A 70,774-nucleotide genomic window follows, 5' to 3' on the forward strand; every position below is an offset into this window, starting at 1 on the left:
AGCAATGAATGCAGCTCTGGCTCCCTGCTCCAGGTAGTAGGGCCTGGATCCAAAAGGGACTTAGGTGCCTAGAAAACACAGGAGTCCCCTTGCGATCCACAGAGCCTGAGCTAGCAGAGATACGGAGCTTAGAGGAAGGGTGTGTGCTAAGTCCTGCCCCTTTCTCAGAGCTCAGCACCTAAAGCCAGGTGTGTTGTGGGGTTAACCAGTTGCTTAACCCCTGCTGGAGGCCCCACATGTGACATAGGCAGCCAAACCTGTCTTCCCCGGGTCTGTGGATCGTTCTAGGGCTCAGGCGGAGGCAGAAAAACCAGTAACCAGAGGCAGGAATGCAGGCTCCAAGAGGGAAAACTACTGCAGAACCTGAAGGCATAACGTGAGTTTAGATGCCCACATGGTCAGGCAGCGGCCACGAGTCTTGCAGATCACACTGGCATTGAGAAATGGGACTTAGGCCCCTAGGTTCCTTCGTGGCTCCCACCCTAAAACATTCAAGCCTCCACAGACTTGCCTGCTAAGGCCGAGCAAAGTTAACTCAGGCAAGGAGCAGCCGCGGCTGGGCCCCGCATTAACTCTCTGTAGCCAAAGTGATCCCAAGTTGGTTTCATCTCTTCAGGCATGTCTGCCACCCCCATCCCTTGGGTATCTAGCTATCCCGTTCTGTAGGGTAGCGCTGGCACGGCAGTGCCTTTGGGGGGTTGAATAGTGCACTGTGGCGGCGTATGCACACCCCATTACACGCACCTTTCCATTTCTAAGCAGTCTCCCGGGGCTCCTCTTCACCAGAAAAGCAGGTCAGTGCCGAAGAGAAGCCCTGTGAGCTGATGTGAGAGTAGGGTGAGTCGGCAGGGGGGGTAGCTCCCAGAGACACCTGCCCTGCAGCTCTGCATTTTAAATGTAGTAAGAGCCGCCAGGCTCGTACTACTGTGACAGGGTCAGTCCCGCTCCTGGGTCCCAGACCCCTGTTCTGTCCACTAGCCCACAGTTTAGGGGCTGTGGTACTTGCCTTTTCTCAATGTTTGGCCTTCTGTCTCTCGTCAAAACAAAGGGTGCTGGGGCCAATGCCCCTGGCCAGTCGGGACTGAATAAACAGTCCTCCTCAGCCACCGGCTGAAGTTTCCGGCGGTCTGGGTGTGGGAGGAGGGAGCCTCCAAACACTCCCTGTCAGAGCCCTTCGCCTCCCGCAGTAGCCTTTGGCAGTGCTGGCGTTCTGCTCAGCTCCTCTGAGGGTATGGCTAGACGGCAGGGAGCGGGGAGGTTGGGATACCAGAGGTGTGAGGTTTTGGGGGAAGGCAGGAGTTGGGAAGGTGTGAGGCGGGTGGAGGTGGGAGCTCAGGGATGGAGCTGTCCTGGTTGTGGCCGGGTTACCTTACATGGCTGGTGAGTGGGTCCCAGCCCCACTGCTCCTGGGTGCTCATCTGCCACAAGGGAACTATGAGCTGGCTGCATGGGGTCACGGCTGCAAGGAAACCAGAGCACCAGAGCACCCCAGCCGGCTCTCAGCAGAGCACCCCAGCCGGCTCTCAGCAGAGCACCCCAGCCGGCTCTCAGCAGAGCACCCCAGCCGGCTCTCACCAGAGCATCCCAGCCGGCTCTCACCAGAGCACCCCAGCCACCTCTCACCAGAGCATCCCAGCTGGCTCTCACCAGAGCACCCCAGCCGGCTCTCACCAGAGCATCCCAGCCGGCTCTCCCCAGAGCACCCCAGCCACCTCTCACCAGAGCACCCCAGCCACCTCTCACCAGAGCATCCCAGCCGGCTCTCCCCAGAGCACCCCAGCCGGCTCTCACCAGAGCATCCCAGCCGGCTCTCCCCAGAGCACCCCAGCCGGCTCTCACCAGAGCACCCCAGCCACCTCTCACCAGAGCATCCCAGCCGGCTCTCACCAGAGCACCCAGCCGGCTCTTGCTGGAGCAGCATAGCGAGATGCGTCGCCTTACTTACTCTCATAACACCTCAAGATTATGTGTTGACACGACCTAATTTGAACACAGGCCCCCATCTGCAGAGTACAGCCGCCAGCCGGTCCTCCCAGTGAAGGGCAGATGGTTGGAGGATGTGCACAGAGTATGTGTGCACTAGGCTCTCCCCCCCCCTCCTTTTGTCTCCTTTTGTTTCATTATGCTCTTAATCTGAACTAAGGACTATTTTAGACAACAGAATCTGATTCTTTACCCATGTACACAGGGTGTAAATCGGGGTGACTCCTCTGAAGTCAAGAGAGTTACGACAGAGCGAGACCATGGCAAAACCATCCACTCTTTGTGTATGGGGGAACACAGCGGAGTCTAGCTTTAGCCCAGGCTGACTACAGTTGGTGTGACATGGAAAAGACGTTGCAGGTGGCGTGGAAGCCCTATACGCCAGTTTCATCAAGACCAGGCACTTCCTAACCAGCTCCAGGAAGAAATCGACTTGCCAGAACAGTATCACGTCAAGCAGAAAGATCCAACAGACAAAATGCCCAAGTGGCTCCTGGAGCAACAGAACACGGTGGAGAGCAAAGCTGGCAAGAACAAGAGTGCTAAGGCAGCTACCATCCTTACCTCGACCCTCCAGGATGTGTTGTTAACATCATCCGCCAGCTGGAACGAGCCAAGCAGGCTTCTGGCACAATCAGAAACTTCATGTGGCCGCTCTCTTCTCTCACCCTTGTGTGGTTTGCGGGGGGAAAACGCCCAGGTACATCTGAACGGAGGACGAGGCATCTCAATGACTGTGCTGTGGGAAATGTCACCTTCAGAGCAGCTCCCGCACAAACCCGCCAGCTTGACTGGGATCTGTTCAGTGTGGTAGCCCCTGAGTCAAAAGGCCTGGGCGTCTCTGGGCTTTGGATCAGCCCACAGAGCGTTTAGCTCACCATCCCTCCGGCAGGCAAAATTCAATCTCCCTCTCTCTCGGCAGACAAACATTGCCATGACAGTGAAAATCTGGCCCTTATTTAGGCACCTAAACAGGAGGCACGCTGAGCACTTTTGGAAATATGGCCCAGAGCTCTGCATTGACAAGCACTGGGGATAATGATGGAGACATGGATTCGTAGATTTTCAAGGCAGAAGGCGTCACGGTGATCCTCTCGGCTGACTTCCTGCATAACATGGCCCATAAAACTCCCCTGAATTAATTCCTGTTTGCATCAAAGTAGATCTTTTAGCCGTACACTCGATCTTATTTAAACACTTCCACGGTTGGAGAATCCCCCACAGCCCTTAGTAAACGGTTGCAATGGTTAATTACCCTTCACTGTTACAAATTGCCCATTAGTTGTCATCTGAATTTGTGTAACTTTAAATTCCAGACTTTAGATCTTCGGGCATTTGCCAGTTTAGACTTTTGAGCCCTCTGGGATTCGATTGCTGGTCTCCAGGGAGCACTAGCAGGCTGTGGCACATGCCCATGATGCCGAGAGTGCGTCTAAGGCTGGGCTGACATAGCTCTCCAGGCTGCTGCTAGTACGGCTCTGGTTCTTCTCTAGCTCCTTTGCTCACAAGGGCTCACAAGCACCTTATGATGGGCCACATCTCAGAATCGCCACCTGGGCAGACCTTTCCTTGTCCTCACAGGCACGTGGTCCCAGATCCTCAAAGGTATTTGGTGACTAACTGATCTCAGACTGGATCAAATTCAGGGTCCATCTACCAGACTGTGGGGGAATTTGGGGCTTCTGCCCTGCAGCAGGGTGGTGGGGCTATGGGCGCCTGCCCTATAGGGCAGAGGGGATCTTGGAGCTTCAGCCAAGATCAGGGCCCGAGGCTCCAGCAGCAGCAGGCCTGAAGTCCTGAACCCCGGCAGGCATGACCCATCTCTCGAACTTCTGAGCAGTGTCAGATGCGGCTGCAAGGGTCAGTCAGTTTGGTCTCCCCTGCTCTAGTGATTCCAGGTACTTTCAAAGCTCTATAACAGACCACCCAGCTGCCTGTTCCTACAGCTAGCACACTGCACGATTCAGATGTTCACATGCCTGATTTGCTTCTTTATAAGCTGAAAAGAACCACACTGTTAGAGAATCCAGACCTCACTTCGGGCCTGGATAGGAGAGCCGGGTTCGCAGCAAGGCTGCCTCATCAGCATTCAGCAGCAGGGAGGAGATGGGGAGCAAACAGCAACCCACGGCAAGGTGAAAAGAAGAGCAGAGACCAGGAGAGTGGAGGAAAATGCTTCTCAAGTCTCAGCGGCCGATTTTGTTTCTCTCCCAAACTGGATCCGCCACCCAACTCAAGTCAGGCAGGCTGGCTCTGCACAGTGTGATTGGCAGCTCAGCGGCTGTGGCTCCCAGACAGCCGCGCCTGCCTTGTACACCAGCCTTTTTCAGTGTCGCCGGAGGCTGGCCAGGCACTGGTTGGATCGTTCATATTTTTTGTGGGGAAATCGCTTGCAGATGTCACACAGACCCAAAGAATGGTCTAAAGTGACTGGATGACTCGAGGGATCGGAATGGATCATAAGGCCTGGTTTTCAATTGCTCAGCCTTGCAATCAGGACTAGCGTTTCCAAACAGCTAAGCAGTCATGTGGGCACCCAAAAGAAAGGGGCAGAGTTTCAAAAGTTAACTGCTGAGCTCTGTTGAAATCTGGTCCATAGTGTTAGCAGGGGATGGATTAGTGGGCGTGGAACATTTCTGCCAACCTGAGCCGGCGTTCCTCTGTGTTTGGCAAATAGCTTGCACATGTAAACAGAGATCCACTCCTCTGATCAAATAACAATTCCCCCCACAGGGGGAAACAGCACCTTTTGGGGAGCAGCAACTTTTTTGGGGAGAACAATGTAGATTTGGTGACACCAAAACTTCATGCAAATTTGCCACTTTATTTTTTTTTTTGGTTGAACAAACCTTTTAAAAAATCCCGCTCCCATCAACATATTTTGTTCTGACCTTTTCTCTTGGAATCCAGTTTTTTACTTTAAAAAACTCCTTTAATTTTATTTTTAAAACCAACCCGTAGCACTGCAAAAGGGAGGGGGAAACGTGCCGCCTAGTCAAACAAAAGGGAGGGAGACACAGAAAAAGGAAGAGTTTTGCTCTCGGTCTGGCTGGGGGCAGAGGAGGGAACAGAACCCAGGTCTTTTGGGGCTGACCTACGCTAGAAAATTAGACTGATCCAGCTACATCACTCAGGGGCATGAAAAACAGCACTGCTGTTAAGCCAACCTAAGTCTCCACATGGCCAGCACTTAGGTAGAGACATGAATGTGCCTGTTGATCCAGCTATTGCCTTTTGGGGAAGTGGATTAACGATAGTGAGGGGAGAACCTCCTCCCGTTGCTGTAATAAGTGTCTACACCAGTGGCGGGTTCCACCTGTGGCCCATGGACCCCTCGGCTGCTCCCACTGTCCCTATGCCTCTTGGGCACCAGAGCCCAACACTTTCTACTCCTCTCCCCCCAGTACTTTTGGAGCTGTGAATCACCTGAATTCGCTCTCCAGCCCAGCTCTTCCTCCTCCCTCCGAGGCCTGGAATGCTGTGAATCAGCTGTTTGCGGCTCTTATAGCTCTGGATTCGGAGGAGCCCAGTGCCCCAGTATGCAAGAGATGCATGAGGGAAGGGGGCAGCCAGGGGATTCCGGGGACCGCAGGTGGAGCCCTGGTGAGCCGTGGGCTGCTGCGGCCTACTGGGATGAAGGAAGGCCACTCATGTGGCTCACCCACCATTTGTGGTTGCCTGTGGCTGGACTACCCTGAAGTGCTGCTGTAGAGCAGGTATTGTCTGGGGTCTTAAGTGCCCCGTCGAACAGACAGCGATGCCTCCCGGCTGGAGAGTTTGGCGGTTGAGATGATTCGTGGTGATACCAAGGAGAAGGCCCTGGTTTGCCTGACTTCTTCCCCCAGAAAACAGGTTTTGTGTGGGCTGAGCAAAACTGAATAGGGTGGGGAGGGTGACAGCATGTGGGGGAGGAGACTGTGTTCAAGTAACCACCTACCCTTTCTGTGTGTTGGCTAAACAACTTGAGCTCCTTGAGTATTTCACAAGGAGGCATGTTTTTCAAGTCTGCCATCATTCGCATGGCTCCTCTCTGAATCCGCACCAGTTTATCAACATCCTCTTGAACTGTGGGCACCAGAATCGGACATTATCCCAGTGGCTGTTGTACCAGTCCCGACTCCCAAATACAGAGGCAATATAACCTATAGCTAGTCCCCTGCTGATACATCCAAGGGTCACCTTTGAAATACGGACCGCTTGCAAAGCAGTTACCTTTGACCGTATTCGAAATGTGCCAAAGCTCATTGCTCTGTGTCAGTGACCTGTCCTCATTATCTCCCATTTCCACAAGCCAAGTGCAAACGTTATCGGTGACAGTTTTGTTTCCTTTCATGTCTTTCATGGAAATGTTAATGAGCCTAGAGCCAGGGACTGACCTCTGTGGGACTCCACTGGAAACAAGCACATTCAGCGAAAGCCCCCCCATTTCCAATTACATCTTGAGACCGATCGGCTAGTTCTGTTCCCTGTAAGCTGCGAGCTTGTGTGGCCTCTCAAGAGAGATTAAGACTCTTCCCAGCTGATTAGCAGAGCGCCCCCAGCTTGGGTTTTTCTTTCTAAGGGTGGTGCACCTTCACACATGCCTTGGTGTGCATACAATTTATTCCACACATGGATGGAAAAGATTAGAGGGAATGTTGCCCTTGATTTCTCTGCTTTGGGTTAAAAGGAGACTTTTGGATCAGATCCTTCCTTGATTGCCTCTTCGAGGCTTCCTCCAGACAGCTGGCTTGATTTGAGGAAAGAGGGATTGAACTCCATGTACAGGTCAAAGCTGCACTCAGTTGCTGGCTAATAGGCTTCTTACAGTACGTCCACACAGCAGGCAGGCACCCGTGGGCAGCACAAGCATGCAGGGCAGCTGCTAGTGACCGTGGTCTGTGCCCTGGGGAGTTACAGCCATCAGAGGAGCCCCAGGGAGCTCTGCACTGGGCAGCATCACACAAAGGCCGGGCCTCTCGGGCCCCTTTGCTGGGGAGGTGCCTGGCAGGGCAGATTTTGTGTGTCAGCTGCTCAGCTCAGCACTGGGAAAATGCTTCCCGGGCCCCAGCTGCAGCTGTCCAGCGCGCACCAGTGACAGAGCCATTTGACAGCTGCCTCCCCTGAGTGCGGCAAGGAGGGCAGGGCCGAGGCAGCTGTGCCCCCGGAACGAGAAGCAGGCCGGGGCGGGATTTGTTTCCTTCCCGCGAAAGCCCATGAGATCAGGATTATCCCTGGGGCAAAGCCCTGGCCGTGGGTGGACTGGAGTTTGCACGGGAGGGTTGTGCAGCTCGCTAAGGCCAACCCTGCGCATGGGAAGTGGAACAGCCTCCCCCAGACCAAACACCCTGCTGGAGAGAGGGCCTGAGCCGAGGGCTGCGGGGTTCTGCCTAACAGGCCACCCCTGCTGCTGTGCAGGGCTGCATTATGACTTTTGTGGGCCCTTGGCACTTTTGCCTGCATGGCCCCTTCCTCCATAAAAAAAATATTAAAAATTATTTTTGATCTAACTTTAAATACTTCAACATTTTATTTTCTGTTTTAGGCAAAATTTAATAGATTTTCGTGGGCCCTAAAAGTTTCATTTTTTTCCGATGTGAGAAAAAAATTAAAACATTTTCTTCGACCCTAAAAGCTTCTGATTTTAAAAGAAATTAAAACATTTTCATGGGCCCCTAAAAGTAGCGTGGGCCCTAGGCACTGTGCCTAATGGATACGTCGGCCCTGCCGCTGCGCATGGTGCCTCATGCCAGACTCAGTCATGGCAGGGACCTGACCCACCACCAGCAGCTTCATTGGGAGTTAATCACATGGGGGGAGAAGGGGGCAATTTCACTCACCCCTTCCCCAGAGCACAGCCTGAGCACAGAGCCATGCAAGATTAGGGCTTAGAGACCTCAGGAGCCCATCTGGTTCCAGCCCCTGCTGCAAGCAGCACCAACCCCAACTACGGCATCCCAGGAAGGGCTTTGCCAAGCCGGGCCTTTAAACAGGCAGGCAGGCCGGCCCACGGACAGGGGAGGCAAGCCGGGAGAGCAGTTGCCCCAGGGCCCTGTGCTTTAAAGGGGTCCTTTAAATTGCCTCTGGAATGCTGTGCTGCATGCTCTGAGTGGCTCTAAGAGCTGAGGGGCGAACGGGGGCATGATGCTGAGGGCTGGCTGTCTTGCCCCTGCACCTTCCGGGAGTGCCAAGTCACCCCCTCCCACCTTGCCCAGGGCCCAGGCGTGGCTGTCAGCTCCCAGGTGCACAAGGCTCTTGCTAGAGCTGGTTGTTCAATAGTTTCAAGGGAGATTTTTGCATGTGTTCCGGTTTTGCAGGGCTCAAAATGGATCCTCCCCTCCCCCCGCCTCTTTTTTTGTTTGTTTTATTTGCTAAAATTTCCACTATATTTTTAAAGAGAATTTTTTTTACCAGCCTTGTGCCTGAAATCAGCTCTGAATCTTTTCATCTCCCAACAGCCAAAGTCAGTTTGGATACACTTCCTGGTGAGTGGAAGTGAAGTATTGTTTCTCGCACCTTAAAATGCACAGGAGAGCCGGGAAGGAAATGCTTTTCCCTTCCCTGTAAGAATTTTGGAGATTTTAAAAGTTGTTCACATCCCCAAACGGGGACCAAAAGTCAAAATCTTGAAAAAGTTCATGAACCAACAATCTGAAGACTGGGTCAACTTACATGCCTTGTTTAGATCATTTTGAAAGGTTTTTTTCAATGCCAACCTTCTGTTTCTTTAAAAGGAAATAAAAAGAACACTTTATTTCCGAATGAATGAACTACAATTGCAAAACAAAACCTGGTTGTGAACCAAAATTCAAAACTTTTTATTTTGAAAACATCAAAGCTGGACATTTCAACAGGTCTGAAACTTGTTTTTTCCAAATGTGTTTGAACTAGGAGATTCATTGAAATTAACCATTTTCCACAAACAGTGTCAGTTGTCTGGCGGAAAACACCTTTAGCTGGAAAATTCTCTCCCAGCTCTAATTTTTACTCACATATTATTGTGCAAGATTCCCTAACCTACAAACACGCACATACACACACAAAAATACTCTTCTAGTTATGCTATCCACCTACGTATTTTTAGTGCAACACAAAACATGGCAACCTACCACCCACATATTGTATAAATCCTTAAATCACACTTAATGCTAGCTATTATTCAACATGCAGACATACAACCTTCCTTTTGATCTTCATTAATGAAGAGGAAACATCAAACATTTCACTTATTATTAATTCTTCTTATTACTCCAGTAGCACAGATCTCGATTGACCTCAAGGTCCCCTTGTGCTAGGGGCTGGACAGACATAGTGCAAGACAATCCCTGCCTCACAATGCTGACAATCGAAACAGACAGTGCTTTGGAGAAGTAGTTTATAAGCTAAGATGCAGTTTGGGCCTGCGAAGCTGGGCTGGATAAATCCTGGGAACTGACTTTTTCACCCGTTTCATGAGCATTTCTGCTGCCAACCCATCCAGGAAGTGCAAAGTCAGGAGGAAAAAGAAAAGGAAAAAACACATTTATTTTAGTGGTGTAAAACAGGCTTGGCTCAAATCCCAATCCAGTCATGGGCAAATGTCTGCAGGGGAGGTGGGGGAGTCTGACTGTTTTAGAATGAACTCACACGCATCCTACATTTATCACCCCCCAAAACTTTATTATACCAGCAGCGTATACACCCACACTCGCTTTCTCTATGCTGTGATACCCTCGCTCACCCACACTCGCGCTCTATGCTGTGATACCCTCGCTCACTCACACTCGCTCTCTATGCTGTGATACCCTCGCTCACCCACACTCGCTCTCTCTGTGCTGTGATACCCTCGCTCACCCACACTCGCTCTCTCTATGCTGTGATACCCTCGCTCACCCACACTCGCTCTCTATGCTGTGATACCCTCGCTCACCCACACTCGCTCTCTCTGTGCTGTGATACCCTCACTCACCCACACTCGCTCTCTCTACGCAGTGATACCCTCGCTCACCCACACTCGCTCTCTATGCTGTGATACCCTCGCTCACTCACACTCGCTCTCTATGCTGTGATACCCTCGTTCACCCACACTCGCTCTCTACGCTGTGATACCCTCGCTCACCCACACTTGCTCTCTCTACACTGATACCCTCGCTCACCCACACTCGCTCTCTCTACGCTGTGATACCCTCACTCACCCACACTCGCTCTCTCTACGCTGTGATACCCTCACTCACCCACACTTGCTCTCTATGCTGTGATACCCTCGCTCACCCACACTCGCTCTCTATGCTGATATACCCTCGCTCACCCACGCTCGCTCTCTATGCTGTGATACTCCCGTAAAGCTACATCTGTACACCCGCACACACCCGCTTGTCACTATTCTACACTAACCTGCAAGAGTCTCTGGGCGACTTTCTGCACACCCACACCCACTCCCTGACTTTCATTCTAGCTTTTATTCTACATGCATCTGGGCACACCCTGTCTGACATGTCTTTAACACGCGTGGACACATGCACACACAGACTTGTGGTTTGTGTTATAGTCCCCCTGCACACGCACACCCAAACACACTCTCGGGTTACCGGAGGTGACTGCACACACAGAGCCGTTCCAGTCGCTCCGCAGTGCCTCTTTCCTCTCCTGTGCTCAGCCCCCAGAGATGTCTGACCCAGCCCTCCAAGGGATGCAGGTGGGGAGGGGATGCTGGGGGGTACGGAAAGGGAAGGAATTAAAAAATGGAAGATCCAGGGGGTCATGGATAAGCGGATGATGGATGATGACAGGTGCAAACTGGAGTGAATCATTCAACGAGAGGTCTCCTTTCTCTCTGCCCACTGCCGTGCCAGGCTGGCTGCTCCATCACAATGAACGCTGTTTCAAGGTTACTTAAGCGATAAATTATGTTATATGCTTAACGTCCCAGCCAATAACACCCGCCCAGGACGGGCTCATCCTCCATTTATTTTCGCTTTGCAGCTGCATGGCTGGGAAAGCTGCCCCTTCCCTCTCCCCTCAGGAAGGGGAAGAAGGGGCCAGAGCCATGAAACCGTCCAGGGAAAGGGGGGGGTCTGTCTGCTCATTCCAACAGCCTGCCTCGAATTTCCACCTGCTCGGAGCGTCTGGCCCCCGGCACAGTGCGGGACCTGGCGGGGGACTCTGGAGGGAAATCAGACCCGAGGCAGCGACCCCAGGGAAGCTGGCAGAGATGCCGGAGGAGCCGTCATTGCAGGGAGTCAAAGCTCCTCAGCAGCAGTGGGGGGCGGAGTGTCTCGTTCTATGGGCCTGATCCTTCATTCTCCGGGAGGGCTGGGCACGGTGGACACAGAGCACTGCCAACCGGAGGGGGGCCCGCCCCTTCCCACTGGGGAAGGAGCCCACGCAAGGTGCAAGGCAAGGGAGAGGCAGCCTCAGGCTAGTGAGGGAGACTCTTAATCACAGGTTAAGTGGTTCCCAAACTTTTTGGCATCACGCCCCCTTTTTGATTTTTGAGAAACCCTCACCCACCCCGGAACCCCAAATAGCAGCAAAGCTTGTTGAGCAAAAAAAAAAAAAAGGAACTGACCGGAGCAGCAAAATTTGATGGGAGGGGGGGACTGGGTCTCATTGCGCCCCCCTTGGAATTTCTGCATGCCCCCCAGTCTGGGAACCCATGGGTTAAAGGGATCGGAATTGCTGCCATTGGGCCTGGTTCTGCTTTTAGTTACACTGGTGTAAATCTGGAGAGACTCAGGCACAGCATAGTCAGGACCAGGCACGAGGGGGATGTGCTGGGTCTCTAGGGTTGCCAGATGGTTTCAACAAAAATACCGGACACACTTGACATGACATCACAATCGACATGACATCTTATTCGAAAATACTGGACATTTCTATTTTCTCAATTTGTTTCCTGAACAGAAAGCTCAAATACTGGACTGTCTGGTTCAAAACCGGACACCTGGCAACCCTAGGTCTTACCAGCGTTTCCTTGAATGTCCCTCAGCCACTACCAGCTCCGGGCCGCCTCTTTTCCTCTTCATCGGGGTGTGCTCAGAGCCACATTCGCCAGCCCCGGGAGGTTGGCCCCTCCCTCCTAGGAGTGACCGGCCTCAGCTCAAATCAGGAACGTTCAGTGTGGACTAGCCCACCAAAGGAACTGTTTCCCCCCCCCCCAACTTCGACTGTGGGATGAGCTCCAAGCCAGATGTGCCAGGAACAGATGTGCCAGCATCATGGTTCTCACAACACTTCCCATTCACAAAAATGACCCTCCCCTGAACTCCGTGGGAGGCCCAGAAACAGGCTCACAGATTCCCAGCCGGAAGGGACCACTACGGCCATCGGATCCAGAAGACAGGCTAGATAACTAGGGCAGGTCTTCTGGAAGAACAGCCCATCTCGGCTTAACAGTCCGTGATGGAGAATCCACCAGGACCCTTGGCAAGACGTTCCAATGGCTCATTACACTCACCGTGAAGTAATTCTACCTTATTGCCCGTCTGAATTTGCCTTCCTTCAGCTCCCAGCCACTGGGCAGCACGCTACAGTTCTCTGCGAGACTGACAGGCCTGTAATGAAACATGCATCCCTCCCAGACACACAAGAGAGACGGTCATCAGGACTCTAAATCCCGAACCTTCCCCCGCTCCTTGCATTAGCTCTCCGGCCCCGGGGTCACCTGTGGGTGCATGTGCGCTTATCCCCCACAGTTGTGAAGAGTCCCTGATTCACAGGAGGGAGTCCCGCCCCGTCAGCATGGACCCTCCTGTGCTCCTAGATGCATCCATTGACATGTAGCCAACCCCACCAAGGGAGGGGAGCAAAGGGGGAAACTGCCCCAGGCCCAGCAATTCAAAGGGGCTCGTGGCTCTCACCCAGTGCTGCCGCTCCTGGCCCTTTAAATCCCCACCAGAGCACTAGGCCAGCATGCTCCAGGTGGCACTACGGGCTGGCTGGGGAGGAGGGTGTGATTCGGGCAGCCCTGAGGACTGGCTGCCCCAGGCCCATCTCCTCTGCCCGAGGCCCCTTCCAGGACTGGGGAGCTTGCCTCCACAACGTACCCCGAGGCAGGGGCGGATGAGAGTGCTGTGGGGCCCCGGGCAGCGAAATTTTGCGGGGCCCCTCCTTTGACACGGCGCATGCGCGGGGCCTCGGGAAGCGTGGGGCCCGGGGCAGCCGCCCCGCTCGCCCTGCCCTAAATCCACCGCTGCCCCGAGGCCTGGCAATTCTGTTGCCCCCCTGCGTGTAGCCATATAAAAAGGCCTATTTTAGCCCAGTGTACAAGCAATCTAGTTGGCTCTGCATCAGTGACTTGTTCTCGTCTGTATTTAACTCCCCCTCCCCGGTTTTGTGTCATTTTCAAACATTTCCGACCATGATCTCCAGGTGACTGATGAAATATTTCAAATGTTCAATATTGTAGGGCCAAGAACCCGTCCCTCTGAGACCCCGCTAGAAACACATTGCTCACTGATGCTTCCCCATTTACAATTCCATTTTGAGACCTGTCAGCCAGCCAGCTGTTGATCTATTTATGCTGCGTCCTGTTAATTGAATATTGTTCTATTTTTTTTGTACTCAGAGCGTCGTGCTTTACCAAGTCAAATACCTAAGAGAAGTCTATTATAGCAACACAATTGCCTTTACCAACCAAACTTGTAATCCTATTAAAAAAAGATCTCAAGTTAGTTTGACAGGATCTATTTTCCATAAACACATGTTGATTTTCATTAATTACATTACCCTCCTTTAATTCTTTATTAATCGAGTCCTGTATCAGCCGCTCCATTATCTTGCCCAGGATCAATGTCAGGTTGACAGGCCTATAATTACCTAGGTCATCCCTTCTACCCTTTTTAAAACTTGGCACGGCGTGAGCTGTCTTCCAGCCCTCGGGAACTTCCGCAGTGTCCCGAGACTTATTGAAAATCAACATTAACACTCCAGCGAGCACCTCCGCCAGCAGAGTAACTCCAGATCCAAGTGAGTCTATCAATGCCGTGGTATGAAAACCGTTGCCTGCTGGAGATCCGCACAGCACGAGGAAGGGAGGACTCAGGGAACTGCAAGCTGCATTTTGGTCCTCGGGCTTGTGGGTTGCTCCAGGGGCCCAAATGAACCACAGTGGGAACTAAAGCAAAAGATCTGCTCTTCAACAGTCTGCAGAGGGCTGGATTGCTACCCCCAGTTGTCCAGGGAATGCCTTGGCCTGCCCCCGTCCCTCCAGGCTCCACCCTCAGCAGGGCCTCTGGCAGAGTTCCCTCTAAGATTTTCCAACCATGAGCGGAGTGAGTTTTGGCTTGTGCACCAATAATGAGCTCATGTAGGATGTGTGCCACCGTGGCACCCAATTTATCCACACACACACGCTCCTGGCCGTGGGAGCGGAAACGCCCCCTTCCCTGCCATGCAGCAGGTCCTGTGCCCAGCCGTCAGAGCTGAAACCTCCCCTCCCCTGCCATGCAGCAGGTCCTGTTCCCAGCCGCCAGAGCTGAAACCTCCCCTCCCCTGACATGCAGCATGTCCAGTTCCCGGCCGCCGGAGCGAAAACACCCCTTCCCCCGCCATGCAGCAGGTCCCATTCCCGGCTGCTGGAGCAGAAACCTCCCTTCCCCAGCCAGGCAGCAGGTCCTGTTACCAGACACGGGAGCAGCCACCCGCTATGTGAATGCTGCTGCATCTAGGGCTGCCAGGTGTCCGGTTTTCTACCAGACAGTCCAGTTTTGGGGCCCTCTGTCCGGTAAAAATATCCAGAAAATACTGGACATGTCCAATGTCCAGTATTTCCTGGTTTTCCAGAAGCCTGGCGGGGTGGGGGAGAGACTGGGAGGCGAGGCGCGATCGGCGCTGGGAGCCCTGGTTGCGTGTGAGGAGGAGGGGCAGTCGGGTCCATGCTCCTGTGTGCTAGTCAAGCGCATGGTGGAGCCTCAGCCGGACTGACTCGGGTGGGACAAAAGTGCCCTAGGGTCTGCACAGCCCGGGTCAGTCCTGCTCCCCGCCGGCTGATTCGTTCCCCCTGCCCCTGCTGTCCACACTGAGTCCCGCTGGCCGGTTCCTGCTCCGGATCTTCTCTGGCCAATCCCTCTCCCCCCCACCCACCCTCCCGCTGCCAGCTCTGCATCCTGCTGGCCAGTTCCTGATCCGGATCTTCTCCGGCCAGTCCCTCATTCCACCCCCCGCCCTCCGCTCCCGCTGCCAGCTCTGCATCCTGCTGGCCGGTTCCTGCTCCGGATCTTCTCCGGCCAGTCCCTCATTCCACCCCCCGCCCTCCGCTCCCGCTGCCAGCTGTGCATCCTGCTGGCCAGTTCCTGCTCCGGATCTTCTCCGGCCAGTCCCTCATTCCACCCCCCGCCCTCCGCTCCCGCTGCCAGCTCTGCATCCTGCTGGCCAGTTCCTGATCCGGATCTTCTCCGGCCAGTCCCTCATTCCACCCCCCGCCCTCCGCTCCCGCTGCCAGCTCTGCATCCTGCTGGCCAGTTCCTGCTCCGGATCTTCCCCGGCCAGCCCCACTGTACCCCCCGTCAGCTCTGCTTCCGGCGGCCAGTTCTCCCCTCCTCCTGAGCTCCCCTGGCCAGCTCCACCCCCGCCGGCCGCCCCCCCCCCATATCTCATGGCCAGCCCCATTCCACCCAACCGCCCCCCACTGACCAGCCCTGCTTCCCGTTGACCCCCCCATCTATCCCGGCCAGCCCCGTTGCCCCCTCGTTAGCTCTGTTTCCCACCACCCCCCTTCCCGGCTCCCCTCCTGGCCAGTCCTTCTCCTCCCTCCCTCCATGAAGCGTGTCCGGTATTTTATTTTTTTAATGACTACCTGGTAACCCTCGCAGTGATCCTATCCCTGTGATTACCACAGAGATTTAAACCGAGAAGCAACTTGCCCCCCCCTTTTTTTTCTTCAATGGAATTTTTTTTCTGTTTTTTTTTTGGGGGGGGGGGTGTTCGGTATTTTTGTTTCAACCATCTGGCAACCCTAGCTGTGTCTCCAGAGGAGATGGGTGGGGAACGAATTTTTGGTGCTTTTCTGGAAATTCAAGTGGCCAGTGTAGACAGATGATTTTGCGGAAAAACTTGCCAGTCTAGACACAGCCCTGGAGTATTGTGTCCAGTTCTGGGCCCCCCACTATAGAAAGGATGTGGATGCACTAGCGAGGGTCCAGTGGAGGGTACCCAAAATTATTAGAGGCTGGAGCACATGACCTACGAGAAGAGGCTGAGGGATTTGGGCTTGTTTAGTCTGGAGAAGAGAAGAGTGAGGGGGGATTTGATAGCAGCCTTCAACTTCCTGAAGGGGGGGGGATGATTCCAAGAAGATGGCAAGAGGCTGTTCTCAGTGGTGACCGATGGCAGAACAAGGAGCAATGGGCTCCAGTTGCAATGGGGGAGGTCCAGGTTGGATATTAGGAAAAACTCTTTCCCTAGGAGGGTGGTGAAGCACTGGGCTGGGTTCCCTAGGGAGGGGGTGGAATCTCTATCCCTAGAGGTTTTTCAGTCCCGGCTTGACAAAGCCCTGGCTGGGTTGATCGAGTTGGGGTTGGTCTTGCTTCAGGCCAGGGGCTGGACTCGGTGACTCCTGAGGTCTCTTCCAGCCCGAGGATTCTAAGGCTGCGCATCCACAAACAGCCTTGCATGGGCCTGTGTACACTCAATTCCCATCCCCGTCCTGCCACCCAGCCCTGTGCTGTGGGAAGGGGGAGGGGCTATTTCCCCCATGGCTGGGGCTGGAACCTGGGACTCTTGGGGACCCGCCTGCGCTCCAGGGCTGCAAGGAGCAAACCACTTGCCAGCCCACGTGGTACTCTGGGGCTGAAGGGACCATGATGCCTGCCCAGTTGGCCTTCCAGGGATGAGGGAGAAGTGCACCACCTACCCAGTCACCCAGTGCTGGGGCGCGGCCCATGCAGCCCACCTGCCCAGCCCTCTGGGGTGGGGGAGGACTGGTGACCATGTGGGGGTGAGGGACCTCTGGGCATCGGGAGGAGGGGCGGGGCGTTGGCCAGAAGGGGTGGGCTGGACCCAGGACTGGTCTCCCTGAGCCTGGGGCTCTCCTGCCGTCCATGCCACAGGGAATTAGATCCCCTGGTCTGCAGCCTGCTGTGCCGTGCGACCAGCAAGGTAGGCCCGGCCTGCGGCCTGGACACAGGGACAGCCTGGCACAAAGCCGCACAGGCCGCACTAGCTCTCTGGGGGAGAGAGAGACAGCGAGTCCTACAGGGTCTGTCCGGGGGCAGCAGTGGCACTCCCCAACCCCTTCACCTGCGCTGCCGCTGGGCCTGCTCTTCTGTGCCGCACGCCACCCAGGGCCCACGCAGCTCCACTGCCAGGCCTCGCTGGGCCAGATGCCCCGCTGGCAGCGGTGAGCAAAAGGGGATGCAGCAGGGGCAGATGTTTCTCCATCCACAAAGCCGGAGCAGCGCTGGTCGCGCACCAGTAATTTCCGAAGGACAAGCATGTGGCCATCGCGGCCGGGGCAAATGAAGAATAATGAGAACAATGATTCAGGAAGTTTAGATGCTCCATATGCCTCTATTCGCTTACTGCAGGGAGGCAGGGTTACGAGAAGGACTGGAAGGGAAAATTTCCACAGGGCTAATTGCTACTTAGTCCGAATTTCACTACGAGCTCCCGGACCAGCGTGTTTCAGAGCCAGATGCTCTGATGAGGCTGTCTCAGATTTGAGTAAAGCATTTAAAGGTTGACAGATGGGCCCTGACCAGTCTCATAAAACAAACTGAAAAAGCTAACGGTGCCAGCCAATGACATTTCTTGATCACCGGTCATCCAGCACCTCAAAGCACTTCACAAGTATCAGCTGTGAAGTGAAGCACTGGGATGGGTTCCCTAGGGAAGTAGTGGAGTCTCCATCCCTAGAGGTGTTTAAGTCTCGGCTTGACAAAGCCCTGGCTGGGTTGATTTAATTGGGATTGGTCCTGCCTTAGGCAGGGGGCTGGACTTGATGGTCTTCTGAGGTCTCTTCCAGCTCTGTGGGTTCTATGATTCTATGATTCTGAGTAACTCTTCCTCCAGCCCTGGGAGTTGGATGAATATTTTGACTCCTCTCACATCTCCCCCACGCCCCGTACACTGAAGATGGGAAAACTAGGGAATACAGAGGAGGAAGCCTACCAGGCCTGCCAACAGGGGGGGCAAAGGGGGCAATTGCTTTGGGGCTCAGTGATTCATGGGGCCTGGGGCTGCAGCAGTACCAGCGCCCGGTTCCCAAGCCCTTTAAATTGCCACCGGAGTGCTGCCCCAGCGGTCGGAGCAGCTCTTAGGACATGCTCCAGGTAGCACTAGGAGAGGTGCCGTGGTCCAGGTGGCGCTGAGGACTGGCTGCCCTTGGCCCCACCCCTTCTGCTTGAAGCCATGCCCCTTCCTCTTGAGGTCTCGCCTCTTCTGGGAGCTTGGCGCAAGGGTCTTTCCCCATCTTGCCCCAGGGCCCGGCGTGGCCGTCGGCTCCCTGCAGCCTACATTTTCAAAAGTGATTTTTTGGTGCCCTTCTTGAGATGCTTAGTTTCAGAGGGGCCGAGCAACCCCCAGCTGTCTGAACAATGGGTTTGCTCAGGGTGACTTATAGCTGTTATTCTAAGAAGAGCTGATCAATATATTTGTTTTCCTTTTGATATACAGCAGCGATAGGAAGCCAGGCATGAAGTTTATTAAAAGCGGCTAATTTTCTATCAATTCTGTGAGCTATTGATCCCATTCCTATAGTTATCTGGCCTGGCCTCAACCCGAAAAAAATCATTTCAAAACAAAAAGAGCAACTCATTTCCCAGCAATGCAGCCGTACAGGAGGCAAATGCCACCGTTTGGATGCACAAGGAGAATCCTTTTGATCAATTGGCCAAAGACAAGTGTGTTATTTAGGAGCCATTTGCAAACGGGCAAATTAAACCAGGATCATTTTTTTTTAAAAGATAAAACAGCTTGACAATGGATCTGAAGCATCTAAATGGCTTTTCTTAGCACAACTAGGGCCAGATTGTGCCTGTCGGCTGGATGGATGTGCAAGGAACAGGAGGACAGAAGCAGCCAGCTTCCTCATTTGAGCCCCCTGCACACAGGGTCCCTATATTCAACTGAGTACAAGGAACCACTGCCCACCCCAAAGGAAAAAGAGGGGCAAGGGAACCCAGGTATGCTGCCTTGGATCTCCCGAGAGACTGTACCTCCTTGAATGCCAGTGCCAGCTGGTGGTCCCTACATGCCGCTCCACCATGCCCATGGGCTCTGGACCACATCTGTCCAGCACAATCTGGCTCATCTCCTCTATATCTGAGAGAGTGTCTGTCTGTGTGTGTGTCTGTAAGAGCTTGGATCACCAAATTTGGCGTACAGCTTCCTCTTATCACAACTTAGCACAGGAACAAACTATCCCCATGAGCAGTAAGAAAAGCAAATATGGTAGGCAACCAGATTGGCTTACCGGGGAAATCCTTGGTGAGCTTAAACTACAAAAGGAAGCTTATACAAAGTGGAAATTTGGACAGATGACTAGGGAGGAGTATAAATATATTGCTCGAGAATGCAGGGGAGTTATCAGGAAGGCGAAAGCGCAATTGGAATTGCAGCTAGCAAGGGACGTGAAGGGCAACAAGAAAGGTTTCTACAGGCATGTTAGCAAGAAGAGGCTGATCAGAGAGGGCGTGGGGCCTGTACTAGATGAGGGAGGTAACCGAGTGACAGATGATGTGGGAAAAGCCGAAGTATTCAATGCTTTTTTTGCCTCTGTCTTCACAGACAAGGTCAGCTCCCAGACTACTGCACTAGGCAACGCAGCATGGGAAGGAGGTGGGCAGCCCTCGGTGGAGAAAGAACAGGTTAAGAAAAGCTCGACATTTAGAAAAGCTAGACATACATAAATCCATGAGTCTGGGTTTAATGCATCCGAGGGTACTAAGGGAGTTGGCAAATGTCATTGCAGAGCCTTTGGCCATTATCTTTGAAAACTTGTGGCGATTGGGAGAGGTCCCGGATGATTGGAAAAAGGCAAACGTAGTGCCCATCTTTAAAAAAGGGAAGAAGGACAATCCAGGGAACTACAGACCAGTCAGCCTTACCTCAGTACCCGGAAAAATCATGGAGGGGATCCTCCAGCAATCCATTTTGCAGCACTTGGAAGAGGGGAAAGTGATCAGGAATAGTCAGCATGGATTCACCAAGGGCAAGTCACGCCTGACCAATCTGATTAGCTTTATTGATGAGTTAACTTGCTCTGTGGACATGAAGAAGGAAGTCGGTGGATGTGATGTACCTTGACTTTAACAAAGCTTTTGACACGGTCTCCCATAATATTCTTGCCAGAAAGTTAAGGAAGTATGGATTGGATAAATGGAATGTAAAGTGGATAAAAAGCTGGCTAGATTGTAGGGGTTGAATGGGTAGTGATCAATAGCTTGATGTCTGGCTAGCGGCTAGTTTCAAGTCCCCCAGGATCAGTTCTAGGACTGATTTTGTCCAACATCTTTATTAATGACATGGATGAGGGGATGGATTACACCCTCAGCAAGTTTGAAGATGACACTAAGCTGGGGGAAAGATAGACACGTTGGAGGATAGATATAGGGTCCAGAATGACCTAGACAAATTGGAGGATTGGTCCAAAAGAAATCTAATGAGGTTCAACAAGGACAAGTGCAGAGTCCTGCACTTGGGATGAAAGAATCCAAAACATTATTACAGGCTGGGGACAGACTGGCTAAGTAGCAGTTCAGCAGAAAAGGACCTGGGGATTACAGTGGATGAGAAGTTGGATGTGAGTCAACAATGTGTCCTGGTAGCCAAGAAGGCTAATGGCATATCAGGTTGCATTAAGAGGAGCATTGCCAGCAGATCTAGAGAAGTGATTATTCCCCTTTATTCTGCACTGGTGAGACTACATCTGGAGTATTGTATCCAGTTCTGGGGCCCCCACTTTAGAAAGGATGTGGATGCATTGGACAGGGTCCAGTGGAGGGCAACCAAAATGATTGGGGGCTGGAGCACATGACCTATGAGGAGAGGCTGAGGGATTTGGGCTTATTTAGTCTACAGAGAAGAAGAGTGAGTGGGGATTTGATAGCAGCCTTTAACAACCTGAAGAGGGATTACAAAGAGGATGGAGAGAGGCTGTTCTCAAGTGGTGACAGATGGCAGAACAAGGAGCAATGGGCTCACATTACAGTGTGGGAGGTCCAGGTTGGATATTAGGAAAAACTATTTTACTAGGAGGGGAGTGAAGCACTGGGATGGGTTCCCTAGGGAGGTGGTGGAATCTCCATCCCTAGAGGTTTCTAAGTCCCGGATTGACAAAGCCCTGGCTGGGATGATTGAGTTGGGGTTGGTCGTGCTTTGGGCAGGGGGTTGGACTCGATGACTCCTGAAGTCTCTTCTAGCCCTGGGATTCTATGATTCTAACTTAAAGCAAGGTCGGGGTTTGGTTATGCCAGGAAAATGGGATACGCCTGGAATGGGATTGCTTCTGAGAAAACCATACAGAAAAGAGAATCACCAGGCAGGTGAAATAGGCTGCCCCCCATCAGGACTGCCCCAGCCCCAAGCCTCCCATTCCCCTGGTAACCTTTGGGGTAGCTGAAGCTCCACCTGTTTCATACATGAACATTGCTGGCTGTTCCCCTTCATCAGGGAGTGAGGGGAAAGTGCACAGTTTGCTGCATTCATCACTCTAGCTGGGGAACACAGGGGGGCAGACAAGCCTGCACACATCCCAGCCAGGGAACATGCCCCCATCCCCTACCTATGCCTGGTGGAGGTGCAGCGGCCATGGAAAGATGCTTTTCACCTGTCCCCAAGCTTCTGCAGCAGGAGGGGGCTGGGGTTGTCCTCTCTCCCTGGGGCAGCCTGCATCCTGAACCCCCTCTCCTCAGCCCAGAGCAATGATTGAAATGAAGAAAAACAACAGTTAATTGTGGTAAGGATCCGAGCAACAGCAGGTCAATCTTCTAGTAACAACGTCTAGGCAATGACACGGTGAGCTGGAATCACACCCCCAGCTCCAAACTCCTTGAGCCTTGGGGCTTTGGGCTTTGCACTCTGGGGCTCAGACCCCCCCTCCCGACCCCGGCCACTGAGTGCAAAGGGCGCCCAGCCCCCATCACTATGGGCCCATGCCACGCTTCCAGAAGAGCCCATGTAAGAGGGCTTTGCTCACAGAACCGAGGATTTGCGGGGTGGAATCCACACCACCTAGACAGCACCCAAGTCAGATGCGTCCAACCGGCTGTTAGTGGGTGTCGGGCCCCAGTAGATGCCTTCCCACGAGCAAAGTCCCTGCCGGGCACGTTCCCCCAGCTTAGCACTGGGGGAGCTCTGCTATGTCTCAGCAGACGTCAGTACACCCTCTCTCTGGGGATCCCAGGCAGCATACCCAGCAGGTTCCAGCGGAAGCAGGGAGCTCAGCTTCTTGGCCGCACGTTGGGTGTCGGGCGGTTGGGACAAGCCGGTCACCCAGGGTTCAGCTGGCAACCTCCTACACGCCCCGCTCTGAGCGATGAACAAAGTGGGAGGAGGCAGGGAAGCAGGCGTGACACAGGGGCGCCTGCTGGGTTGCGTTTGCCCACCCGGGCACATGAACATGGCTGAGGCGGGCACCACAAGGAGGCACGTTCCATCTTGACCAAAGCACAGTACCTTGGGCAGCCTCCCAGCTAACATTTCCCACGGAACAGCGGCATCTCTTGCTTTCTCAAAGCTTTCGCCCTGGAAACTGGAGGGGGGGGGGGTGTTTCTTTTCTCCTCCTTTATCTTTACATCTTCACGGTGAAGCGCTACATGGTACAAACCAACCAGGCCCGTGCCTGTCTTGTGAGGAAGACGGCAACAAGATCCTTATCTGCGCTAGGGCTGTGAGTTTTACAACATCAATATCCTGGCGCTTGTGCTGGGATTAGCACGTCAGGACGGCTTTGATAGACTTCCCTTGGTCTCCACTTAATCCGCTGGTGCTCCGCTGCCGCGGGCTGCTTGAGACCAGCTGTGAAGCATCTTCCTACAAGACAGAACATATGCCCGCATAAACAAATTAAGGCTATCTCCAGAACAACAGGCCTGTGGCTTCCTGGAAGAGCAGCAAAGAGAAACTTAATCAACAGCAGTGGGTGGAATGGCGAACGGGAGGAGCCGGTCCTCGGCTAATGAAGGTGCTGCATTCTGATTGCCAATGCTCGCTTGCAGAGCTCATGCGGGGGTACACGAGTTGGCTGCCCAGGATAACGAGGCAGAGCGGTGCTCTGTGCCCTGGAATTTGACCAGGACTGTCAGGGCCTCCTGCCTGCCACAAGCCCTTGCCACTGAAGCTGCAGCTTTAAGGGCTCCCGAGGAAGCGGGGACTATAGAGTTTGGCTGAGTGTAGATAAAGTGGCCAGCAGGGCATCTTATGAAGAGCTGGAGGCCCCTTATTTTGAAATAACTGCAGCTGCCCTGTCTACACAGCCCCTATTTTGAAACAGCTATTTTGGAAGAGGCGTTATTCCTCGCAGAATGAAGTCTGCCAACGCCGAAATAAGCCGCCCCTTATTTCAAAGTTATTTCAAAATAATGCAATACATGTGTAGACGTTCGCGTAGTTATTTCGAAATAACGGCCGTTAATCCAAAATAACTTTGTTGCGTAGACGCACCCTTTGGTATCAGTTTAAACCGGCTTTATATTAGTTTCTTCTCTAAAGAAAGCCTTGCTACAAAGGGGAACCAAAATAAGCCCACACATTCACTTTACAAGACTAGCAGCACTTCGGTTTCATTTCCGATCTCTCCCGGAAGATGTCTAGCTCTTGGCCTTACCCTAACTCAGGGCAGAACCTCCTCTTTAAAGATAGGTCTCCACTGCAATCGTGTGTGTGTGAATTCAGCAGGTGCAGACACACCTGTTTACCTAGCTCACTCAAATAACAGCAAAAAGACCAAAAGGTCTTGTCTATACTACAACAGACTGTCAATCTAAGTTACCCAACTTCAGCTACATGAATAACGCAGCTGAAGTCGACATACTTAGATCTGTTTACTGCGATTTCTTCACAGGGGAAAGTCCACAGCTAACGCTCGTCCGTCGACTCTGCCTTCTTCTTCTTGTTTTGGTGGAGTACCAGAGTCGACAGGAGAGTACTCGACTATTGATTTATCACCTCTATCCTGGATGCCCCCACTGGATCCATTGCCGGCGCGTGGTGAAGACTTGCCCAAAGTCAGATGAAAACCCCAAACCCCTGCGGGACATAGTGGGGCCGACGGAACCCCTGCTGTCATCAGAGCTAGGACAAAAGAATTCTTCCATCCACCAAGCTATCGTCTCTCAAGAAGGAGGATTAACTACAGCCAAGAGAGAGCCCCTCCTGTCACTGTAATAAGTCTCTCTGCCGAAGGGCTACAGCAGCGCTGCTGCGGTTCTGTCGCTGTGGTGATTTAAGTGTAAGCTCCTGGCCAGGCTTCTTCCCGGCTATTGTCATTCACACTGGCTAGATCAAAGCTTCAGCAGTCACAGCTCTGGCGGCCGGGGAGACACGGCCTGCGCACAACATCTCGTTCACGCCGACCGCTCACCATCCCGCAGGCCCACGCTGGGCTGCTGCAGGCACCCGTGTTTCTTCCCCTCAGGACTCGGTGACCAGTGAGGTTCACCAACAGCCTTCTTGAGACAGAGGCCGTTTGTTCAGCAGCTGGAACAGAGCAGGGAAGGGGACGGGGATTTTCGAACAAGCCACAGCCGACACTCGCCTGAGCTTATCCTTCGTGGCAAGCGAGGCTTCCTTCCTCGAGTTACAGGAGCAGAAAGACTCAACCTCTGGGCAGCCCAAAGCCTCTTGAATGTCAGTGTGTGACTTGTCTGGTTTTCCCAGCCTGGCCGACCCTCTTCAAGCTGGTTTTGGTGGAGCCATAAGAATGAGGAGTCCGGTGGCGCCCTAAAGCCTGACAGATTTATCTGGTGAAGGGTATGCATGTGTACATTTTAAACAAAATGTGGTTTGGAAAGTAGATATGCATAAAGAAGCATGCTGTGGCTCACCACCCTAGGAACAGCCTAGAAAAGGCCAGGGGCGGGGGAGGGGGTGAACTCAACATGTGGAGTGGAGAAGTACAAGCATGTGACAAACAAAGCCATATATGGAAAGGTTGAATCTGATTGGTTTAGAAGTTATATAACCTGTTATGTAACTGCCATGCGCTATAAAACAGCAAGGGGAGGGGCTCCTTGCTTGAGGGGCTCTGGCTGATTTTAGTACCAGGGGCTCTCCCTTCGTGCACATTGAATAAAGTCTTGTTGAATTGAATTGAATTGAATTGAATTGAATTGAATTGAAGTATCGAAGACCCTTGATTCTGCCCAGCACCTGACTCTCTGGGAACCACAAAATCCCAACACTGGGCATGAGCTTCCGTGGGCAGAGACCTGCTTCGTCAGAGGCACTGGCGTGGAAAGTACAGGCCCAGATCTACCTGCATGTGAAAAGAAGAGTGTTTCCTTATCAAGGGGAGATCCAGCAGCCCACAGAGCCGTGTGGAGCGGTGCTCAGCAGTGTTTTAAAGGGCCCAGGGCTCCAACACTGGCACAGTAGCAGTGCTGTGGGGCAACTGTTCAACACCCCCCCCCTTTGTTGGGTGGGGAGGGTGGAGCTGGCATAACTATGGAAATATGGGAGTTCCCTTATCAAGGGGCGATCTAGTACTAACGAAGCCCATTCAGTCAGGGTGGATGTGGCCTGCTGGAGGTGGTATGAACATTAAGAGAGGGAAAGTTACTAATGTAGTCAGCCAGCCATTCCCATTCCCTATTCAAACGCAGGTTCATGGTGTCGAGCCTGCAAATGAACTCCAGCGCTGCAGTCTCTCTCAACAAAAGGCATTATTTCTCGTAGAATGAGGTTTACAGCCATCAACAAAACCACTTTTGTTGACAAAACCCTGTAGTTTAGACACACCCCTGATGTCTAGAATCAAGCTAAACCAAAAATCGTTTCCACTGATATCAGGTATCAGAGGGGTAGCAGTGTTAGTCTAAATCTTCAAAAGCGATGAGGAGTCCTGTGGCACCTTATAGACTAATAGATTTTTTGGAGCATAAACTTTCATGGGCAAAGACTACTGGTATCAGGGCATTCATCCAAGAGATTGTCACCAGTTTAACAACACTGGTATAAAATCACACTGTTAGTTAAACTAGAGCAGCTCTGAGTGAACCAGGACTTTGGGCTTGTAGTCACACTCAAGACTCCTCTCCTGAGTCATTCTAGTTTCTGGGGCTAAAAACCTAAAGTAAGATTGAAACTACTGCAGAGCCACCCTGGTGGATGGGTCCAACCAGCCCCAACCCAGAGATGGAGTGGGTGAGCGGGTCTCTTTGGCTATGTCTACAAATCAGTGTTATTTCAGAATAACCAAGGTTATTCCGAAATAACAAAGTCCATGTTCACACTACAAGCAGTTCTTTCGACACAATGTCAAAATAATGTCTTACTCTAGCTCCTGTAACCCTCACTGGACAATGAGTAAGGAGAGTCAGAGGAAGAGGGTTCTAACTTGGACATCCTGCTGTGCAGACAGTGCCGAAAGCCAAAATAAGCTATTTCGACTTAAGCTACGCAATTGACATAGCTCAAGTGGTGTAGCTTATTTCGCCCTGCTGTGTAGATGTGCCTTTTGGGAACTAGAACATGGAAAACTCTAGGAACAACTTGGGGGCACAGAAATTGCTAGGACCAGCCTCCGGCATTGGGCAGTACGAGATGTTTCAGTAATGCCACAATGTTTATTTATGGACTAACCAACCTACAGTGGAAGTGTCTTCTTCGTCCTGGCAGTTAGAGGTTGACACCCAATGGACAGTCTTACCGGTGGATGAGTGCAGAGTTGCTGGGTGTCACGTGGACCGTCTGGGTGACATGCTCTGATCAGATAATCCATCACTCCATCTCCCGGGAGAGGAGGCCCACGGAGAGCAGGCTGTGCTTTGAAATCAGCTGTGATGTGTTATGGCAGGTCAGAGCCCAGCACGGCACAGGCAAAGGCCATCCTCACTGTGCAGCTTTCCTTACCTGTGATCTCTTTCCTCTGAGCGAGAGACCACGGCAGAGGCCTGGCCATGCTACTCCTTGGGCAATGGGAAGCTGTACCCAGGGCCACGCCATCAGCCTTGAAATGCTGCACAGCCCCCTGGAGGAAGGCCCTGCAGTCCAGCTACAACTTGCAGGGGCAGGGCCATAACCCGGGCAGAGCGGGCAGGGCAGCCGAGCAGGGGGCAAAGTGCTAGGGTGGAGGAAAGGGGAGGAAACGGACAAGAAGACAGAAAGTGGGTGGGAACAGGCTTGCTTGCTCTGGATGCTTCAATACCGAGCTCCTGCGCTGGGCTGGGGGCGGTGTCTGTAGCCTGCCGTGGGGCTGCCAGTTCCATAGGGCCCTGAAGACTCAGCGCTCTCTGCTGCTCTTGTCCAGAAAAGCTTCAGGTCCAACACAGGCACATGCATTCCAGCAGCACCACGCCCATTCACACCCCTGGACACCCTGGCAGATGCCGAGCTACCAGCAAGGGTTCCCCCCCAGCTGGGCCCGAGTGGCTGCGGGTGCCACCTGTTTGCCCAGGCGGGCAGATGGAAGAGAAGACCAGCAGAGGCAGCCAGTCTCACAGGCCAAGGCCTCCCCTGGCACAGCCCCAGACGCCGGTTGCACGGGGATGTTTCTGCTGATTATTAAGCAGCGTGCAGGCTCCAGGGCGGGTGAGGAGGCTGAACACACCACCTGCTTCCGGGGCTCGTCAGCTGTCTCCAGAGAGGCCACCCCCCAACCTCCATGGCACACAGAAAAAGCTCAGGTGCTTTGGGAACAACTTTCCCGCAGGGCGGCCTGGGCTTTCAGGAGGGTAAGCGTGGCAAGGTCGGGGGCGGGGCTTTGGCTGCCCCAGGGCTCCTTCAGCTGCAGAGGGGTTGGGAGTTTGGGGGAGGAGCTGGCTACCCCAGGCTCATCTGGGGTGGGGAGCTCTGGCCACAGTGGGGGGGACACTTGGGGCTTCTCTGGGGGGGAGGCTTGGGGCTCTGGCTGCAGGGAGGGGGTGCTCAGGTAGAAGGGATGGCACTGGGGGGGCTAGCCTCCCCAAAGGGGGGCTCCACCTGCCCCCTGATGACCAGCACCGTATATAGCTAGTCTGGACTTAATCTTTGATTCACTCTGCGGCTGTGTCTAGACTGGCAAGTTTTTTCACAAAATCATCTGATTTTGCGGAAAAACTTGCCAGCTGTCTACACTGGCCGCTTGAATTTCCGCAAGAACATTGACGCTCTCATGTAGATCGTCAGTGTTCTTGCGGAAATACTGTGCTGCTCCCATTCGGGCAAAAGCCCTCTTGCGCAAATCATTTGAGCAAGAGGGCCAGTGTAAACAGCACAGTTCTGGTTTGCACAAAAAAGCCCCGATGGCTAAAATGGTGATCAGGGCTTTTTTGCGCAAAACCCAAATACCCTTGCCCCACTTCCTTCCTGCCCCTTCTTTGAATCCCGGCCTCTGCTCCACCCCTTCTCCAAGGCCACGCTCATTCTATCCCCGTTCCTCCCCCATCCTCACTCACTTTCACCAGGCTGGGGTAGGGGGTTGGGATGCAGGCTCTGGTCTTGAGCCAAGGAGTTTGGAGTGTGGGAGGGGCTCCGGGTTTAGCTCAGGGTGGAGGATTGGGAAGGGTTTCACGGTGCAAACACTGGGAAGGAGTTTGGGTACAGGGTGGCTCATGTCGGGGACAGGAGGTTGGGTGCAGGAGGAAGATCAGAGCAGGGATAGTCAAAAACCAAAACTAACACACTTTGCAAGCAATAAAAGAAGTAACAACAACCCCCCACATGTGTTGGGTCAGGAAACGAGAGGGAAGGGCAGTGTGTGTTTGTGAGAATGACAGACACACACGCTGTGTGAGTGACAGGTTTGCACTGCCAAGCTGCCTCCATCCCCTTCTCTCTGGGTGAAGACGGGGTACAGGACTGGGGGGAAGGAGGGATACCCTGACATCAGCACTCCCTTTCTCCTCCCTCCCAAGCCCTGCACAGCAAGCAGGAGGCTCCCGGGGGGCAGTTCCAAGGCAGAGGGCAGGTGCAGCATGACAGTGGGTGGAGGGGCAACTGAAGTGCCAGCACTCGAGAGCTTCCTGGACAAACCAGTCAGGATCCCCTCTCATAGGCTCCAAGATCTCCCGGTAGATCCCGACCTACTGGTTGGTGACCCCTGTGTCAGGGCTAACGATGGGCCACAGCTCTGTAGCCTGGAAGCTGAGAAGACCCAAGTCTGGGGGGCTCATATCCTGGGTTTTGTCTCCTCCAGTTATCACCCCGATTCAGCGCGGGACTTAGGCACCTGTTTAAGGGCTTGAGCATTTGAACAGAAGTCTGCGTGATTGCCCGCGCGCGTAGTGAGTCATGTGCCTGCGTATTCTGCTAATGGGGCATTTGGCATCTGGCAGTGCACAATCTAGATCTGGTCTGGATTCCCCTGTGCACTCCCACTCCCACTCCCACTCCCACTCCTCAGGTGATTTTCAGATCCAGGCTTTAGAGCTGGCCTCCTCTCTCATCGGATGGGATTGTGCCGGCTAAACTCCTTTCCGAAAGCAGCGATTCCGTTTTCCTCTGGTCTTAAACAGCTTCAATCCATCTTACTGCATTACAGAATCTGTGTTGATTGTTCTACTGTACTGAGTAATAACAACTTGTACTTTCCAGATTACCCCAGGGAACTGTATTCACAGCTTAGCTGCACGGCAGATTCAGGAGGGCAGGCGCACAACGGGGTAATTTGATTTGTCACAACAATGCAGAGAGCGTCTCCGGGGAAGGGAGGGGGACGGCGGAGCGGGCACAAAAGAAGATAGGGATGAGGAGAGGTGGCTGCGAAGGGAAGGAGCCTTCGGATCAGGACTCTGGCAAGAAGCAAGGAAGGGGGGAGAAGCCCGTGAAAGAATTCTAGGGGCCCAATTCTCCCGCAGCAGGGGGCAAATAATTCCCACATCAGTGTGGGTCCCGGACATGGAGATGTGGCTGGGGCTTGTGGAGAAGTAGTGCAGGAGGCTCTGGTTGAGGCCACATCTGGAGTTTTGTATCCAGTTCTGGGCCCCCCACTATAGGAAGGATGTGGACGCATTGGAGCGGGTCCAGCGGAGGGCGACCAAAATGATGAGGGGGCTGGAGAGCATGACCTATGAGGAGAGGCTGAGGGATTTGGGTTTGTTTAGTCTGCAGAAGCCAAGAGTGAGGGGGGATTTAGTAGCAGCCTTCAACTTCCTGAAGGGAGGATCCAAAGAGGATGGAGAGAGGCTGTTCTCAGTAGTGGCGGATGGCAGAACAAGGAGCAATGGGCTCAAGTTACAGTGGGGGAGGTCCAGGTTGGATATTTGGAAAAACTATTTCCCTAGGAGGGTGGGGAAGCCCTGGAATGGGTGCCCTAGGGAGGTGGTGGAATCTCCATCCCTAGATGTTTTTAAGCCCCGGCTTAACAAAGCCCTGGCTGGGATGATTGAGTTGGGCTTGGTCCTGCTTTGGGCAGGGAGCTGGACTTGATGACCTCCTAAGATCTCTTCCAGCTCTAGGATTCTATGATTCTAGGAGGTGGGGGGAAGAGGTGACAAACAGGCCAACCAGAACAAAGAGGGGAGGTGAAATCAGAGATTGCTAAACAGATTTATGCTTCCATGCCCCCAGGCTTTCCCATCCATCAATAAACCCAGGCGCATAGTGAAAGCTCCCCTCCACCCTGGGAAAGGAAGCTGCAAGAGACCAGTGTGATATTGAATGGACAATATTATAAACCTTTGGCTGGAGCAATGGACTTCAACAGTTTAAGACTTAGTCAAACTGAATTTCAAAAGTCACAGAGAGGTAGCCGTGTTAGTCTGATCTTGGCAAAACAAAAAAGTAGTCATGTAGCACTTTAAAGGCTAACAAAATAGTTTAATAGGTGATAAGCTTTCATGGGGCAGACCCACTTCTTCAGATCATATTCTGAAAGTGAATAGGCATGACGATTTTATAACAGAGGGAAAGGAGGTAAAAAAAAGTAGAAACTGACAATTCAGCTACATAGAACAAAAGATGGGGGCGAGGAGGGGAAGCAACAAGGAAGGAGGAAATTGCTTATTGTAAGAGTCTATTAAGTGGCTAATCTGGGGTCACTACGAATATCAAAAGGTGGGGAAGCTGTCTTTGTAATGTGTAAGATAATTATCATCTCAATTAAGGCCCATTCCCAACATGTCAAATTTTAGCATAAACAAAAGTTCTGAGGTCTCCCACTGTAATCTGGTGTTAAAGTCTTTATTGTGAGACACATGTCAGTCAGGTCTTTAAGAGAATGACCAAATTGATTGAAATGCTGGCTGAAGGTTTGTGTGGGTGGAGATTTCTGATGTCTGATCTGTAAGCATTAATTCTTTGGCAAAGTGACTGACCAGTTTGTCCAATATACATTGCAGAGGGGCATTGTTGACACATAAAAGCAGATATCACACTGCTGGATGTACAGGAATATGAGCCCTTGATCATATAATTGACATAGTTAGGTCTAGTCGAGGTAGCTATTTGACTGTACAGCTAACTTCCCTCAGCCAGAGCTGTCTGGGTGCTTAGGTGTGAAGCGTTAGGGAAAGGCCGTGGAAGATGGTGGCCCAAGTTCTACTCCCATCTCAGTGTGCAAATGGCAGCAGGTTATGTTCCTGCTTTGTGCCTCAGTTTCCCCATTGCAATACTTACCATCCAAAGTGATTTGTGATCCTTTGAGTAAGATGTTATTTCTTTCTAGTTCAAATACCACAAAGAAAAAAAAACCTCACTGGCACCCTTTGCTACAGAGCACCTGATATCACAGGCGTCCAGTTGCCAGATGTGGGAGCTCAAAATGCCCGCACGGCAGCTGACGTCAGCAGGGCTACTGCCCGTTTGGCTCAGAGGTTCCTCACCTTTTATTTGCTCCGTGAAGGTACATCCCTGCAGATCAGCGGTGCATGCGAGCATCCTGTAATCCGCGGCCTCATTTAGCGACAACTTAATCAGGTGTGTAGCACTGCAATAACATGGCAGGGGGATTTTGCCTCCTCCCGTGGGAAATGCAGGAAAGAGACATAGGCAGGGAAAATCCCTCTATGTGCATGTGCTGTGGGGAGAACAAGAGCGAGATTGTGGGGGAGAGAGGGGGATGACCGAGGTAACCAGACTCGAGCGCTCAAGGAAATCTGTTCTCTTTCTAGGAGCCTGGTTCTGGTCTCTTTCACAAGTCCAATGGCTTCAGTGGGGTGATCCCTGATTTGCACTGATGTATATGAACCCAGAATCTCCTCCCCTCCACTCCCCGCCCCATGGATATCAGAGCTAGAGGGTCACATCTCCAGTGATGTAAAGAGCCTCTGTTCTACTGAAGTCCATCTCGCTACAAGGACTTGCACTAGCTGAAAACCTGCAACCTGTCACTGCGGGACAGTGCAAACATGCATCCGCGCTATAAATCTAGGCCGAGGTTGTTGGGTGAGTTATAGGCTCGTTGACCCATAATGGTCCCTTCCTGCTGGAAAATCCATGAATCTATACCAAAGCCTCGCTCTTCAGAATGGCACGATAACTCAGCCCTGAGCCAACGGAGACCCCCTCCATTCAGAGCCTTGTGTCTCTGCAGAGTCCCGTGGCAGGACTCTACCCAGGCTCAGCTTGCTCCAGGACAGGGAGCAGGTTAGTGGGTGTGTGGGGTGTAATGTCAGGGTGGAAATCATCAGTTGTCCCCCCCCCCCCACACACATAAATGCACACCCAGACACACACACACACACAAATGCACACACAGATACACACATGCATAAATACACACCCTCCCACCCCACATAAATGCACACCCAGACACATACACAAATACACACACACACATAAACACACACCCCAACACACACATAAATGCACACCCAGACACATACAAATACATCCCCCCCACACACATAAATGCACACACAGACTCACACACACAAATACACCCCCACATACATAAATGCACACACAGACACACACAAATACACCCCCACACACATAAATGCACACACAGACACACACAAATACACCCCCCCGACACACACATAAATGCACACACAGACTCACACACACAAATACACCCCCCACACACATAAATGCACACACAGACACACACACATTCCTCACGACAAATCATCATAATTCTAAAAAGTACCCAATTAAAGGTACATATTTTATCTACGAAACACAACACCCTGCGTGCACGTGCTGCATGAGCCCTGCAGGGAGAGGTCGCCAGGGATTTTTAGACAAGATGTTTTTTCATCAGAAAATGCTGGTTTGTTGAGAAGTTTCTCGGGTCCCAGAAGGAACAGCTGGTTGAGAGAGAGACCCGGCCCACTACCCGATTGATAGCAGAGACTCCCATCGGAACCTCTCATATCCCAGGTCAGACCCACTTCCTCAGATCAAATAGTGGAAGAAAAATGTCACAACCATATACACCAAAGGATACATATATGGTTGTGACAATTTTCTTCCACTATTTCATCTGAGGAAGTGGGTCTGGCCCACGAAAGCTCATTACCTAATAAACCATCTTGTTAGTCTTTAAAGAGCTACATAGTTCTGTTTTTTGTTTCAGCTACACCAGACTCACACGGCTACATTTCTATCACTATCCCACATCAGTACTTGAACTGCACAGTCAGGGTCTCCCCTGCCCCCATCCCCAAGAACATTGCACAGAGTGAAACCCCACCGACAAGGGAAATGGAAACAGCTCCAAACAAGGCACAGCAGGGATCTGAACCAGGGTCTCGCATGCCCCAGGTAAGCACCCTACGCCAATTAGCAATCCTGAGCTGCTTGATTGTGGCTCCCCCACCGCATGTGAAAGGCCAAGCTTTTGTTCCCATGCAGAATGAGCACAAAGGCCCAGTGTTCAAGGTGTGTGTGAGTGAAACAGAATTCTCGTTTTCCCGCCAACCCTGTCTAGAGGCCTTCCTTCGAGTCTGCACTGGAAGTCGGCTCTTGCTGGCTACAACACGCACATTTCGGTTTACGAGGGCAGGGAGAGAGGAATAGGCAAGCAGAGAAGCAGCGTGGTCCAGAGTGCAGGATAAGGGACCGAATGGACATGCACCTCACTGGGATGCTAAACACAACTATAATGCAAATAATAACGAACGCTGAGCCGCATTCGTTATGAACTCACATCACACACCTGCTTGGGCTGCTTCCCTAGTGCAGCAAAAGCCTTTGAATAAAACATTCAGATCTGTTTCAGCCTGGAAGCAAAGCCAATCGACACAGGGTCTGAGGCCAGCCCCACAATCTTGGCTAGAGTGACAGAGAAGTCCATGTGACAGAACCAGACCACTGGATATCGCCGTTGCTGATTAGGGATGCAATAGTGTAGCCGATGAGCCAATTAACCGATAAGCAAACACTGATCGATTAATGCTATAGACTACATGCATTTCCTACCCTCACCTGCCACCAGTACATTTTTTAGCAGGCTGGCCAGCAGCCCCGCTCAGTGCTGGCTTGCGATGGGTCCAGGACCTACCCCCGTTGCGGCTCTGCGTTGAAAGTGTATTAGGAGCTGGGTGGGCAGGCAGCTTGGCTCAGTTTCGGCTCATGCTGGGTCTGAGAACTTGGCTCCCCCCTGGACAGGGGCTGCTGCCACTCTGCGCTGTTGCCCCTTTATCAGAGGCAGCAGTGCAGGGCAACAGGCAGCCAGTCCGCGAGGGAAGCTGGTTTTTAAACTTGCTTCTCTCATGGACCAGCTCCCACCTGGCACGCCGTGCTGCTGCTTCTGATACAGAGGCGGCAGCGCAGAGTGGTAGGGATCTCTTCGGACGTGAGGCCGGAGTGCACTGGCTGCCGGCCCAGACCCTGGGGACTACAGAATAGTCAGCTAACCAATAAGAATTCATGCGGTTACTCGACTATTCAATTCATCAATATTTAATACCCCTCTTGCTGATAGAGGCTCTCCGGCAGAACTAGTCTCCACTAAGTGAAGTGGATTCTGCTGGCCAATTCACCGTGAAAAAGCAGAATAACTCCATTGACTTCCCTGCAGTCGCTCTGCGGCCCCACTGGGCTATGTGAAAGCAGTCTGGGCTTGGGTGTCTGCTGCTATGGGGCGTGTAAGTGATCGGTTAATTAATAGCGAGGTAAACGGTCTCTTCCTCTCCTCTAGTTTGGATCTTGGTTGAAGTGGTGAAATGGGACCGGTTGCCTGTAATTGCTCTGCTCTCTCATAAACTGTTGCATCCCATGCGAGGCTTGTTGACATTTAAATAAGTCGCAGTTCTAGGGAGGAAGTAGATTGCACAGATCCCAGAGGATACGGGTAGAGGACACCTCCAGGAGTGGCTGCGCCATATTTAACACATGCCTGCGCGACTCACGCTACTTTGCACTGAGTATGGCGGGGAGGGGAGGAGACAGTTTCTCGTAAATGAAGGAATACAGCATGTTCCTTGAGCGGTTTCTCTCGCAAACCCTGGGCATCCATGGATCTCAATGGGACCTCGGTGCCTAACTCCCTTCAGTTCCATTGAAAAATCTCAGCCTTTGTTTCCCACCTTTGCTCTCTTCGCCACCCTCCTCCTCCTCTCCCTCTCACCCCTGCCCTCCAGCCTCGTCTCCTTCCCTTGCCAGACAGGGTCCCCCCTCTCCGCTGCTGGTCCCTCCAGCTGGACACGTGCTGCTCCGTGCCCTTTTGTCCATCCCCCCCCATGCTGGCTTGTTTGCATCCGTCCCTTCCCCCTGCCCTTGCTAAACCCGCCAGCCTTCTTATTGCCAGAACCCTTCTGGCTGATGGCAGTGGTTACCCTGGTCTCTGTGCCGCCGTGGTTGTTGTGACGGGCGTTGTCATAGAAACCGGAAAGCTCTGTTAGATTTTCTAACCCAGATATTCTGACTAGAGACCACGTCTGGGTGAAAGGCTGCGCAGACCAGCATGTAGGACACTGGACTGGGACGTCTAGGCCCCAGGATCTGTTGTTAGCTCTGCTGTGGTGCCTGGGGAAAATCCCTTCCGATCGACCCGGGCTGTGTAAACATGTCTGCTGCGTTACTCCAATATGCAGAAATATGAGTGATCGTTGCTAAGGACAAACCCACTCCTGGATCTGTGTCTTACACGGGGGCCTTTGCTTTCCTCCTCAACTCCCCCACGCTCGCTAAGAGGCCGGGCTTTCCACAGCTTCCTCTCATCTTCTAGAACTAAGGCCTGCTGGATTGCTACTCCCTTCTTCCGCCTTCTGGGCGGGATGACCTCTCCTGGGGCGTCTCATTCCTCTCGCACCTCTTCTTCCTGCCCTTCCCGAGTTCCCTTCTCTCCCTCGCTCTTGCCCCTGCCCTCCCTTGCCCAAAAGCCCTGTCCCTTCCTGGGCCCCGTGATGGTGTTTGGGGAAAGCACAGCAGTCACTGAGCGATGTCACAAAGACCTGGGCAGCTGCCTGCAGCTGGTGAGAAAGGAGGCATCAGCGGGGCCGGCCTGTGCAGTGAAAGAAGCAGCTGACAGTAGCGCTAAGGGAAGGGGTGGGGAGACCATAACTTGCCTCATCCTGTTGCTGTTATTGCCTTGGACGGGTTCAATGTGTCTTACGGATGACTTGGAAGAAGATGAGCAGAGCTGAGGTCTCCCACCAGTCCCCATAGAGCCCTCCCAAGCCACTGCCTGTGATCAGACAGCAGCTAGATCCGCCCGTCGCACGGCTACCGGCATGTGGCCGGTGCTGCTGACTCCTTTCCGCCTGATCACCGTGCTCCTGCTCTTCAGGGCCCCCACGGCTGAAGTCTTTGTTTACGTGGTCTACAAGCAGAACTCCACCTGCATTGATTTTAGAGCGCTGTCTGCGTGCCTGGGGCCGCCTGTCCCCAGAGAGGGCCTGAGGGGTTATCTGATTGAGGCGGTACCTGCAAACGCCTGTCAACCGATCAGAGGCCCGCCAGCAGGCAGCAACGCCTCGGCCACCTTCATCGTGCTCATAAGCAGGTATGACTGTCCCCTGGGGGTGAAAATCCTTCATGCTCAACAAGCGGGCTACCAAGCTGCTATTGTCCACAACGTGAACTCAGAGAAGCTGGTGACAATGGTGACTAACGTGGAGGAGATCAGGCAGAAGGTTGGAATTCCTTCTGTCTTTACGGGGCAATCCGCCTCCCAGCTGCTACGGAAGGCGATGGGCTCTGAAAAACGCATTCACATCACTCTGGTGGTACCCGAACACTATCAGAATCCCTGCTGGGCCGATGCAAAGTTCTCCCTCGGCGATGCGGCTAGGCATTACTGGGCCCTCCAGTTTGGATATTGCTCCAAACACGTGATTTCTCTTTTCATCCGGGAGTTTGGCATGGCCATTGGCATGATCGTGTGCACCCTGCTGGTGGTGGGCTGCATCAGATGGTGCAAGAAGAGGCAGAAGATAACCACGAGCACATTCAAAATGGGAGACAAGTATGTTACGTGCGTGATCTGCATGGCCGAGTATGAAGAAGGGGACCAGCTGAAGATTCTCCCTTGTTCTCATGTCTATCATGTGGCCTGCATAGACTCGTGGCTCCTCGTCCAGTCCCAGTGTAAGACCTGTCCGATTTGCAAGCAGCAGGTGACTATTGCAAAATAGGCCTCTGGTGCATCAAAATGTCCCTTTGCAAGTGTAAAGCGTTCCAGAGGAGGGAAAATAAAATGAGTTTGAGCTCACAGTGGCTGGGATTCTGGTGTACAACCACACACACACTGTACACACACACACACTGTACACACACACACCCCTTTCCCCAGGAGGAATACACACACATACACACACACACACCCCTTTCCCCAGGAGGAATATATACACAGTGAAACCTGTTTGGCACAGTGCCCATGGGACCAGGGGCCAGTACCAACCAGTAAAGGTGATTCTTTGATTATCGACAGGGCCAACAAAACCCTATTGGACCCCTGGGGCTACTTTAAAGGGTAGTTTGGCAATGGGTTGCCCACTGCAGCTCTTGGAGAGTGTGAGAGGACCCAGCACCAGCTGAATTCAATGGGTAGCAGAGACCCTCCGGATTTTGGCCTGCAGCTTGTTTAGTCTGCAGAAGAGAAGAGTGAGGAGGGATTTGATAGCTGCCTTTAACTTCCAGAAGGGGGTCCTATAGAGGATGGCGAGAGGCTGTTCTCAGTAGTGACCGATGGCAGAACAACAAGCAATGGTCTCAAGTTACAGTGGGGGAGGTCAAGGTTGGATATTAGGAAAAATGATTTCACTAGGAGGGTGGAGAAGCACTGGGATGGGTTCCCTAGGGAGGTGGTGGAATCTCCATCCCTAGAAGTTTTTACGTCCCAGCTTGACAAAGCCCTGGCTGGGATGGCTTAGTTGGGGTTGGTCCTGCTTTGGGCAGAGGGCTGGACTCGATGACTCCTGAGATCTCTTCCAGCTCTCAGATTCTGGGGGGGGGGAATCCACCTCCAAGCTGCTAAGGAAGGTGATGGGCTCTGAAAAATGTATTCACGTCACGCAGCACCCATTGTGACCCCAGAAGCCTGAATTTCAGAAGAGCTCATTCCGCTGCCAGCACGAATCCAGTGCGCTGAGCACACGGAACTCCTGGCCACTTGTTTTGGTCTGTGAAATGGACCCTCCGTGCCTTTGCTCATGTGCCCAATAGCACAGCGCAGGTTGTGCTCTGTGTGGGTGCACAGAGGGATGTAATTTCAGGTTCTGCTGGCTATTATATTGAATGATGCTTTACCCGTTTCGATTATTTATTTCCATTATCTCATGACAAAACACTCTGGCCTTGTAGCTCTCCATGCTTTGCCGTCCATCAGCTGATCACACTCATGAAAAGAAAAAGGTGGGGGGGGGGACGTTGTTTTTAAAGCAGGAAGCAAGTTCAGTCCACCAACCCAGGCTGGTATCTCCCACCCCACAGAGGAGAGGAAGATCCTCTCCAATCATTTCTGCTGTGCAGTGATCTCCAGACAGCACGTCCCTGCCCACGGTGAAGAATTGCAGTTTGCAGTGGGAGGACAGTCAAAAGAAGGGGCATTAATCCTTCTGAAGGATGTGAGCAACTCCCCCTGAGTGCAGCAGGCCATCCTGTTGACCTACCCCCGGTTAGACTGGGGCAGAACTGGGCCGAGATGGAACAGTGGCAGATTGGTGGGAACGAGGGTGCAAAAATGGAAGTGACATTTCAGGGAGACAGCCCCGGGAAAGTGCAGCAGTCACGGGGTGATGTCACAAAGCCTGGGGAGGTGGGTAGGAAAGGTTGCCTAGCAGCGAGAGACAATGGGGGGCGGGGTGATGCCCTGGGAATCAGCAGACCAGCCTGGTGATTTAAGGAAGCCATTTGCACAAGCGTCCAAGGACCAGTCACAATCCTGCTGCTGCTGCTGCTGTCTTCAGCACAGACTCCAGGCATGTTGTGTTGATACCACTGCGAGGGGCTGCGAAGTGTGTGTTTGCTGCTGAGGATCCTTCACACGGACTCCTTCCCTAGTGTCACAGCCTGGCCCTGGCACAGCGAGATTCCCGCCCACAGTTGGCATGAGGCCTCCGCTCTGTCTTCCTCTCCGGGCGGTCACCGCGCTCCTGCTCGTCGACGTGGCTGTGGCAGAAGCCTTCGGCCACGTGGTTTACAACCACGGCGCCACCTGCGTCGGTTTCAACGCCCTGCCTGCATGCTTCGGACCGCCCCTCCCGACCGAAGGGCTGGTGGGCTATTTGATCGAGGCCACGCCAGCAAATGCCTGTCACCCTATAGCAGGCCCGCCGGCCTCCTCCAACTCCTCAGAGGCCTTCATCGTGCTCATCCGCAGGTCGGACTGCCCCTTTGGCGTCAAGGTCCTTCACGCGCAGCAAGCCGGGTTCCAGGCCGCCATCGTGCACAACGTGAATGCAGAGCATCTGGTGAACATGGCAAGCGATGACGAAGCAATCCGGCAGCAGATTGCGATCCAGTCTGTCTTCACCGGAGAATCAGCCCGCAAGCACCTGAGGAGGGCTTCCCCTTATGAAAAGGGGGCATACGTCACCCTCATGGCACCGAAACGGCCTCATAGTTCCTGCCAGGATGCTGCTACGCCCTCCGTGTGGGACATGGCGAAGCTCTTCTGGCCACAGGTGCTGAAATATTCCACGAACCGCCTCATTCCTTACCTCCTCCAGGAGTTTGGGTTCATGCTCAACGTGCTCATTTGCACCATCCCGCTGGTGGCGTGCGCCCGCTGGTGCACGAAGGGCCAGCAGATAACCGTGTGCACCTTCAAAAGGGGAGACAGGTACGACACCTGCGTGATCTGCATGGCCGAGTACGAAGAAGGAGACCAGCTGAAGGTCCTCCCCTGTTCTCACACCTATCACTGCGCCTGTATCGACACCTGGCTTCACACCCAGCCCAGGAACAAAACCTGCCCTTTCTGCAAGCAGCAGGTGACCACTGAGGCTCAGGCTGTCAATGTGGGCAGAGGGAGAACCCCCCAGGAGCACACCGGCAGAGAGGAGGACCATGCTGGGGAAGGGGACGATGAAGAGGGGCATGATGATGAGTCTGTCGAGGGAGAGGAAGAAGAGGACCAAAGTGCAGACACTGAGGAAGGGTAGGATGAGCTGGAGAGGGACCCTCACTGAGTAATAGGATCAAGCCAAACCAGTATAAGTCCAAGCCACAAACCCCCCAGTTTTTGTCCATCACTAGCTCCAGTTTCTAGCTCCATTCATATTTGGCTCCTTTCACCCCCGAAAAGAAAAGGCATAAAACATCTGTGGCAGATGTAACTCTCCATAGGCTGGGGAAAAAGAAATGCATTTGAGATCTTTAAATTCCTGGGAATTTCTAGCCTCCATCCATTCCCATTTCCTATCGCTTTTGTCTAAGTGAAATATACACATTCAAGGTGTGTCTAGACTACATGCCTCTGTCATCAGAGGCATGTAGATTAGACACATAGGCAAAGTCAAATGAAGCCGCGATTTAAATGATCGCGGCTTCATTTAAATTTACATGGCTGCCGCGCTGAGCCGACAAACAGCTGATCAGCTGTTTGTCCGCTCAGCGTGCTAGTCTGGACGTTCCCCTGCCGACATCAAAGCCCTTTGTCGGCAGCCCCGTTATTCCTCGTGGGATGAGGTTTACCGGGGCTGCCGACAAAGGGCTTTGATGTCGGCAGGGGAGCGTCCAGACTAGCGCGCGAGCCGACAAACAGCTGATCAGCTGTTTGTCGGCTCAGCGCGGCAGCCATGTAAATTTAAATGAAGCCGCGATCATTTAACTCGCGGCTTCATTTGCCTTTGCCTATGTGTCTAATCTACATGCCTCTGATGACAGAGGCATGTAGTCTAGACACACCCTCAGCTAGCAACAGCAAAACCTTCGTTTAACAAATTATGCTGCATCCAGATGACGGTGTTTTTGAAAAAACTGCCCTTTTTTTGAAAAAACATCTCCTGCGTCCACACTGCCATTGCGTTCTTTTGAAATTAAATAGAAAGAACACGGGAGGGGGGGTTCGACAATGGTAACCCTCCAATTACAAGGAAGAACGCCTTTCTCGAAAGAGCTCTTTTGGAAAAAGGAGTGTGTGGATGCAGAACCGGGACATTTTTCGAAAGACGAGGCAATCTAAAAAAGCACAGGTACCCTGGTGGCCGTGCTGTGCATAGCAATCGGGGCTTTCTTTTGAGAGAGCGGCCATGCTGTCTGGATGCTCCCTTTTGAAAAGCAGGTCATTTTTTCAATCCAGTTTTAAGTTGTGGATGCTCTCTTTGGAAAGAAGCTTCCAGTCTAGACGTACCCTGTGTGGTTCACTGATCAATGCAGTGGCACCTAGACCACTTACAGCAACAAATAAGAACAAGAGACCTCTACATCTTAGACTGAGCCAGCTGGCTTTTAGCTCCAACAGCAGAGGCCCCTACACCAAGCTCCAGAGATCCCAGGTTCAAATCCGCTTAGTGGCAGTTGCACTGAGACTGGAGTCCCATTTTGCAGGATGCTGTGCAAACATAGCAAGTCATTCCCTGTCGTGGCTATTTCACTAGGAGGGCCATCATGCACTGGAAGGGGTTAACCAGGAAAGTGGTAGAATCTCTAGCTAGAGGTTTTTAAGGGCAGATTTGACAAAGCCCTGACTTGGGACTGCACCAGATGACTTCCTGAGGTCTCATCCAACCCTCATCTTCTATGATAAACTCCAACCAGGAAACAGACACACCGGTGGTTGACATGACTAACCCAGAGCCACAGCCAAAAAGGGACTAGAACCCAGCTCTCTCTAGACCAGTGGTCTGCTCCCTGAGCTTGTGCTGCCCCACTTGACCTACCCTTTGGTAGCAGCTCAAGAGCCCGGTGACAATTCCTGGCCAAGCAAAGGTTAGTCTTTAGCTACAGGTGCAGGAAACATGTACGAGGGTCCTCCAAGGATGCCTTCACGGGGTCCCTTCAGACGGGGGAGAGCGGGGGGAGGAGTGATGATTGAAGATGCAAATCATTCAAGTACGTGTCACTCCAGGCAGGTGAGCAGATAGAAAAGATACGAAACGTTTCCAAGGGCTGTGTACTTGGCTGCATTTTGAGGGTTGGTTGATGACTCCATGCACTCAGCAGAAGCAGACATGACAGGTACATGTAACCTCCTGCTCCCCAGGGTTTTCCAGGTCATTTCCCAAGCTTTCTAAATGCTGTAAGAAGGGCTGGATTTATGTACTAACATGACCCAAATCAGATTTTCATCTTCTCTCTCTTTATTGGTTACAGGGAGAGTGATTTGGTCATTTTGGAGAGCGTCTGATTGCATCTCCGGCTCTGTTCGAAAAGTGAGAGTCAGAGCCACAGACTACAATCCTGCTCATAGTCAATTAATACCTAATGGGCTTATGTTGCAGAGATACACTCTGGATCATCCTCAGCCCTCCATCTCATGCTAAAAAATAAAGCATCAAAACTCGTTAACATTGAACACCCTTCATTCATATCTCCTTCTTGAGGTGTTTTAGCATGTTTTTATGTCCCACTTTGGGGTCTTGTATTTTACTTTATACATTTATTTATTGTGTTTTTACAAAAAATTATGAGCTGCTGCGAATAGTTTAAATAGAGAGGCAGGGTAAAAATATTTAAAATAAATAAATATCATGACCGAGAGATCAACAGACATCGGTACCAAGGGCTTTTCACTGAGTGTGAACATCCCGCTACCAATTGTCAGGGTTCAAATCAACCAATTGTTTTCATTGCAAGTGGGAGGAAATGTTGAAATACTAAAGTTTTTCCTGGAATGGGAGTTCTGAAAAATTTCCATTTGGAAAACGCTGAAAGTTTTCGTTTCAACATTTTGTTTGAAATAAAACTTTTAAATGTTTTCCTGAAACATAAATGTTTTATTTTGGGGCTTTGAACGGACCCAAAATGATTCAAGAGTGACAGGAAGAGTTGGGGTCTCCACTCTGTGTGTTATCAACGATTAACACACTGTAAATCCAAAGCACCTGACACAGCCGGCTTGACCTCCTTGGCTGTAGCTGATGCTGTCTGATCTGCCACCCTCCACCACACATTAATAACCATCTGCAGAGCCAGGATGGCTTATTGATGGGGCAGGACATGCTCCTATTTGCCACAGGTTGCTTATTAGTAACTTCTCTAGAGATGGCTTTCTCCAAGTTACATCCGGTAGGTCGGACAAACTGTCGCGCAACTGCACAAAGAAATGCGCCAGCGAGAAACACAAAGAAGCGAGACTGTCAGCTGGGCTGAATCGATGACACTCCTTGGACCTCCAGAGAACTGCGCAGATTTACCCTGGCTCAGAGTGTGACAGTGAAACTGAGTTTAAGTTAAAATTCTGGGTCCAAAGCAAAGTTGGGGAGAGCCGGGGGGCTAGACAAGGAGGAGCTGGAAAAGGGGAAGCAAGGCTCATGCGTAGAGGACAGGGCCCAGGCTGCTATCTGACAGCAGCTTCTGACTGTGTCCTCCCCTCCTTTCCTCTGGGGCCCGTGCCATCTGCAGCGCTGGTTTAATTGCTGTTAATTTAAATGTCAGCAAGCTACACAGGGGAGCCAGCGGTGATAACTGTGAGCAGAGCAATTACCAGGAAGGAGTCCCCATTTCACCACTTGAACTGAGAGCCGAAGAAGAGGCCTGTGTGTGTGTTTTGTGTGCATATCACATCGCTTGTAGTTTTACCAGACTCTGACCCACCGAGGGAAAGGCTGACGACTGGACCCAGTGCAGAGAACTATCATGCTGAGACAAGCCATGGCATGTCAGCACTGTGGATCTGTGGGAGCAAGTAAGGCTACATGCAGGGTAACCATGCGTCTAAATGCAACCTGTCAGCAAGGATGAAACTCGCCCCTGTGCAAAGAGCCAGCCCAGGAGAGGAACTGCTCAGAGGGCTTCAGCAACATCAGTGCTGGGTAGGTCTCATGATGGCTGATGCACGGAGTGCGTTTCAGCCTGGGAGATGGACACGGGACATCTACGGCCAGGAACAGGGATGTGCCAGAACTCCATTGACTTCAGTGGAACTAGTCCAGCAGAGAATTTTGCCTTCCAGCCTTACTAGCCATCTGGGGAAGGAAAGAATCAGGGTGGGCAATGGAACCAGTGTTGCCTCCTCTTCCAAAGGCTGTTTGGAGTATGGGGTCCCTCTTGCAATACAGGGATTTTTGCCACATTCCCATCCAACATCCTGCAGCGCGGGATTTAGCTCCTTGAGCCCAGTCCTGTTGATGTCAATGAGAGCATGGCTGGTGTAATTTCGTGCATGGAAGCAATTGCAAACAGGATGCAATCCATCCCAGCGGCTGATTGGCCTCTTCTGGCTGCATCCTTCCTATGCCCTCTCAGCTCACTGGTTAGTAGACATGGTCAGCACACAGAGCTTCTACCCCTGGAAACTTTCTGAGATTGCAATCTTTTTTTGCCCCACATCATGGTGGCACACCAAAAAATTTGAATTGTTTTGGCCAAACAAAATTCCAAATATAATTGCACGTAGGGTCAAAGAAAGCATTTCATTTTGCTAAGTCTGAAATAGTTCATGTTCATTGCAACCTTTTGTTTATTTATCAATGAAACAAAGGAAGTTTCGGTGCAAAGAAAAATGAAACATTTTGTTTTGAAAATCATAGAATCATAGAACTGGAAGGGACCTTGAAAGGTCATTGAGTCCAGTCCCCTGTCCTCATGGCAGGACCCAGTACATTCTAGATCATCCCTGACAGATGTCTATCTAACCTGCTCTTAAATATCTCCAGAGATGGAGATTCCACAACCTCTTTGGGCAATTTATTCCAGTGTTTAACCACCCTGACAGTTAGAAAGTTTTTCCTAATGTCCAGCCTAAACCTCCCTTGCTGCAGTTTAAGCTCATTGTTAAAAACAAGACAGTTGGATAGTGTTGGGACTTTTTTTCATTTTTTTTCCAAAATGTAAATGTAGTCAAAATGTATATTGTTTCTCTTTCTGACCCTCTCCTCTGCCTCTTCACACTCAGCACCTCTCCCTCTCTCTCTCTGCTCTCAAAGCAGTTTTTAATGCATTGTGACAAATCAAGTTATGCCAAGGTGTCTTTGCACTCATGAATGTGTGGTACAGTTAAGCCAGGCATCTAGTTCTCTGGGGTAATCTGGAAAGTACAAGTTGTTATTACTCACTACAGTAGAACAATCAACACCGTTTCTGTAATGCAGTAAGATGGATTGAAGCTGCTTAAGAACACAGGGAAATGGAATCCGGGCTTGGAAAATAAAATAGTTTGGCTCACAAAACCTAGCTTATGTGTGGGCCTGGATACCACTCTGATGTGCCGCAGGGCATTTGCTGTAGCATTGTTAATCCGGCTGGATGATCCCAAGTCCACTCTATGGGCCAAGCCCTGCTCTCATGTACATGGGTGTAAAGCCAAAATAATTCCACTGAAGTCCAGGGACTGTCCATAAATTATATAACATTTTTTTTTCTGATTTTCAAGACCCACCCACCCCTGGCAACACTTTGTAACACTAAAAAAAAAGGCAAAATTAAGGAGCCTGATGCGTTTTGTAATTTATGGACAGGCAACATTATTTTTTATTTATGCCAATGTAACTGGGAGCAGGATTTGGCCAAACAATTGGGTTGCGTCTAGACTGGCATGATTTTGCAGAAATACTTTTAATGGAAAAGTTTTTCCGTTAATAGTATTTCCGCAAAAGAGCATCTAGATTGGCATGGATGCTTTTGCGCAAAAGCATCCGTGCCCAGTAAAGACGCACTTTTGCTCAAGAAAGCTCCAATGGCCATTTTAGCCATCGGGCTTTCTTGTGCAAAAAATTATGGTGCCCGTCTACACTGGCCCTCTTGCGCAAGTATTCTTGCGCAAGAGGGCTTATCCCTGAGCGGGAGCGTCAAAGTATTTGCACAAGAAGCACTGAATTCTTACGTTAGAACGTCAGTGCTCTTGGGCAAAGTCAAGCGGCCAGTGTAGACAGCAGGCAAATTTTTGCACAAAAGTGGCCGCTTTTGTGCAAAATCTTGCCAGTCTAGACGCACCCTTGGAGTTATAAATCCTACTGATCACTTTTCTCCAAGGATAATACCTTCTTCTTACTTTGGCGATGTCTAGACTGTAGGCTTCTTTCGGAAGAAGCTTTTCCGGAAGAGATCGTCGGAAAAAAACTTCCGAAAAAGCGCATCCACACTGCCAAAGCGCATCGAAAAAGCTTTTTCAGCAGACAGCGTCCACAGTGAGTGGACCAGAGTTGTTGACTCGAGTCTCACGACTTGAATTCCTAGGTGATTCGACTTGAGACTCGACTCGAGACTTGCTAATTTTGTTAATTCGACTTGGTGAAAAAAATTGTCTGAAAATTATGATATTGATGGCTTGTACAAAAGTGAATTGACATTTTTTAAATTAAGACTTGAGACTCGACTTGGGACTTGACTTGAAAGTGACTTTAGGGACTCGAGACTCAATTTGAGACTTGAATTGTAGTGACTTGAGACTCGACTTGGACTTGACAATGATGACTTGAAGACAACACTGGAATGGACGCTCTCTCGCATGTAAGCTGTGATTACTAAGGAGGGAGTGGCCGCTGGGGCACCTGTGCTTATTCCTCTTTCCTCTTCTTCCGAAAGAACTCCCTCTTCCCCGTCCAAACATGCCTGTTTGTGAAAGAGCTCTTTTGGAAAAAGGCTTCTTCCTCCTAGAAAGAGGTTTACCAATGTTGGAAAAACCCCTCAGGTCTTTCGATTTTTTTTCCAAAAGAACACAATTTCGATGAGGACATAAGTGACTTTTTTTGAAAAAAACCCACCATTTTTCCAGGAAAAAACTCTATAGTGTAGACATACCCTTTGTGTCTTACCTTTTTACTGGCATAGTCCTGCTGCTCAGGACTTAAGAGTTGCATGTATTCTGCAAACCGGCGTCCAAGTATTCCAGTTCTATTTGCAGTGGTGACCTGGGCCAATAGTAAATCTAAACGACTTTGAGCTACTTAGTCTCAACTAACTACAAGGACTGATTCTACACTCACCTTAAACAGTGAGGATTAGTTATTAAGCCACCTCTTCCCACCCCCTCTCTAGTGCTAGCCATGAGCGCCTCTCAAATCTTTTTTCATGCATTTATCCTCACAACACCCCATGAGGTAGCTTCCTATTCCTGGCTCACCCCTTATCTCGCTGCACGGTACCAAGCAAGTCAAAACTTCTCTCTGAACCTCAGCTTCCCCTCCTACTTTTTCCTATTTAGATTGCAAACTTTTCAGGGCAAGGGCTATTGCCCTTGTATGTACCGCACCTAGCACAATGGGCCCTGATCTTGGTTGGGGCCCTGTAGATGCTACTGTGATACAAATAATAAATAGCGACAAGTCATCCCCTGTGACTTTCCTTGGAACTAGGTAAGTGGCATGGATGGAAATGATCCTGAGGAAAACAGATGTTCCGAGCCAACAGATCCTGCATAAATGGAGCAGGGAATTACCTCCAGCTTTCTGCAATATACAGTGAGCTGGGATGACCCAAACAGATTCCCCTGTTCCCTCTGCAGAGGATTCCCACTAGACATGCTTCTGGCCCTGTTGAAGATTGGGAACTTATCTAAGTAGAGTATGTCTACACTACAGAATTTTGTCCGGAAAACTTGAGGAATGTCCACATTGCAATCACTTTCTTCCACAAGAAAACTGAAAGAACTGAGGGGTTTTTCCTACATTGGCCACCTCATTCTACGAGGAAGAAGGCTTTTTCCAAAACAGCTCTTTCGCAAAAAGTTGTGTGTGGATGGGGAAGAGGGAGTTCTTCTGGAAGAAGAGGAAAGAGGAAAAAGCACAGGTGCCCTGGTGGCCATTCTGTCCGTAGCAATCACAGCTTACTTGCGAGAGAGAGTCCATTCAGTGTGGATACTCTCTTTCAAAAAAGCAGATCACTTTTTCGGTGCACTTTCGCAGTGTGGACACTCTCTTTTCGAAGAAGTTTTTTTGGAAGATCTCTTCTGAAAAAAGCTTCTTCCAAAAGAAGCCTGCAGTCTAGACGAACAGCATGGGAAGGGCGAGGGCTGGGGTGGACTTGGGAAGACAAAGACAGGTTGGTTACATCAGTGAAGCGGTGATGGAAACCAGGCCAGGTGAGATGTCCATTCTACTGCACTAAGCCATAGCAGGCACGGGTCGTGCTGCAATCCTAGAATCATAGAATACTAGGACTGGAAGGGACCTCGAGAGGTCATCGAGTCCAGTCCCCTGCCCTCATGGCAGGACCCAATACTGTCTAGACCATCCCTGATACACATTTATCTAACCTGCTCTTAAATATCTCCAGAGATGGGAACTCCACAACCTCCCTGGGCAATTTATTCCAGTGTTTGACCACCCTGACAGTTAGGAACTTTTTCCTAATGTCCAACCTAAACCTCCCTTGCTGCAGTTTAAGCCCATTGCTTCTTGTTCTATCCTCAGAGGCCAAGATGAACAAGTTTTCTCCCTCTTCCTTATGACACCCTTTTAGATACCTGAAAACTGCTATCATGTCCCCCCTCAGTCTTCTCATTTCTAAACTAAACAAACCCAATTCTTTCAGCCTTCCTTCATAGGTCACATTCTCTAGACTTTTAATTATTTTTGTTGCTCTTCTCTGGACCCTCTCCAATTTATCCACATCTTTCTTGAAATGCGGTGCCCAGAACTGGACACAATACTCCAACTGAGGCCTAACCAGTGCAGAGTAGAGCAGAAGAATGACTTCTTGTGTCTTGCTCACAACACACCTGTTAATGCATCCCAGAATCATGTTTGCTTTTTTTGCAACAGCATCACACTGCTGACTCATATTCAACTTGTGGTCCATTATAACTCCTAGATCCCTTTCCACCATGCTCCTTCCTAAACAGTCGCTTCCATTCTGTATGTGTGAAACTGATTGTTCCTTCCTAAGTGGAGCACTTTGCATTTGTCTTCATTAAACTTCATCCTGTTTATCTCAGACCATTTCTCCAATTTGTCCAGATCATTTTGAATTATGATCAAATAATTCTATCCTCCAGAGCAGTCGCAACCCCTCCCAGCTTGGTATCATCTGCAAACTTAATAAGCGTACTTTCTATACCAATATCTAAATCGTTGATGAAGATATTGAACAGAGCCGGTCCCAAAACAGAGCCCTGTGGAAGCCCACTAGTTATACCTTTCCAGCAGGATTGTGAACCATTAATAACTATTCTCTGAGAATGGTTATCCATCCAGTTATGCACCCACCTTACAGTAACCCCATCTAAATTGTGTTTGCCTTGTATATTGATAAGAATATCATATGAGACCATATCAAACGCCTTACTAAAGTCTAGGCAATATCACCATGCCACAGCTGTGGTGCGAAGGATGAGGCCAAAGGGCCTGCAGAGAGCCAGCCCTGTGCCGGGAAGGAAAGCTGCCATTCATCTGCTCAGTTTCTGGCAGAGATTTGGTGGTATTCGTGTGCCTCTCCTCAGGAACAGACTGGAAGCCAGGGAAGCAGGGCTCTGTTTTGGGACCGGCTCTGTTCAATATCTTCATCAACGATGAAGCAATAGGGGAGGATGACCAGGGCAGATCGGAAGCAGAGGGTTAAGGAGAGACCCAGAGGGGAGACAGGGCAAAGTGGGAGGCCACATCTGGTGAGGACACATCTGGAGTATTGCATCCAGTTCTGGGCCCCCCACTATAGAAAGGATGTGGACGCAATGGAGAGGGTCCAGCAGAGGGCAACCGAAATGATTAGGAGCTGGAGCACATGACCTATGAGGAGAGGCTGAGGGATTTAGGCTTATTTAGTCTGCAGAAGCGAAGAGTGAGGGGGGAATTTGATAGAAGCCTTCAACTTCCTGAAGGGAGGTTCCAAAGAGGATGGAGAGAGGCTGTTCTCAGTAGTGACGGATGGCAGAACAAGGAGCAATGGTCTCAAGTTACAGTGGGGGAGGTCCAGGCTGGATATTAGGAAAAACTATTTCACTAGAAGGGTGATGACGTACTGGAATGGGTTCCCTAGGGATGTGGTGCAATCTCCATACCTAGAGGTTTTTAAGTCTTGGCTTGACAAATCCCTGGCTGGGTTGATTTAGTTAGGATTGGTCCTGCTTTGGGCAGAGGGCTGGACTTGATGATGTCCTGAGGCCCCTTCCAGTTCTATGATTCAATGAAAAGCCAGGGCAGGGCAGCCCCTGCATTAGAGACAGTGCAGGAGAGAGAGCTAAGGGTGATCCATGGAGACAGGAGACCCAGAGACACAAAGGTAGGGATGGACCCAAGAACGGGAAAGAGAAAGTTACTGAAAGAGACAGAAGCTCAAGCGGGGAGGTCAGAGAAAGGCAGTGAGCGGAGGGGGCAGCAGGCAAAGGTGGAGAGTCACCAGGAAGAGAGAAAGGAGAAATGTCCACGCCTGCAGGCCAGCTGGGCAGTGAGGTCACAAGGCCTTGGGGAGAAGGTTCTGGAAGGTTGCTCGGCAGCTGGACACAGAAGCGAAGAATCAGTTGGGCGCAAACAGACCAGCTTGACAAACCACGGAAGCTGCAACCAGAACTTTGAAGGCTTGAGTCTAAGTCAGCCCCTACCTCTTGTCCAGTCCAGCAGCTCTCACTGCCCAGGAAGGCTCCGTCTGTTCCGACCCATGGCAAATCCAGCAGTCACCTTCGACCTGCTGCTCCCCATAAAGGCCTCTGAAGCCAGAGCTTCCTCTTAGACAAGCCCCACTCTAGAGCTCTCCATCGGCTGTCAGCATGTGGTCGCTGCTCCAGTCTCCTTTCCACGTGGCCTCGGTATTCCTGCTTTTCCTGGTGCCCGGCAGCAAAGGCTTTATCCGCGCAATTTACAGCCGTAACGCCACCCGCCAAGATTTCAGTGCTCTCCCCGCTCTCTTTGGGCTGCCGCTCCCCTGCAAGGGACTGATGGGTTATCTGCTCGAGGTGATGCCTGCAAAGGCGTGCTACCATTGCGACGGCCCGCCGGCACCCAGCAACTCCTCCACTGCCTTCGTCGCGCTCCTCCACCACTACGACTGCATGTTTAGTGCCAAGGTCCTGCACGCTCAGCCCGCCAGGGACCCAGTGCACCGCGCCAACTCACAAGCTCTGGCAGAAGCGATTCGGCAGCCGGTCGACAGACCGTTGGTCTTCACTGGGGAAGCAGCCTCCCAGCTCCTGAGAAAGGTTTGCCGCTCTGACGAAGGCGGTCACGTCATCCTGGTCCCTGAGCACTACCGTGTTGCCTGGAAGGAGGATGCTAAAAGCTCCTGCCCCCGTGCTTGCAGGTGCCGGCTACAGCTGCTGGGACATTGCTCCCACATCCCGATTCTTCTGATCTGCAGGGCAATTAGCATCCTTGTTGCCATCGTGACAGGCACCCTGCTCGTTGTGAAGTATGCAATGGGGTATCACCAGTGGAGGAGAAGGAGGCGGAGAAGGAGGAGGAGAAACCTGCTAAGAGAGGAGCCCGGGAAGGAGTCCTCCACCAGCATGTTTAACAGAGGTGCCAAGTACACAGAATGTGCCATCTGCCTGGAGGTGTATGAAAAAGGAGACAGGCTGAAAATTCTGTCTTGCTCCCATGCCTATCACAGCAAATGCATTGACCTCTGGCTCTTAACCCAGACCAGGAATAAGACCTGCCCTCTGTGCATGCAGAGGGTGACTGTGGCAGCAGAAAGCCCCGAGTTTGACCTAGAGGGACGTATAGCGGAGGAAAGGAATGAGGACAACCAAGAGGCTGAGGAAGATGTGTACAACGGGGAGCGGCAGTAATCGAACCACTCTCGGGACGGCCAAACCAAAACCGACTAACATAATTCTGCCAATTCAGACTCCCCCACACTCTCAGCTTCCTCTCCCTTCCCCCCCTCAGCTCTAGTTTATTGGGCCCACCGAGAGGAAAAAGGAAGAGCAGAGATGGCAGGCGGTGATGAGCCGTGGAAGACCGAATGCACGTCCTTTGCTCTGCTTATCTTGGGCAGCCAATGAAATCCAAGTTCGTTTTTGGAAGGGGAGGCCCCACTGAAATCAGCTGGAGTCGCCCCCATCTGGCTACCAGAACACCCAGCAGTGGCATGAGGAAGAGCAGTCTGAAACCACCAGCAGACCCTCTGCGTTGCCTCAGGTTCTCCCTCACAACCACCTTTCTGCACGTACCTCCTGCTCTGCCGATTGTTTATTCCACACAGATTTCTCTGGGCAGTTTCTAGCTCTGGTTTTGGAACCCGCTTTCAAGATATACAAACTTTTTTAGCTGGGGGGAGATAAAATGAACCAGAAATCACCCCATTCCCATGAACATCTCTGTTTAGCACACTCCCATCTCCTGCTGCAGCTCCTCCAAGGGGCCAAAGATCTACTCACAGCTAACAGTGAGGATAATAAATAATAAACAACAACAGCTGTGTTTGTTAATATTAATGAGGCTTTGCATTCTGGGAGTGATCACGGTAGCCATTACCGGAGTGCTTTTCAACCATAGCTGTCACAGGACTGAACCTAGAAAGTTCAATGGCCTCATTGTAGCTGTGGGGAAACAGGCACAGAGACAGGAAGTGATGTGTTCGGTTCCTCTGTCTCCCCCGGTGCCTCTGTCATTCTTTCTTTTAACCCTTCATTGGCCCAAACTCTCTGCTGTTGTAAATCAGGGTGGCACCATTGACTTTATTGGAGCAACCTCGATTTCCACCATCTGAGAACAGCATCTATGCAGTTTATATATTTCACCTGGCCTCTGTCTATAGACCACAAGCTTGGGAAGAAGCCAGTCCATCTGGCCTGGAATCCTGCTTGATTTTGATAAGTAGCTATGTTACCATCCCTCCACAGAATACTTACGAGGATAGACAGACCGACTAGGCTGTCATGCAGCCAGCTTGTCGTTAGTGGTCACGGGTCTTTCTTTAAAGTGAATAATATTTGATCTTTAAACACGAGTCTTGTTTAAAGTGAAAGTGCTTTGAATCCCCACTGTGCACAAAGTGATTTAATAGACCTCTTTAAATGATCAGGCCTCATCATCTTTCTGTTTCCATTATATATTTTTTCCTTCAAAGATCTTACAATATCAAAATAAAGGACTAGGTAGCACTTTAAAGACTAACAAGATGGTTTATTAGATTATGAGCTTTCGTGGGCCAGACCCACTTCCTTAGATCAAATAGTGGAAGAAAATAGTCACAACCATACATACCAAAGGATACAATTTTAAAAAATGAACACATATGAAAAGGACAAATACATAGTCCTGTATTTTGTTTCAGCTACCCTAGACTAACACGGCTACATTTCTATCACTATTTTACAATATCAATCTTCCACCTTCTGCAAAGTTGCCATAAAATGTCTCTCTCAGAGGGTTTGTCCTCAATACCCTAAAATGTTGTGGCTGCAGCACAATTTGGTTTAATCCAAACAAATTAGAGAGCCTGTCTCCATGATGGGTTTGAAGGAGAGGAGAGAAACTTTCTTCTAGACACGTCACGGGACAGTCTGAGGAGCTAAATTGAAGGTCATTCCATAGACTAGAATGGGGAGATTTGAGGCGGGTTGCAAACCGACTTGCTGGATGGCACAAGATGAAAATCTTGATTAAGGCAAAGAAAACCACTTGACGGAAGATTGGAATTCTCCAGTGAAGGCCACTCTAGAAAATTTCAGGTCTGAATGGGAGGGACTCCAATCACTTTCCCATCAAATTTGAAAAACCTTTTAACTATTAGCTCGGGCTTTGTTCAGCTTTGAATGTCTCCCAAAGCAAAAATGACCTTAAGTACCCACGGCTTGGACTCCGATAAGACTTGCAGAGCAAAAGGATGACTATAAAAAGGAGAGACTCTGTTGATTTAATTGCTAGCATTCGTCACAGCAGTGGCGCTGTCTGAATGGCATGCATTTAATTAGAATAAGAGGTGCTTTGGCTTTGGTCAATGAAACATACATAAAAGCCTGTACAAAACCTGACCTCTCGGTGAACATTGCCTTCTAAATAATGTGTTAGTTTGCAGGCAGCTGTCCCTTGCCTCACACCATTCCAAGCGGCTGAACTTTCCCACATTTGCTTCACCAATGCACAGCAGCCCCGAATTTCTTTCCATTAACCCTCATGCTCATCTGATTCTTGGCTTCTTACACTACTGCCTCAAGAATTTCTAACGTTGAGCTTCTTCTTGCTGCAGGCAGGGAATTCAGTCTTCATGGCGAGTCAGTCTTGGGCCTTTTCACCATGCTGTTCCAAGGGGTCACATGCCTGACCTGGAGAGACCGGCTTATACTGCAATGATATTCAACCCCAAAAGTGAGATTTCAAGTCATATTGCGTGACTGGGGTTGGTCTTGCAAGTCACTAAATACCTCCCACCAGTTACTAAGTACCCCAAGTCAGTCAAACCATTTGCATTAAAATGGTTCTTCAACAAAAAATACCATTGTCCTCTCAATGGTTGGGAAAAGTGGCAATTTGGATGATGTTTCATTAAAAAAAAAAACCCAAACCCTCACTGTGTTCTGATAATGTTGAAACATCATCTGGTTTTAATGTTTCCAGAGTGGAACATTTCGATTTTTCATTTTGAAATGACTTTTCAAACCAAAATTCATTTATGGGTTTGGGAGTTTTTTAAATAAAAATGATTTTAAACATTTTAAAATCCAAAGGAAATATTCGACTCGACTGGAAACAAACTTTCTTTCGGAGAACATTTTTTGATTCTATTTCGGACTGGAACATTTTTCAGAATGGCAGAATTAGCCGTGAAATGGAAAACCTGTTCCCTCCTTGGCTCTCCTCCAGTCTTGCTGAAGTGAGCGCAATGCATCTTTGCCTTCAACCTTGCCTAATCAAAATGAGTGAAAAATGCAAACGCTGCCGAGAGGCAATGTTTTGCATCCGGGCCACTCTGGGCTACATGACTACACCAGGAAACGGTGAATCGGCCACCAATGGGCACTGAGAAAGGTCCATCTCACACAGGTGATACTCAGTCTTTTGCGGGATGAGGAGAACATAACATAACATAAGAATAGCCATACTGGCTCAGACCAAAGGTCCATCCAGCCCAGTATCCTGTCTGCCAACACTGGCCAATGCTGAGTACCCCAGAGGGAGTGAACTGAACAGGTAATGATCAAGCGATCTCTCTCCTGCCATCCATCTCTACCCTCTGACAAACAGAGACTGGGGACACCATTCCTTAGCCATCCTGGCTAATAGCCGTTAATGGGCTTAACATCCATTAATTTATCTAGTTCTCTTTTAAACCCTGTTATAGTCCTAGCCTACACAACCTCCTTGGGCAAGGAGTTCCACAGGTTGACTATGCGCTATGTGAAGAACTTCCTTTGATTTGTTTTAAACCTGCTGCCCATTAATTTCATTTGGTGGTGCCTAGTTCTTATATTATGGGAACAAGTACATAATTTTTCCTTATTCACTTTCTTCACACCACTCATGATTTTATAGACCTCTGTCATATCCCCCCATAGTCTCCTCTTTTCCAAGCTGAAAAGTCCTAGTCTCTTTAATCTCTCCTCATATGGGACCTGTTCCAAACCCCTAATCATTTTAGTTGCCCTTCTCTGAACCTTTTCTAATACCAATATATCTTTTGTCGGACGAGGAGCATTGGAAATTGCCCAAACTCCCTCCAAACTTCCAGCCAATGCTGGGTGGTGTTTCCAGAAGCATGTGCACCCCCTACCTTTGAGCCCTCTGAAGTCAGCAGGAATGTTACAGCGTTCAGCCATGGCCAGCTCCCATGCTACCCTTACATACCACCCAGTGCTTAGAGACCCTCAAAAGGCAACTCCACGGCTCCCTAACCTCCTCCCTAGTAAACACGAGCACCGACCATGGGCTTAATTCATCGGTTTCCTTTTCAAAAGGATCCCCCTCCCCATTATATATTTCTGAAACGTTAAGGGCTTTTCCATGGAAAGGGATGGATCACAAAGAAACGTTATCGACAAGCGAGTCCTTTCAGCCTTCGCTCCCTTCCGGAGGAGGTTTATAGCCCAAATATTTTACTGAACTTTCCAAGCAGCCCTTCCCAGCGTGGCCCTAAAGATTATTTACAGTCCTGTCCGGGGGGCTGTTTCGCTAGAAAGGCAGGCGCTGTGTGCGGGCAGAATTGGACGGAGATTAGTTAGAGTTCGGCCTCCAAGAAAGCAACAGGGGCTCTCACTGCAGGAATAATCAGAGCTCCAGGAAACAAATTGCTTTTAATTAGAGCAGGTGCGCAGAGCCTATGGCACAGCATTGTGTAAACATTTATTCAAGCCTTTAAGGACTGAAAGGCAAAATGCAACCCCCCAACCCCCCACCCAAAGTCCTTGCAGCCCATCATCCAGGCCCTGCACAATGGCCCGCCACAGGCTGTGTCAGAGAAAGTTCATGCTCAGACAAAAGCCAGACCGTTTTCATTCCTCTCCAAGGGGTGGGATTCCTGGTGCCTTGAGGATGGCACGTTCCTTTGCTGCAAGAGGTCAGACTCACCCATTCCTGCTTCCCCGAGGATCTGCCAGTGGCTCCCTGGATCGCAGTGCAGAGTTGGGCTCCATGGGCTCTCTTTTTAGAGCCTTGAGAGGGTGCACTTGGCAAAACTGGGAATCTGGTCTCAGGTCAGTTCAACTCCATTAGCCTGCCTGAGCAGATAACAGGAGGGTGTGGACTTAGTATGGGATGGGACAATTCACCCAGCTGGTGGCTTAGGGTTCTAGATACTAAATTTATAACCACATCCTCACCCATAGCCACAGAAATGAACTGTGGATAGTTCCTCCCTAGCTGCAGATGTGGATACCTGTGGCTAAAGAGCCAATCTCCATGGATTTGCAGGGCTCTACTTATAGCCTATGCCAAGAACCACCAGCCAGGCAGGGAGCATTAAAAAACAATGGGACAACAAGCGGGAAGGTCCTTTCATGGATTGAGAACTGGTTAAAAGCCAGGAAACAGAGGGTAGGAATAAATGGTCAGTTTTCAGAGTGGAGAGAGGTAGCTAGTGGGATCCCCCAAGGGTCTGTCCTGGGACCCATCCTTTTCAACCTGTTTATAAATGATCTGGAGAAAGGAGTAAACAGTGAGGTGGCCAGATTTGCAGATGATACCAAAATGCTTAAGATAGTTAAGACCAAAGCAGACTGTGAAGAGCTTCAAAAAGATCTCACCAAAAACTTGTGATTGGGCAACAAAATGGCAAATTAAATTTAATGTTGATAAATGTAAAGTAATGCACATTGGAAAAAATAATTCCAATTATATATACAATATGACGGGGACTAATTTAGCTACAGCTACTCAAGAGAGATCTTGGAATCATTGTGGATAGTTCTCTGAAAACGTCCATTCAGTGTGCAGCGGCAGTCAAAAAAGCAAATAGGATGTTAGGAGTTATTAAAAAAGGGATGGAGAATAAGACAGAAAATATCTTATTGCCTCTATATAAAACCATGGTATGCCCACATCTTGAATGCTATGTACAGATGTTGTTGCCTCATCTAAAAAAAATGTATTGGCAACAAATATAAGTGCAACAAAAATCATGAGGGGTTTGGAACAAGTCCCACATGAAGAGACATTAAAAAGACTTGGACTTTTCAGTTTAGAAAAGAGGAGACTAAGGGGGGCTATGATAGAGGTCTATAAAATCATGACTGTCATGGAAAAAGTGAATAAGGAAAAGTTATGTACTTATTCCCACAATATAAGAACCAACTGAAATTAATAGGCAGCAGGTTTAAAACAAATCAACGGAAGTTTTTCTTCACTCAGAGCACAATCTGTGGAACTCCTTGCCAGAGGATGTGGTGAAGACTAGGACTGTAACAGGGTTCAAAAAAGAGCTAGATAAATACATGGAGGTTAGGTTCATCAATGGCTATTAGCCAGGATGGGTAGGAATGGTGTTCCTAGCCTCTATTCGTCTGGAAATGGGTGACAGGAGAAGGATCAGGTGAGGATGACCTATTGTGTTCCCTCCCTCTGGGGCATCTGGTATTGACCACTGTTGATAGACAGGATACTGGGCTAGATGAACCATTGGTCTGGCCCACTATGGCCGTTCCTATGTTCTTATGTAATATTGGTCAGGTGGATGGCCAGAGATCTCAGCTAAGCAATGCAGGGTTTTTGGAAGCATCAGAGCAAAGGACGGTAAGAACGGGTTTCCAGGTGGATGCTGTGGCTTTGGGCAGGTTGACTGGAAGCACCTCCTGCTAGTCCCCGGGCCTGCTTAAAGACTCTGGCCTCTTTCCCCTGCTGCTCGCGTTGTGTGGGGAACACATGGTGCTGTGTGTCCCCTTCCCTGGCGAGTCGCCCCACTCATGCATGGAGGTAAGGGGCAGGGCAGCAGAGGGAACGCACAAAGGTGCTCGCATGAACTTGTAACAAGCAGATGATGGAGGCTGCGTCATCAGGAGTCGACGTCTGGAGAGACGAGGGGTAGGTGGGGACAGGCCAGGGAATGCTTTGGAAGTGCAGACAAGTGACACGTCCCGAGGGACTTCCCTCTGGACAATGGGATCCCAGGACCTCCCTGTGGAGGTTCTAGGTGAAATGGCACGACCCAGTTTGAAGTTATCAGTAGCCCCCCAGTTGTAAAAAGGTGCCCCAGGAGCCCTTTGCTGGACACTCTGCAGCCCTATGTGTGTGGAGAGGGCTTCCTCCAGGAGGCAGAAGCTGTCCCTGTGGATGGAGAGTTTACTGCAGCCTGTGTAACCCACCCCTCTTGCCAGCCCTGGGCGCCCCTTCCCTCTCTTCCCGCAGTCGGCCCCAGCAGGGTCTGCTGAGAGAGGGCACTCGCGTTAGGTAAAGTCACGGTCTTGGATGGATTCTCTCTTCCCATCCAGCTCCGACTGCCAGCCCTCCAGAGCCCGACCCCTTCCGCAGGGACCAGGAAAAGGTTCAATCCCAACACTGAATCCCACCGCTAAAAAGCCTTTTCTCTCTCTCTAGCTGGCGTCCCACCGGGGCCGCATTATGACTTCCGTGGGCTCTAGGCACTTTTGCCTTTGTGGGCCCCTTCCTCCATAAAAAAAAATATTAAAAATTATTTTCGATCTAACTTTAAATACTTCAACATTTTTTTTTCTGTTTTAGGCAAAATTTCATAGATTTTCGTGGGCCCTAAAAGTTTCATTGTTTTTCTGATGTGAGAAAAAAATTAAAACATTGTCTTCGACCCTAAAAGTTCATTTTTTCTTCTGATTTTAAAAGAAATTAAAACATTTTCGTGAGCCCCTAAAAGTATCGTGGGCCCTAGGCACTGTGCCTACTGGATAAGTCGGCCCTGGTCCCATCAGGGCCCAGCAGCGGGCGCCTGCATTCAGACAGCGGCTCACAAGCAGAGGCGGGTCCGTCCACGTGGTGAAGGGATGGGGCTGGAGAGCACTGTGGGGGGGAGGGGAAGTACACAGCACTGCTGGGCCATTGCCAGGGCTTGTGACATCGCCCCCCTCCGGGGCTCTGGGGCCGTCTGGCAGGCAGCAGGAGAGACAGGCGTCTGCACTGGCAAAATGAAGGGGACGTTTCCGCAGGCAAGACTGAGATTCAGGACCGTGGGTTTGGGCACCAGTAGCTGGGGGTAGGACTTGCTCTCCTGGTGCTGCTTCCCGGCTGCCAAGCAAACAGCGCAGGCGAGGGGGGGGTCTCGGGCACCTCCCCAGCCTGGGAGCTGCTGAGCCCCTGACCCTGCCCGGGGACTGAGGGGGGCAGCTGAGTTCTTGTCTCTCTGAACAAAGCAAGAGCCACTTCTTCAAATTCAAGTGAATTTATCTTCACCCCGGGCCCAGGTGTTGCTGACGGCTCAGTCATGGGGGGGCAGCCAGCATGGGACACCGAGGGACACTGCTGCCGGGGACCCCAGGGGATAAAGGCTCCAGCACAGGCCGTATTCCACCTCCCACCATGGCAAATTCCAGGCCAAGCTTTGGGGACTTGATGTGGTGAGCCCAGGCAGCAGAAGCTGTGGGGTTAATGAGTCAGAGAGACCCCCAGGTTCTGGCTGCGTCCCTCAGGCAGCCTCTGTAAGGAATCCCATGAAATACAGGCGAGCCCCATCTCCTCCCTCCTGCAGGGACATTGCAGCTTAGAACCTGCAGCCCTGAAGAGAGACGGACCCTTCTTTCAGCCTCCTGGGCCCGGAGCCTTGTCCGTTACTGGCCAGTCCTTTGTGCATCCCTCAGTGCCGTTCATGCTGCAGCTGGCAGAGGGACCATGGGCCCCCAAGGTACATGCTCCACAGCTTCCCCTGGCTTTGAGCCATCCCGGCTTGGCCCACCTCTGTCCCTGCCCCTCCTGTTTTCAGGGCACGGCGACAGTCTACCCCAAATCAGACTGACACACAAAAGAAACACAGTGGCCTGCAGATATTTTCCCACTCAGCAAACGACCCCAGGGTGCAGCGGCTGCGGCTCTGAAGAGAGTGGGAAACCCTCTTGCCTTGGCCAGCAGCTCTGAGCTTTGAAACAACAGCACTGAGCTCATTAGCGGGTGCAGGAGCTGCCTTCTCCAAGCCTGACGTACACCGACCACGGCCTACTCAAACGCCTTTCGTGCTCCCTGGGTGAACAGTTGGGGGACAGAGGGGAGTGGAAGGTGCCTGGAACTTAAGAAAAAAGTGTCCCGTGGATTCCAAGATCCCTGAGAAAAGGGAAATGCTCTGCAGCTGAAAAGGGAAATGCTTCGTCCATACTGACTTTTATTCCGTGGAGCACAGGGCCTGATCCAACGTTCATTGATGTTGGTGAAAAGACTTTGGGATTTGGCTCAGGCCTTTAGCACTCAGTAGTTCTAAGCAGGTTCTTTCCACCCCAGGGTCTTGAAGCATTCGTACAAGCAAATTAAACCCAAGCAACTCCGAACGAGGTAAATATCATCCCCATTCTCCAGGAGGAAAAACTAATTCAACCCAGAGGTTAAAACCAAACATTTTTGAATGTGAGACACCAAAAGTCTCGTTTTCAGAGACAATGAGCTCGCCAACTCCCAGGGTATGTCGACACTAGGGGTACGTCTAGACTACAGGCTTCTGTCGACAGAAGTTTTGTCGACAAAGCGCGTCCAGACTACATTGAGTTCTGTCGACAAAGCAAGCTGCTTTTGTCGACATGGTAGTCTGGACGCAAAGGACAGTTTCCATTCAATAACACCTTCTGTCGAAAGAAACTCTGTCGACAGAAGGTGTTATTCCTCGTAAAATGAGGTTTACCAGCGTCGACAAAACTGCTGAGTTCTGTCGACGTTATGTCGACAGAACTCAGCGGTAGTGTGGACGCAGGTATAGTTTTGTCGACAAAAGTCCACTTTTGTCGACAAAACTCTGTAGTCTAGACATACCCAAGCTCGTTAATTCAAGCTAGGTAGGGTAATGAGGGCAACTGGAGTTGCAAATGAAGTCCGGGATTTAAATATCCTGGGCTTCATTTGCATGTTCCCGGGCGCTGCCATTTTTAAATCCCCCTTAGTCCGAACTCCATGCCAGCGGCTACATGCAGCACAGACACTAAGTAGTTCAAATTAAAGCTCCTAATTCGAACTACTGTTTCTCCTCATTCCACAAGGAGTAACAGTAGTTCGAATTAGGAGCTTTAATTCGAACTACCTAGTCCATGCCGCGTGTAACCGTGGGCACAGAGTTTGGACTAAGGGGGATTTAAAAATGGCGGCTCCCGGGAACATGCAAATGAAGCCCGGGATATTTAAATCCTGGGCTTCATTTGCAACTCCACTTGCCCTCATTACCCTACCTAGCTCGAATTAACGAGCTAGTGTAGACATACCCCCAGGGACTTCAGTCAGGTTTGCTCTGGATTTACAACCATGTAACTGAGCCTTTGGTCCTAGGAGAAAATGGCTACAACTTTGGGCTGGGACTTGTGTGATCTGCATTGAGTTTCTGGCCCGCCCTGTGTGATCTTGGGTCAATCGCTTATCATCTCAGCGTCTCTGTTCTCCATCTGTAAAGTGGACAGAACAAACCTTTCCTTTCTCCCACAGTTTGTGGTCTTCTCCGTTTAGAATGGAGGCTCTTCGGGGCAGGGACCTTCGCTGTATCTATGTACAGTCCCCAGCACAAAGGAGTCCTAATCTTAGCTGGGGCTACCCTCATACAAAACCCAATTCTCTCCCTGTGTCCCTTCTGGAGCAAAACTGTTCTCCTACAAGACTTCTCTGGAACCAGGCCAAAGCTCTGCATTTGGGCTTCCCTGAGTTTTCAGTTAACAAGGTTTTGTCTCCTTTGATCCAACCTGTTCAGTTGGTTTGTCTCATCCCATCAGCCCTCCTCTGTTTTCTATCTGGGGTTGTCTTGCACAATCCAACTACAATTTCAATCTGTATGTTCATGCAAATTCCACCCCCTATCACCTTTGCAGAATTAGACAGCACAGATAACACATAAAAGGAAGCAAGCCAGATTTGATTCTTGTGTCTGCAATGTCTTTCTCTCATCCTGCTGTATTTTTACCAGGTGCAATTTTTTTTATATATAAACATTATCAAACCTGTGACAAACATAGGACTTCACGGGTGTCACGATGCGGCTTGCCATCCCCATTCAGAGCCCTACAAGAGCAGCAGGGACAGAACTCGGATTCCCTGTGCTCCGAAAGTCAATTGAACTAAAAGAGAATCTCCAGTCAAACAGCAGTATGGGGCCTATGACACACAAGTCTGTTTCTGGCAGTAATAATATCTAGCATTCAGGTAGTACATTGGGATTTCAGAGTGCAGTATGCACATTCACAGTTCCTCGGAATACTCTTGACAGAGGAATATTATCTATCCTGGTGATCACCAACCAGGAGATCGAGATCTATCAGTAGATCTTGGAGCCTCTGACAGGTGGATCCTTACTACTTTGGCCAGGAAGCTCTCAAGCGCTGGAATGTCAGTTTCCCCTCCACTCACTGTCATGCTGCCTCTGCCCTCTGCCTTGGAGATGCCCCTTGGGAGCCTCCTGCTTGCTGTGCAGGGTGTGGGAGGGAGAAGAGGGGGAGCTGATATCAGGGTGTCCCTCCTTCCTTCTTCTGTACCCCATCTCCACACAGAGAAGGGGATGGAGGGAGCCTGGCAATGCAAATCTCTGTCACTCTCACACTGTGGCTACATCTAGACTGCATCAAGCACGTCAAAACTGCTAATGAAGCAGGGATTTAAATACCCTGCGCTTCATTAGCATAAAAATGGCCACTACTTTTTTTCGAAATGGAGCTTTTTTTTTTTTTTTTTTAAAAAAAAGGCAGTCTAGACGCAGCTGTGTGGAACATAAACCCTTTTTCAACAGCTCCTGTATTCCTCAAAAAATTAGGTTTTTCAAAAAAAGCAGCGGCCACATTTATACTAATGAAGCATGGGATATTTAAATCCCTGCTTCATTAGCAATTTCAACATGCCTAATCTACGTCTCTCTGTCAACACAGCGGTGTAGTCTAGACTGTTGTGTGTCTGTCATTTGGACAAACACACACTGTCTTTCATTCTCATCTCTCGACCCAGCACCATACATGGGGGTTGTTGTTACTTCTTTTACTACTTGCAAAGTGGGTTAGTTTTGGTTTCTAACTGCTCTGTGCATTTCATCATTTTCATTTCTCTCTTACGCTTAAATTTAATTCTTTGAGTAGTGAGTTCTCAAATGCCGAACCTGTCATGGCTGGAGTCATTATCCCCATATTGCTGCCCCTGGAGAAAGGCAGAGCAGGGGGTCTCCACATGATGTCCTTGCCTGCAGACACCCTCCTGCAGCTCCCATTGATCAATAACAGGGAACCGTGGCCAGTAGAAGCTATGGGCTCAGTGCCTGCAGATGAGGGGCAGCACATAGTGCCATGGAGCCATTGCTGTCCATGCCAACTGCTTTTAGGAGTGGTGCAGACCTGGGAAGGAGTAAGCCACCTTAACCCCACTGCTCTATGACCCGGAAGCCGTCTCAGTTAAGTGGTGCCCAGCCAGAGCCTGCTTCCTGAACCCGTCCCAACCCTGAACCTCCTCCTACACCCAACCTCCTGCCCAGACGTGAGTCCCCCTGCACCCAACTCCTTCCCAGAGCTTGCACCCTGAATGCCCTCCTGGACCCCAATTCCCTACCCTGAGCTAAGCCTAGAGCCCTCTCACATGCTGAACCCCTTGGCCCAAGACCAGAAACTGCACCCCAACCCCTACCCCAGCCTGGTGAAAGTGAGTGAGGTTGGGGGAGGAAGGGAGATGGAGTGAGCAGAGTGAGGCTTCAGAGAAGGGGTGAAGCAGGGGCAGGGCCTCAAAGAAGGGGCGGGAAGGAAGTGGGGCAAGAGTATTTGGGTTGAGGTAGATCTTGCATTGCATTTACATTGAAAAAGTGATCTTGTGGTTAAAAAGGTTGGAGACCACTGGTCTATCCCCATTTCATAGCTGGATGAACTGAGGCTCAGAGTATTTGAGCAACTGGCCGAAAGTCACACACAGGTTACGTCTAAACTGCAGGCTTCTTTTGGAAGAAGGTTTTTTTTGGAAGAGATCTTCCAAAAGAAAGCGTCCACACTACAAAAGTACATCGAAAAAGTGATCTGCTTTTTCGAAAGAGAGTATCCAGACCGAATGGACGCTCTCTTGCATGTAAGCTGTGATTGCTATGGATGGTTACCTAGGGAAGTAGAGGAGTCTCCATCCCTAGAGGTGTTTAAGTCTCGGCTTGACAAAGCCCTGGCTGGGTTGATTTAGTTGGAATTGGTCCTGCCTAGAGCAGGGGGCTGGACTTGATGACCTTCTGAGGTCTCTTTCAGTTCTATGATTCTATGAATCTATGAATGGCCACCAGGGCACCTGTGCTTGTTCCTCATTCCTCTTCTTGTGAAAGAACTCCCTCTTCCCTGTCCACATGTGCCTTTTTCCGAAAGAGTTCTTTTGCAAAAAGGCTTCTTGTAGAATAAGGATTACCAATGCTGGAAAAATCCCTCTGTGCTTCCGATTTTCTTGCAGAAGAATGCAATTGCAGACGTTCCTCAAGTTTTGTAAAAAAAACCAGCTTTTTTTCCAACAAAACTCTGTAGTGTAAACATTCCCACAGAGATCCAATGGAATAGCCAGAATCAGAATGGGGTTCTGTCCCCTGGCCCATTCATACAGTCTTTTGCAGACCCTGCTTAGCTGTGCTCTTCTGTCTTTAACTTGCACAGCAACCAGTCCTACCCTCCCCCCGCCCCATCTCTGCAGCTCCTGCTTATGACAATAATAATGAGAGACAGTTAATGTAGAAACACAACCTTCTGCTAGGCACCTTCTCCTCTGGTGAATGTTTGTTTAATTAACACCCTCCCTGCCAGAATTCTTCCCACAATCCCTGCAGACTTCAGCGCCAGAAGATGTCTGGGCCTGCGTAGCCTCCTCTACGCTGGAGAACTGCACTGTGCATAATGAAGGGAGGGCTGGTGCATGTGTTATATAGCAATCCTATATCAGTTGTGTCGACCTCCATGGCTATGCACAGCGGTACAGCAAAGCAGTGCAACTGTATTTGCCCTATGAGAACCAATCCCCAAACAGTTGTTATACGGGTTTGCAGAAGTGACTGGTGCATTGTGGGTGTAGTGAGCAGGGCTGGCCGCTCACTGACCCCAAGGGGGAAGAACCTCTCTCCGAGCCCGGGTGGGCCTAGCTGGGTCCTGCCCTCCTCTGCTCTGAAGAGGCTATGACAACCCCGAGAACCGGCAGCCCGTGTGGAGTGAGAGGGAGTCAGGAAGTGGCCCAGGGAAAGCTGACGACTATCAGGCTGATCTAGGGTTGCCAGATGGTTTAACCAAAAATACCGAACATCTCTTCCCCCCCAAAACAAACAAACAAACAAAGAAAACCACCGGGGGGGGGGGGGGGGATTTGTTGAGGAAAAAAAAAACCCTGAGAGTTAAGCAAAAAAATTTTTTTTTTTTTAATCAGAGTGCCCCTTTAAGAAATGCTTTTGAGGCTTTTTAGCCCTAACAGGCTGCCAGCGGCTGCCCGCCATCTTGCCTCCCTCCGCTGGGCCGGACAGCTCCCCTGCGGAACCTGGTAAGCACCCAGGATTTTCAGCTTCTGGCCGGGAAAAAAATCAGAAAATATTGGACATTTTGGGTGACCGGTATTTTCTGCATTTTTTTACCAGACAGTACATGAAAATACTGGACTGATCAGGTCAATACCGGACACCTGGCAACCCTAGGCTGATCTTATACAACTGCTATAAGACTGCCACTGCTAGGGCCCTGGGCTGGGACACAGTGGAGTACGGAGGTCCCGTGTCCCCCCTGCCACTCCACATTCCGGGTGGCAGGCTCTCCTTCCCCTCCATTGCCTGGGGAACTGCATTTGTGTTGCTGCCCTGCCCTGACCCAGGGTCTGGGCCTTACTAGCTGTTGAACTACTATTTGTTTGTCTTTGTTTGCTGGGCCCATCCTGTACTCCAGGGCAGGAGTTTAAAAGGGACTGATGGGCATTTATTTATAGGCCTGAGCACAGGTCTATTTATAGGCCTGGGCCCAGCCATCTTACAGTGGCTGGAGATGGATGGCACAAGACAAATCGCTTGATCATTGTCTTTGGTCCATCCCTTCTGGGGCACCTGGCACTGGCCACTGTTGGCAGACAGGCTACTGGGCTAGATGGACCTTTGGTCTGACCCAGTACGGCCGTTCTTATGTTCTAATGGCAGATGTATTTGTTGTAAGGTACAAACTAGAATGCTCCCACACTATGATATCAAAAAGTTAGCCTGTGCTTCAACCTAGTACTGACTGGAAAACAAGAACTGCAGTTCAGAAAAGTTTTCAAAGTTTCAACATTTGCTTTCATTCCACATCGGAACAAAAATCTCAACCTTTAGAAATTTTTCATGACAAAACATGAGAGAGATTGAGAACAGTCAAAAACTCAGTGATGAGGGCACTTACCCAGGACAGGGGGAAACCTATGATCAGGTTGCTGCTCCAGATCAGGGAATGGGGGTGGGGGGTCCCTGCATTCCCAAGGAGGGGCCCCACCCACTGGGCTGTTAGAATTCCTGCAGAGGCATCCCAGAATAACTACCTTGGATCTGAACAACTTTCCTGGTTTTGATAAAAACCAAAAAGTGTCAGATTTGAGAAATCAGCATTTTTTTAGCCAAATAAACATTTTTTTTCCCTAAAAGCTCCCGACCATCTCAACTTGGAACAAATGTAAGAGATTTACTTGCACCAGGACAGGTGGAAGAAGTACACAGCTGCCTTTAGACCTGCGCGTGCACACTCAGCATGAGAGGGCTGAGAATGGTACTTACTGTGCAAAAATGCTCCATGGTCGATATAATTTCTGAGCTGGGGTGAAATCCTGGCTGATTGGAGTCAGTAGTGAAATGGCCATTAGCTTAACTGGAGCCTAGATTTCACCTTAGCTATTCCCTGGGGTTAAAGCATGGTTCTAAAATTTCATTATAACCCGGGTGGTGTCTGATTTATTCTGTCCTCACCACCAAAAACAAGTCACGATACAGGCCGGCTGCACAGTCCTTTTAAACATTATCTTCAGAGCTGGTTGCAATTTTTCAAAATCTGAAAAATGTGTGAACATTTTCAATTAGTAAAACCCCCCCAAAATCATAGAATAGTAGAACTGGAAGGGACCTCGAGAGGTCATCAAGTCCAGTCCCCTGCCCTGACGGCAGGACCAAGCACCATCTTGATCATCCCTGACAGATATCTATATAAGCTGCTGTTAAGTATCTCCAATGATGGAGATTCCACAAACTCCCTAGGCAATTTATTCCAGTGCTTAACCACCCTTACAGTTAGGAAATTTTTCCTAATGTCCAACCTAAACCACCCTTGCTGCAATTTAAGCCCATTGCTTCTTGTCCTACCCTCAGGGGTTAAGGAGAATAATTTTTCTCATTCCTCGTAATATTCTTTTAGGTTCTTGAAAGCTGCTATCCTGTCCCCTTCTCTTTTCCAAACGAAACAAACCCAATTCTTTCAATCTTCCCTCATAGGTCATCTTTTCTAGACCTTTAATCATTTTTGTTGCTCTTTTCTGGACCTTTTCCAATTTCTCCACATCTTTCTTGAAATGTGGTGCCCAGAACTGGACACAAGACTCCAACTGAGGCCTAACCAGCGCAGAGTAGAGTGAAAGAATGACTTCTCATGTCTTGCTCACAACACTCCTGTTAATGCCTCAGACAATCATGTTTGCTTTTTTGCAACAGTGTCACACTGTTGACTCCTATTTAGCTTGTGGTCCACTATGATCACTAGATCCCTTTCGGCAGTACTCCTTCCTAGACAGTCACTTCCCATTCTGTATGTGTGAGACTGATTGTTCCTTCCTAAGTGGAGCACTTTGCATTTGTCCTTATTAAACTTCATCCTATTTACCTCAGAGCATTTCTCCTGTTGGTCCAGATCAATTTGAATTATGACCCTGTCCTCCAAGCACATGCAACCCCTCCCAGCTTGATATCATCTGCAAACTTAATAATTGTATTCTCTATGCCATCATCTAAATTGCTGATGAAGATATTGAACAGAACTGGTCCCAAAAGTGATCCCTGCAGAACCCCACTTGTTATGCCCTTCCAGCATGACTGTAAACCATTGATAACTACTCTCTGAGGCTATGTCTAAACTGCATCCCTCTGTCGACAGAGGGATGCAAATCAAGCACATCAAAATTGCTAATGAAGCAGGGATTTAAATATCCTGCACATCATTAGCATAAACATGGCCACCGCTTTTTTTTCTAAACGAAACTTTTTTTAAAAAAATGGCAGTCTAGACTCAAAAAATGAGGTTTACAGGACCTGTCAAAAAGGCTTTATTTTTGACAGATCTGCATCTAGACTGCTGGGATTTTTTCGAAAAAAGTGGCAGACATGTTTATGCTAATGAGGTGCGGGATATTTAAATTCCAGCTTCATTAGCAATTTCAATGTGCCTAATCTACATCTCTCTGTCGACAGAGAGGTGTAGTATAGACACAGCCTGAGGGTGGTCATACAACCAGTTATGCACCCACCTTATAGTAGCCACATCTAGGTTGTATTTCCCTAGCTTATTGATAAGAAGGTCATGCGAGACTTCATCAAATGCTTTACTAAAGTCTAGATATACCTTATCTACTGTTTATCCGCAAGCCTTGCTATCCTACCAAAGAAAGCTATCAGATTGGTTTGACATGATTTGTTCTTGACAAATCAATGCTAACTGTTACTTAACAGCTTATTGTCTTCCAGATGTTTGCAGATGGATTCCATAATTATTTGCTCCATTATCTTTCCTGGTACTGAAGTTAAACTGACTGGTCTGTAGCTTCCTGGGCTGTCCTTATTTCCCTTTTTATAGATGGGCATCACATTTGCCCTTTTCCAGTCTTCTGGAATCTCTCCCATCTTCCATGACTTTTCAGAGATAATCACTAATGGCTCAGACACCTCCTCTTTCAGCTCTGTAAGTATACTGGGATACATTTCATCAGGCCCTGGTGACTTGAAGACATCTAACTTTTCTAAGTAATTTTAACTTGTTCTTTTCCTATTTCAACTTCTGAACTTGCCTGCTTTTCACTGGCATTCACTGTCAGGTATCCAATCGCCACCAACCTTCCTGGTGAAAACTAACACAAAGAGGTTGTTCAGCACCTCTGCCATTTCCACATTTTCTACTATTGTTTTTCCTGCTTCATTGAGCAATGGTCCTACCTTGCCCTTGGTATTCCTTTTGCTTCTAATATATTTGTAGAATGATGTCTTGTTGGCCCTATTTCTGTAACTAATTTGAGCTCATTTTGTGCCTTCACCTTTCTAATTTTGCCTCTACATACTTGTGGTATCTGTTTATATTCATCCTTTGTACTTTGACCTCGTTTACACTTTTTATAGGACTCCTTTTTTATTTTTAGATCATTCAAGATCTGCTGGTTAAGCCAAGGAGGTCTCTTACTGGACTTTCTATCTTTTCTAAGCCGTGGAATAGTGTGCTCTTGCACCATTAATAATGTCCCTTTGAAAAACTGTCAAGCGTCTTCAATTGCTTTTCCTCTTAGTCTTGCTTCCCATGAGACCTCTCTACCAATACAGGAAAATAAATTCCCTTTCACTTCAATGCCACTTTTAACTCCAATTCTATTTTTGTAGGGTAGTTAGAGACACCGTTAACTTCTGAGAAACAGCTGTTGTGACCTGGTTGCACAGCTCCTAATGAACATGGAAAGTTCACCAACATCCTCCTAAATGGGCTATTTGGAACGGGGCGGTAGTCAGGCTCTCCTGACGGCTGCAGAGTTGAATCCAAAGTGCCTTGCCTCCTCTCGTCTTGGGGAAGCATTGGACTAAGCCCAGAGAGAAGCTGCTGAGCTGCTGTGTTTTATTCTGGACACCTCCCTACCAGAACAATGTAAA

At 50.3% G+C, this 70,774-nt stretch overlaps 3 protein-coding genes across 3 annotated transcripts; all 3 read left to right on the forward strand.

Annotated features, from left to right (window-relative positions):
- Nucleotides 1–36,391: 36,391 nt before the first annotated feature.
- On the forward strand, nucleotides 36,392–37,616 carry LOC102462294 (E3 ubiquitin-protein ligase RNF167-like). Its single transcript, XM_006110527.4, has one exon. The coding sequence runs from the start codon at nucleotides 36,637–36,639 to the stop codon at nucleotides 37,537–37,539; it is 903 nt and encodes a 300-aa protein (XP_006110589.3). The 5' UTR covers nucleotides 36,392–36,636; the 3' UTR covers nucleotides 37,540–37,616.
- A 1,693-nt stretch (nucleotides 37,617–39,309) lies between these two features.
- On the forward strand, nucleotides 39,310–42,863 carry LOC102462537 (E3 ubiquitin-protein ligase RNF167-like). Its single transcript, XM_006110528.4, has 2 exons — nucleotides 39,310–40,505; nucleotides 42,662–42,863. The coding sequence occupies exons 1-2, from the start codon at nucleotides 39,454–39,456 to the stop codon at nucleotides 42,693–42,695; spliced, it is 1,086 nt and encodes a 361-aa protein (XP_006110590.3). The 5' UTR covers nucleotides 39,310–39,453; the 3' UTR covers nucleotides 42,696–42,863.
- Nucleotides 42,864–50,872: 8,009 nt separating this feature from the next.
- Nucleotides 50,873–52,795, forward strand: LOC102462778 (E3 ubiquitin-protein ligase RNF167-like). The gene has a single exon (XM_006110529.4). The coding sequence runs from the start codon at nucleotides 51,150–51,152 to the stop codon at nucleotides 52,167–52,169; it is 1,020 nt and encodes a 339-aa protein (XP_006110591.3). The 5' UTR covers nucleotides 50,873–51,149; the 3' UTR covers nucleotides 52,170–52,795.
- The last annotated feature ends 17,979 nt before the right edge of the window (nucleotides 52,796–70,774 follow it).

The sequence above is a fragment of the Pelodiscus sinensis genome, chromosome 32 (genome assembly GCF_052426305.1).
Source record: "Pelodiscus sinensis isolate ZL-2025 chromosome 32, ASM5242630v1, whole genome shotgun sequence".
In the NCBI taxonomy this organism is placed as follows: Eukaryota; Metazoa; Chordata; order Testudines; family Trionychidae; genus Pelodiscus; species Pelodiscus sinensis.

Coding starts and splice junctions, on each gene's coding strand:
- LOC102462294 (XM_006110527.4), top strand. CDS start 36,637: ATGTGGCCGGTGCTGCTGACTCCTTTCCGCCTGATCACCGTGCTCCTG.
- LOC102462537 (XM_006110528.4), top strand. CDS start 39,454: ATGAGGCCTCCGCTCTGTCTTCCTCTCCGGGCGGTCACCGCGCTCCTG. Junction 40,506..42,661: donor AGTGCAGACACTGAGGAAGG/GTAGGATGAGCT, acceptor TATTGGTTACAG/GGAGAGTGATTTGGTCATTT.
- LOC102462778 (XM_006110529.4), top strand. CDS start 51,150: ATGTGGTCGCTGCTCCAGTCTCCTTTCCACGTGGCCTCGGTATTCCTG.